Raw genomic sequence first — 72,089 nt, 5'->3', positions numbered from 1 at the left:
TTTATCCTCTGGCAACAAGGGCACCAGCTAGGCTTAAGCAGGAGAGAGACAGAAATGGAGCTGTTTTTTACAGAGATCTCAATGTGTGGATGGGTTCTGGCGAGGTGATACTGTGACCCAGAAGCCAGTTAAAAAGCAGCTGCCCCGGTCCAGGTGAGGGGCAGGACAGGGAAATGGGGAAATGAAGATGGAAGAGCCAGGGTAGGGTAGATGAGGACAGACCTTGGTGACCACTGGGAGATGGCAGTGAAGGAAAAGATGGGGCTTAGGATGACACCAGGGTTTATGGCTCCAGCAATTTGGTAAATGACAATGCAGCTAACCAAAATAAAGAAAGGAGTACTGGGACTTCCCTAGTGGCCCAGTGGCTAAGACTTGTGCTCCCAATGCAGGCAGCTGGGGTTCGATCCCTGATCAGGGAAGTAGATCCTGCATGCTGCAACCAAGACCTGGTGCAGCCAAATAAATAAGTAAATCTTAAAAAAAATTTAAAAAAAGTACATCAAATGAGGGAGGTGCTGCTTGTGGTGGGGAGAATGTGATCCACTTGATGTTTTGATTAGGAATATGCTGAGTCTAAGGCACCTTTTGGATGAGAGGTATTCAGCAAGCAGACAAAAATACGTGTTTAGAGCTCTGGAGAGAAGCCAGGACTGGAGTGTGTGTGTCTCAGTGACAGCTGCAAACACAAGTTTAGGATGGCTTGACCAGAAAAGAATAGGGGAACCAAGTCAAGGATGAAGCCTGAGGAAGTGCCAGTGCGGTATGAATTCTCTGCACAGTCCATTCTGATGAAAGGTTCTTTGGGAACTGCAGCTCAAGAAATTCAAGGATGCAAATGCATTCTTTTTCCAGGCATTCAGAACCTAGGGCAAATCTCTGGATTTCAAAACAAGCAAAAATTGCTAAAGGCTTTTCATTTCCCCAGGTGACATACTTTAAGTTAAAAAAGAAAATGTCATTTTGAAAGTTAAGGTTTCCATTACTACTCTGCCTGTGCCTAGAAAACCTCTTACCCCATCATTATCCAGGGAGCCTTACTGTAATTATTCACCAGGCCCTGGGCCTAGACAATATCAGCAGGTTGAGTTCTGTGTTGTCAGCGCTGACATCAAAGAACCCTCTCTGACAAACTGCTTTTCAGCTTCTGGATGATTAAATGCCTTTCTGATTGCTTTCAAGAGATAGGAGTTTGACTGTTGGTCCCAGTAACTGCTACAGTTCTAGAATGGTTAAAAATTAGTACAGCACTCCTTTCATTTCAATTATTATTATTTTTTTTTTGGTGCATGTGGGATCTTAGTTCTCTGACCAGGGATGGAACTCATGCAGTGGAAAGCACAGAGGCTTAACCACTGGGCCACCAGGGAAGCCTCTTAATTGACCCTCCTTGCTCTTCCCCTTCTCCTCAGCCTCCATCCCTTTTTTCTTTCCTTGCCTCTTTTTCCTTCCTCTTTCCTTTTTACTTTCATCTCCCTCCCTCCCACTGTCTCCTCCTCCATCTCATTTTAAGGGGTTGGCTAGTATAACTCACCTTTGAAGCACTGTTTTCTTGAAAGTTAACAATTATACTTTGGAAAATACTTTAGGCCAAAGAATATGATATCAGAGTGCTCACTTATTTGGGTAGTCACTAGCAGAAAATTCAACTTACAAGAATCCAAGTAAAAGGGCGTTCAATTAACTAGAAAATACTAAAATAACAAACTACATTGAAACAACTTTGGTTCTTTTAAGAGAAACAAGAGCAAACTAAAATTTTTTTAAGTGGTATATTTGTCTAAACTGGAAAGCATGGGAGTGGGATTAGTATAGAATTCCGTGATTAGTATAAATTAGGGATTAGTCTAAATACAGCCAAATATCTAGGATTTCTCACCTCAGCGTACGTTGTTCACTAATAGTCATCACTATGGCCCTAAAACAGTGGAAGAATAACCACCATCAAACAAATATTAAATTATAGTCCTCGTGTTCTTGGAACTAGACAGGAAAATGGGCAAAAAAAAAAAAAAATTAAAAGTTAAGGAAAATAAGGTAAAATATTTTATTATGCAAAATCAATTTTTAAAAGATATTCCTCTATTCTGAGATCATGTCCTTTTTGTTGCTGTCAATGTGTCCTTTCTTTTGTTAAAAAGAAAAAAAAAAAATCTAGTGCCCAGAGATGACAGGTTCTTTTTGAATGACCATACTCGGCAAAATTAAATTTTGTCGGTGCAATGTAAAAGTCTAGAGATCCCTGGAGTAATGCATTTCCCAGAAGCGTGGAAACCGACGGATTTCTGTCAGTTCCCTGAGGGTTGAGTGGATCTGGTTTCCTATCCTGTCTTTCCCTGCCCTGATCATATTGGCTAGAGGTGAGGTAGGTGCTTAGTCAATAATAATTTATTGGAATTGATTGATATACAGGGACTCAAAGGCTTAAACAAGGCTTTTGCTTTCTCCATTTATTACCAAAATGTTTAACATTTTAATTTACTTTTAGAATTGTAATTTTTTTTAATACATGTATTTTTTACAACTCTGTTACACATACAAAACCACCTCTGTGTGGCAACACTGCAGGGAATACTCTCAGGCTTTGTCTCTGCCCCTCATGAATATCCCGGAAATGCATGTTAGGTGTGTGTTCAGGTCAGATCACCGAACCCTTCTCTGCTTTTCAAACCCTGGGAAGGAAAGAAGGAGAGTTGTAATGGCTAAGCTACATAACTCCCAAAGACAGTAAAGATCCAGAGTTGGTTAAAACGAACTTTTAAATAGGAACATGAGTTCTCTGGCCTTCAAAAATCAAAGAAAATTTTCAAAACCACTTTTAAAGAATTATAAAGAAAAAAAAATACTTCTTTGTTTAAGTTCTTAATCCACAGCTAACAGTATCATCGGGATTCTATTGTTACTTCCCAGAAGCCAGCAGAGAACATTTTCCGACTACTCTGCTCTTGAAACTGGTAAAAATGTAGACAGTAGCCAAATCCATCAGAGTCATGACTCACTGAGACATAAACCTCCAGTTGTATTACTAGGAGACTCAAGCACTGCCTGGTGCAGCTGGGAGGTGTTGATGAGCCTCATCTCCTCAGTAAGACAGGGAGACTCAGAGAAGCCACTGGGAGTTAGTCGGTGTATTGTAGAGGCGAGGCAGCCTTAAGAGAGAAAATGGATTTTAAAATGGTAACAACTCACCTGCACCCTCAAGGTGAAACATTCAGGAAATAAGAATCGTTTTAATTCTACCACCTAAAAATTACAACCGTTAATATTTTGATGAATATTCTTTTAGGGATGGAGGGATGCATGCATGAAAGTGTGGATGGATGAACTGATGGTCTGATGGACAAATACACTAATATCCACAATAATATGCTTATATGTATAGGAATGCATTTAAGAACTTATAACTGTTGTTTATGGAGAGGGGAGTTGGTAAGATGATGGTGAAGGGCAACTGATTTTTTAAAATATACACACAGGTTATTTGGATTTTTCACAACTACGTATTACTATGTGTGTATTACTTACCTATTATTTTTTAAATTGTGAAAAATAATGCAGTCACACTTAGGGGAAGTGGGATCTTGTCATGTGCTCCCCTGGGTGTGCCCTGGTGCACAGAGGTGACCCAGGGTGGCCTCTGGGCAAGGCTGGAACGCCTGCGACGGGGATGGGTGGAAAGCAACTCTGGCCAGGACCTACACGCAAGGCCATCCGCAGCTGCTAAGATCGCACCTAGGCCAGGAGAGGCTGCCCCCTGTACTCTCTCCGTGGAGGCGGCGAGACTGTGAGCCTCACCCAGCAGAAAAGAGGACCCGAAAGAGCGATAGGTGAGGACGCGGCGGCCCGACCCCAGGGCGCCCTCTGGCGGGGCTGAAGTGCGGGGCGCGACGGAGGAGGAGCCTCAGACTCCCCAAGCCGGGATACCACGAGGAGCAAGCCTGAGTGGGCCTGCCCTGGTTTTCTGAGATTAATATTTGGTTTGGGTCTTGGTTTTCATTTCCCACCTTCTTGCCTCTCCATACATATTTCCTTCCACTCGTGTTGTTTGGGTTTTTTTTTTTTTGCAATCTCGATCAGTTTTTTCTCATCTCCAAAGTCATGCCTAGTCATTGTAAACAATTTCAGAAAACACCAAATATCGTAAAGATGAAAATTAACACCTTTAAACCCATAATTTAAGAGATAAGCGTGTGTTTAAAGTACTTCTTTTCTTCTAGTGTTTTTTCTATACATGATATTAAGAGTAAGATGGACTTCCCAGGTGGCTCAGTGGTAAAGCATCTGCCTACCAAGGCAGGAGATGCAGGTTCCATCCCCGGTTCAGGAAGATCCCCTGGAGAAGAGAATGGCAACCCACTCTAGTATTCTCGCCTGGAAAATTTCATGGACAGAGGAGCCTGGCGAGCTACAGTCCGTGGAGTCTCCCAGAGTGGGAAACAACTTAGTGACTAAACAACAAATGTGTAAGATAAGCCAGGAGGCAGCCAGGCTGGGTTTCCAAGGGCTGGAGGCCTCTACCCTGCCCTTTGGCCTTTCTGTTTTCTCTTTCACCAGGCCATTTCAGCACCAGGGCTGACTCCAAATAGCCTTACCCAGTTTGTTTAAAATACCTGATCTCAGTTTGTTCAAATTACCTGATCTCAGTTTGTTCATCTCCAGTAGGGAAGAGTATTATTTGCCTGGAGGTTAGGCTTCCATGATTGCTGTGGAACTCAAATGAGTCCTGGAGCTGCATTTGCAAGTTTTCTAACCTTGGAAATGACTCAGCAGTGAACTTGTGTATGGCTGAACCACACTGACTCCATTTTGTCAGCTCTGTCTCAGGACCCCAGTCCTACCCACTCTGTGCCCTTTCTGAGCACTAAACTATAGTCTGGTCACAAGGATTGTGCCCAAGTCAGATGAGTTCACTATCAACTTTTATCCTTGCCTTCATCTGATATGAAAACTGAAAGAATGCCTTTTGCTAACACAGATGATTAATGAGGGGGGGGGGGGGCAGGGGGACAGAGAAACGCCAGATGCTTCTCACTGGATAGTCAGACTCTACTTTTACCTTTGACCCCTCTAAGTTCCTCTGTACTCCTTTGGAGATTCCCAGTGCAGCTGCTAATAAGCCAGCATCATCTGCCTGCCCCATTCTTCCTGCCTGTTTTAAGTTACCCATAATAAGCTTCGTATTGTGCATAATGGAGTTGCGTGCTTGGTTTTTTCCATCTCAAAATTCTTTCTCAGTTCGGAGGTTATTATTCAGTATCTTTATGGGCCACTCTGATGGCTCAGTGGGTAAAGAATCTGCTTACAATGCAGGAGACACAGGAGAGATGGGTTCTATCTCTGGCTCGAGAAGATCCCCTGGGGAAGGAAATGGCCACCCACTCCAATATTCTTGCCTAAGAATATCCTCATCTCCCACCAATTAGACAATCTCTTCACCATGTAGTGGCAGAGGCTTGGAGGACCAAACAACTGGCCCAAAGGCACACAGCTTGGCTGTGACAGGACTGGACTATAGCCCATACGGCTTCTGACCCCCCGTCCGTGCATCATCTCCAATAGAAGATGGGGAAGGAGCATTTCTTTGGAATTGTTCTAGGGCATGACTGTCCCTATGCAGAAAACACAGAGAACGGGATAGAGGCCCTCAGAGTCTGCTCAAAAAGTTCAGGAGTGGAAGAATAAGCCCATTATTCTTTATGCTTTTAAAACCTTTTTCTTTTTAATAATGCTCTTCACAAGCCATAACAGAGCTGAACATGAATTTAGAAGCTGTTTGAAAATTTTATACACTGGAATTTCAAAATAGACAACTTAATAGTCTGCTTGGATGTTAAATGAGTCACTTGAAATTAAGATTCTCTATTTTTCAGAACTGGTGGGATAATTGTCAGAGACTATTTGTGGGAATGCTCTGACCTGAGCCTTCATAAATATTGAATGGCCAGTTTAACGCTAAATACTTTCCAGTATACAGACTGCAGCTTTCTTGATCAGTTTCAGAGACGAAGCCCTGAGCTGGGTTAGGACATGGAAGCAATCTGTAAGACCTGAATATTTATACTCAGTCCCACAGCAGAGATCATCCAATTTTGACCTGGGTGAGCAACCAGTAAGAATTTGTTTCATTAAATCACCAAATTTATGTCTTGCCCTATTCTTATTTATGTACATGGTAACTATTCCGACATTATACACTCAAAGTTAAGAGAACCCCCTCCCTCCTGTTAGCATGATTGATCGTATTATCCTAGAAGGGCGGTCTGCCTGGTCCACCAGGGCACCTGGCCTCTGCTGCCTTCCCCCACACCCATGTTTCTCTTGGGATGAACATGGGCAGTGGGGAGATAGGCTCTCCAAACTTGAAAACAAGAACCAGAAACATTTCCAAATGACTGTTAGGGGACCCAACTGGTGAAAATGTAGTAAGTACCTAAGAGCAAAAAGAGACCCCGGACATGAGAGTTCTTTCGTAATCCTGTTGAGGATTTTACTTTTGCCTGTGTATTTCATTAAGCCAACTCAAGTGAGAGTTTTCACCTTAGGAGTTGTGTCTGTGAGACAGAAAATGTCAGTTTGTTCCCAGGTGAAGGGGAGGATAAACACCTTTCTTACTCCCCTGTCAAGGGGTGCATCGTGCAGGCTGTGGCTCTAGGACCAGGTGGGACACCCAGCCACCAGGAATGGAGATTAAGCCACCCTGCAGGGTCCCTGGGGACAGCCCTTTGGCTGCAGACTTCTGGGAACACCCCCTCTCCTGAGGGCCCTCTCTAGCTATGGTCAGTGACAGTCACGAGGGAGGACTCTGACAGCACAAAGACATCACGAAGTGGTTACAACCCACTGCTGGGGAAAGAGGTTTCCCCAGGAGGCTCAAGTGGCAAAGAATCCACCTGCCAATGCAGGAGACGCAGGTGACTTGGGTTCGATCCCTGAGTCAGTAAGATCCACTGGAAGAGGTCATGGCAACCCACTCCCAATATTCTTGCCTGGAAAATTCCATGAACAGAGGAGCCTGGCAGGCCATAATTAAAATTCATGAGGTCACAAAGGGTCGGACATGACTGAGCACACACGCACTTGGGGAAAGAAGAATATGAGGTTTCCAGAATCCGCCCTACCAAACTGTGCCAACACTATTGATAGTTCCCTCTCTTTTTCAGGTGTTAAATGGAGCCAATTACATAATAATTCATCTTCTGAAAATTCACTTAGCTTTGGGGAGCTGGAGGGATGATTTTGCATAGGAGATTGTTTGATGAGACAGCCCTCCTCTCCCCTCTGCCTCTGCATGTAGGCAGAGCAAAAGGTAGGAATTGAGGGCAGAGGTGCCAGGCTGTTTCTGTCACTCCTACCATGGGTACCATCACCCCCATTCTTGTCACTTTCCTCCACTGCAGTGCACTAGGAAAGTTCTCCCAGCAGGGCGACAAGCATAGGCAGCTTCCAGAAAGTGAATTCCAATCTCCTGGCTTTAGGGTCCTCATTTCTGACCACTTTCCAGGGTCAGGCAGCAACGGATCAGGCAGAACATTTTCTGAGGAACTCCAGGAGAAAATGCAGGCAGGAGAAGAGCTTTGGACAACACCTTCCAAATCCCAGTGAAAAGGATCCATTGTAACCCAGAGGCAGCAGGGGTAAACTTCAACTGGTTGGTTGAGAGCCATTAAGTTCTGGAGCACACCTGACCAACATCAGCAACCCTGATTGGAGGGTTGGAGTTACCAATATCAGCATGAGGTCCAGGGCTTTGTGGGGGCCGGGTTTCTTGCATCTTCATCACCACAGCCTCTGCAAGGGTAGGCTCTGGTCTTCCATGGGATGGATTACCGCAGCAGGTCTCCTCTTGGAAGCCATCTTGCTGCCCAGCAGGAATGGTGGCACCCACGTACACAACACACACCCCTCGTGCCAGCAGTGAGCCTACACCCTTCTATTGCTTCCAAGAAACCTAATGAAATGCAAGTGTGTGGGAGTGACAGTAGGGATAAGCTTAAATTTGCTGTAAATAACATTTTTTAAAAGGAATTCATTTGCAAGCATTTATACTTTACTGTCAGAGAAGGCAATGGCACCCCACTCCAGTACTCTTGCCTGGAAAATCCTATGAACGAAGGAGCCTGGTAGGCTGCAGTCCATGGGGTCGCTAAGAGTCGGATACGACTGAGCGACTTCCCTTTCAATTTTCACTTTCATGCATTGGAAAAGGAAATGGCACCCCACTCCAGTGTTCTTGCCTGGAGAATCCCAGAGACGGGGGAGCCTGGTGGGCTGCCCATCTGTGGGGTCGCACAGAGTCGGACACGACTGAAGTGACTTAGCAGCAGTAGCATACTTTACTGTAACTAATTTCTTGCCACATAGCTATGGATGAGAATCAGCAGCCTATCCATAGGATTGGGGGGTTTCTACTCAAATGCCTTGGGGACTGGAGTCTGCCCATTGGTGCGGGGTCCTGTCCACCCACACAGGCCTTGCCAACTCTTTATCCTGGTAGGGTTGACCTCTTGCCCTGTATTTCCATCTATAGGTTGATGTCCTATTCTGTTGGGGCACATTGGTAATACTTTTTCAGTGCTTTCATGAGTTGCCAAATAGTTTTGCCTAGTCACTTGCAGTTGGGTTTCCATAATTTACACACAGGATCAAACGTGACTTTGCCATGATGGACTGCTGGTTACATCCCTTGAGGATAAGCCTAGGAGCTGGGATGGTGACCCCAAAGCTGGTCAAGCCCCCACTGTGGTCTCCCTCAAAAGAATATTTTGAGGCATGTAAAAATTGACATGAAATTCAATGTCAGTGAATACAACCTAAGTTTTGCACTGACACCACCATTTTCGCTCATTTACCCACCGTCTGTGACCGCTTCCACAGCAACATGGCAGAATGGAGGAGTCGTAATGGGCCGTATATGATGCCCCTGTTGCTTTGCACAGCTGCTCAGTTATAACTGGGTGCTGCAAACTGCAGTCACACCTTGACCAAATTTAAGGGCCATATAGAGACATTTCAAAATTCTTTTTATTACTCGCTTATACTCATCATAACAAATCAAGACAAGTGAACTCTGTTGTATTCTTAAGGTACAATAGAATTTTGCTATTAAATTAGATATCAAAGCATAGTTTTAGACTCACAGACATGGAGAACAGACTTGTGGTTGCCAAGGGGGAGGGGCTGGAGGAGGGATGGACTGGGAGTTTGGAGTTAGCAGTGCAAACTATTATATGTAGAATGGATAACAACAAGGTCCTACTGTATAGCACAGGGGATGATATTCAATATCCTAGGATAAACCATCATCTAAAAGAATATTAAAAAGGATATATAACTGAATCACTGCTGTACAGCAGAGATTAATACAACATTGTAAATCAACTATACTTCAATAAAAATATATTTTTAAAAAGCTTGCATTATGCAAGGACACGGGCTGTGCTGAAAGAATACAATGCATGTTGATATAATTAGATAAGCATTCATCACAGAAAAGCTGTGTTCAGAAAATTTTTTAATTTTAAAATGGAATATCTCCTTATAGCAGAATTTCCTCCCCCACCAAAAAAAAAAAAAAAAAATGAAAATAAGTCTTCAATCAAAATAAGTTTCCAAGGAGTTCATTTGTTATCCAAGCAAGGAAAACTGTTTACTGGTGGTGAATTAATCAAATAATATTTGATTATGCAGCTGAAGACATGTGTCCAGACAAAATGAATTTGATTATTCATTTTTAGAGGAAGTTACTCAAAGAATTAGGACTTCTCTGGTCGCTCAGTGGTTAAGAATCCACCTGCCAATGTAGGAGACATGAGTTTGATCCCTGGGGTGGGAGGATCCCCTGGGAAAGGAAATAGCAACCCACTCCAGTATTCTTGTCTGGAAAATTCCATGGATGGAAGAGCCTGGCAGGCTAGAGTCTATGGGGTCACAAAGAGTGACATGATTGATCAACTGAACAACAACAACAGCTCAAAGAATTGAGGGCGTAGGGGCAACATCAATAGAACATTTTTAAAAACCAAAGCAAATGATTTTGAGTCATTTTCTTGGGCTCTCGATGAGTCAACAGATATTACTGATAATACCATTTTTTGAGGCATCAACAGCAACTTTTTTTTTAAACTTTTATTTTGTATTGGAGTGCAGTTGACTAACAATGCTGTGTTAATTTCAGGTGTACAGAAAAGTAACTCAGTTGTACATATACATGTAGCTGTTCTTTTTCAAATTCTTTTCCCATGTAGGCTATTACAGAGTATTGAACAGAGTTCCCTGTGCTATACAGTAGGTTCTTGTTGATTATCTGTTTTAAATATAGCAGTGTGGACATGTCAGTCCCAAACACTCAAGCAAGTTTGCAGTGATGGAAGAATTAGCCTCTGAATAGTTGGCATGGAACAATTACAGGTGAGAATATTTTCAGAGACATTGAAAAAACACTAATTCAGGACAATGTGAAACAGAATCTAAAAACACAAGTGATGGTAACGTGTGAAGCAGCAGCTATTTTGCAGAAGGATGTGAATCTATTCAAATTTATTATGCAATGACACTACAGCTGTGTATTATTGAACCAGTGGTCCCAGTGGTGAATTTCCTTCATTCACATGATTGCCAATTCTGTGAATTTTTGTCAGCAATAAGAGTTGAACAGTTCAACTTTCCTGGCCAGATAGCAGTCTGGTGGCTTAGCAAGCGTTTAAGTTTCATTGTGATTATTTGAGCACAGGATCAATATTGGAGTTTTTCAAAACACCTTCATCCACTGTTATTGAATACTGAATGGCTTTGTAAATTCACTTTTGCTGCAGACGTTGATGTTTCTTAATGAATTCAACCTCCTTACCTGAACTTCCTTGAAACTCTCTCTTCCTAGGGACGGTTGATAACTTCTTGCTATTTACTCTCAAAATGCTGGCTCTGGTGCTTACACATTTGCCTTTTAGATGCCAGTGATACCCAAGTCTTTACGTTCTGCCTGCCATTCTTTCTCCTCTTTGACTCCAGCTACACCTATAGCTGGGCTTGCCCAGTGGCTCAGTGGTAAAGAATCCACCTGCACTGCAGGAGACACAGGAGGCAAGAGTTAGATTCCTGAGTCGGGAAGATCCCCTGGAGAAGGGAATGGCAACCCACTCCAGTCTTCTTGCCTGGAGAATCCCATGGAATGAGGAACCTGGTGGGCTACAGTCCATAGGGTCACAATCAGACATGACTAAAGTGACTGAGCATGCACGCATGCCTATAGCTGCAACAGTCCCATATGTGCCTATTCTCAGAGTTCAATGGTGGCTCAGCGATTAAAGCGTCTGCCTGGAATGCGGGAGACCTGGGTTCAATCCCTGGGTCGGGAAGATCCCCTGGAGAAGGAAATGGCAACCCACTCCAGTATTCTTGCCTGGAGAATCCCATAGAGGGAGGAGCCTGGTAGGCTACAGTCCATGGGGTAGCAAAGAGTCAGACACGACTAAGCGACTTCACTTTCACTTTTTCACTTTTCAGAATTCAATAGCTAGCCCAGACCTCTGCTGATTTCCAAACCCATATTTCCAGTTGCCTACTGGACACATTAACTAGGATATTTCAGACGCCTTAAATTTAACATGTCCAGAGCAATTCAGGGATCCCCAAGACCATTCAGGGTTGATGATTCACTAGGACTTATAACCTAAGAAAAGCTGTTACCTTCATGGCTATGATTTATTACAGCTAAAGGATACAGACTAAAAGCAACAGAGTGGAAAACTGTAAGAAACCAATGCAGGCAGGAGTACTAATGGTCAGACCAAATAAAGATAAGGGTAATCAAACCAGATAAAAACCAGGACCAGCTGAGGTTCTTGCTGAGGGCGAAGGGAATACAACTGGGTATTGAAGAGAAGGTAGTTATAAATACCAGCGAGTAAAGATGGCTGGCTTCAAAACATATATTTGGTTGTTATCAGTATTTGTTTATTCTGTTTTGAATAAGTCAGTGTACATTTACTGCATACAGGTATGTGACTAGTGATATAGACAGAGCATAATTCAAATGTGGGGCCCTTTTGGTTGACTATCATTGCATTTAAACAATTAAAAGCCCAAAAAGGAAAAAAAAAAAAATAGAGGATATTTTGTTCAGCATAGGGAAAGACAGCCCTTATTTTGTAATAACTTTAAATGGAGTATAATCTATAAAAATATTGAGTCATAAAATAAAGAAAATGAAAAAAAAGTTAAATGTACATTATGTAAGGAATGTAAAACTCAAAGACCATGATTATAAATGTTCTGTAAAGTACTTCAATGAAATACTGTCAGTGCTCAATACATTTTAAATAGTAAAAAGTGAAGTTACAAAAAAAAGAAATCAACAGAGCAATAAGGCACATGGGCAAAACCCATGGCCCAGGAGAAACCAAGCTCAGGCTTCCAGGCATCCTCTCCCAGGAGAGTCACAACAGTGTGTGGCAACACCTGTGAAGTGTTGCCAACCGAGGAAGCTCACTCAGGCCTTGGCATCCTGGGGTTTCATTGGGAGTCAGTCACGTAGGCGTGTGGCACCCATGTGAATGATCTCTTCTATTCAGATGCCAGCAAAAGCAGGCATTCACCCTGAGTCACACTGTACGTGTCATTGCTTCAGTCGGGCCTGACTCTGTGTGACCCTATGGACTGTAGCCTGCCAGGCTCCGTTATCCATGGGATTCTCCAGGCAAGAATACTGGAGTGGGTTGCCATGCCCTCCTCTAGTGAGTCTTCCTGATCCAGGGATCGAACCCATGTCTCTCACATTTCCCGCATTGGCAGTCAGGTTCTTTACCACCAGCACCACCTGGGAAGCCCACTATAAACTTATGTGATCAACTTATGCGGCCACACTGGTACAGCATAGCCCGAGGCTTCATGCATATGTTGTTCAGTCACTCAGCTGTGTCCAACTCTTTGCAACCCCATGGACTGCAGCACGCCAGGCTTCCCTGTTCTTCACTATCTCCCAGAGTTGGATCAGACTCATCCATTGAATTGATGATGCCATCCAACCATCTCATCCTCTGTTGTCCCCTTCTCCTCATGCCCTCAATCCTTCCCAGCATCAAGGTCTTTTCCAATGAGTTGGCTCTTTGAATCAGGTGGCCAAAGTATTGGAGCTTCAGCTTCAGCATTAGTCCTTCCAATGAATATTCAAGGTTAATTTCTTTTAGGATTGACTGGTTTGATGTCCTTGCTGTCCAAGGGACTCTCAAGAGTCTTCTCCAGTATATAAAAATATTCTTATAGGGCAGAATATTCCAAGAGCTCAGAGGTTATTTCTTAGGAGTCAGCTGAGGGCCAGCCCTGAAGGCAGCACTTTCTAGGAAGTAATGTGCAGGTAACCCAGGGCTACAGAGTTAACTCTTTTCTGCACAACTTCCCAGAGCTATTCTTCCTTAACTGTGTCATCTGCCATTACCTGAGGAATCAGCCTAGAGTGCTTTGCTTAACCGCAGCATCCAATCAGATCTGCCTGTAAGTCCATTCCCTTTCCCAAATCACTTCTTACACAGATTATGGCAAACTGGACTCATCTCCAGTTTGCTTTCCTTCCAGCAGTTCTCCCTATTGCTTCTATCTGGAAATCAGGACCATGACAACTGCTGCGACAGAAGTATGCACAATCTAGGCACTGGTAATAAACGCTGTAATAGAGGAATGCTCGTGATGCTGTGACAAGAAACGGAGGGAACAGTCTGCTTGTGCCATGCTCCTGCTCGACGTACAGCGTCACCGAGAGGATAAATTCAAAATCCCTTGTATCCAAGACCTCTTAGCCTGGCCCCTGCCTATCTTCCCACTGGTTTCCTAGGTCTTTCACTCTGTGCAAACAGAACCACTTAGAGTTTCAATAAAGTTCATGTGGTTTTGAAACCATTCGCCTCAGACTGGGACTTGAACCGGCCAAAACACAGTCTTCCAACGGAGGTCACACACACGGTTTCAGGACCTAATGAAACTCAGGTTCTTGATATCTCATCACAGAAAGAATTCCTTGAGAGAGAAAAGTGACAGGTAAGAGGTGGATTTATTTAGAGGGAAACATTCCACAGAATGTGGGTCATCTCAGAAGGCAAAAGCAGCCTCAAAATGGCTGGGCAATTTCATAGGTTAGTAGGAGGATTATTCCAACTGTTTTGGGGAAGGGGGGAGGAGATTTTCAGGAATTGGGCCACTGCCCACTTTCTGGTCTTTGAAGGTCAACTTTGGAACTATCATAGCACCTGTGAGTGCATCATTTAAGTTGCTGGTGTGGTACAATAAGCATATACTGAGGCTTAAGATCTAGTGGAAGTTGACTTGTCCACCATCTTGGACCCATTTGGTTCTATCAGTTTGTGTTTCAAAAGCCGTGCTCTGCCCCTTTCCCTCCTGTTTCAATTTGACCTTGACTGTTCTGTTTCCTTTACCTGGAATGTCTACTCTTCAATATTTAGCTCAAACATCCTCTCTGATTTCCTACCTCCTAGTCAAAGATGCTGCCCTCCCTCCACCCCGCTTCTCTGATCCTCAGAGCATTCTGAGACCTCTGCTGTATTAATTTTCCAACTGCCTTCAATGGTTTATTTGTTGCCCCTTGGAAGATTGTTAGTTTCTGACAACAATCAAGTTATCTTCAAGGCCACAGCCCTTGCACCTAGCGCTACAATCCTAATAGCTCAATAAACATTTGCTGCAAGAATAAAAGAAACTTAAATTCTGAAAGAAGAGAGGTGACTGCCTGCTTATAGAAGGAGGGGAAGTTGTGTAGACACAAGAACATTTGAGTTTCTATTAAAGGAAAATAGACGTTGATCAGATTGAGAGAAAATGCCATAAAATAATTTTAATTCGATTCCTATGCTCCATTATATATTAGCTGTGTGGCACTGGGCAAAATTCTCTCTCCTTGGTTCAGTTTTCTCATCTGTCAAGTGAGGATAACTATTGCTCCTACCTATAAAGTTGTTAGGAGAAGTAAGAGAAATTGCTTATTATGGCTGTGTCCTGTCTGGAACACAACAAGGGATATTTGAAATTAGATAAGTTTCTATCCACAAAGATCAGTTTGTGTTACAGACGTACAGATCAAGGGAAGCTGGCATGGAATTTTGAGAGGCTCCCCAGCAGCCTCAACTATAAACGGTTCACTAGAAGGTTGCTCTTTTCTATCAGATCTGCTCTCACATAACACACTCCTGAGACCAACATCTGCAAAACTGCACCGTAATAAACACAGGGTGTTTGGGGAAAATAGGATTATGGGCACAACACTCAAAAAACTTCATCAGTGACCCAAAAAACAAAAGTCCTAATAAAATCAACAGCAGTGTTTTATACAGTTTAAGGGGTTAAGAAACACATGAACACTACAATAAATATGGAACTTTAACCTTGGGAAAGACTGGAAGTTTGCTTGAGGAAGGGGTGTTGGAAATGTCGTTATAGCTTGTGAGTTATTGTAAAGTGGTGGCAGAAGGTTGTCTGAAATGGAAGGGGAAATTATAATGCTAAATAGGAGAAGGCATTGCTGTAACACACATGATAAACTGAGGCTGCTGGTGGATATTTAAGGTGTCTGTGTTTTTTCCTCCCTACCCAGATCAGTTCGGCTGGGGGTAGTTTTTGCATTCATCTACAGTGTTTCTCGTACATAAGCAAATGCAAATTTTGCTCTGTGATTAAATCATTCCCAAATATATCAATTACACTGAGACAAATTTGGTTGTGTGTTGTTTGTAAACCAAGTATTTAAGGAGAACTGCTCAGTAAGATAGACTATAACTCAATTCTCTTTTGGAAACCATATCTGAGGAATGAACCAAAGGGAGCAGTTTTGAAGGGATTAGGATTCAACAATCGAAACTCAAGTCAGAGTTCTGGTTACTTAGAGGAGCCTTCAGCCACACACACAGCCACACACACTTCATCCCGCTCCACACCTCTGGTGTGGACCTCATTACAAACAGCTCCCTGTTCATTTCTGAAAATTCTCAGTTTGGACAGTAATTTATAGATTTTAAATTAAAAGCATGAATTGAATTGGTTTCCTCAGATCTTTGCCTTTGATAAAAATGAGCAATCGTGTATCACAAAAGGATCAAAGCTGAACTATTTCCAATTAAAATTTTCCATGGTTTTTAAAATCAAAATAGTTTCTTAGAACACATGCCACAGTTTTCTTTGACTAGTTTTCTGTGATCTGTTTTTCTTTAGGGCATTAGGTCTAGAACAAATAACTGTTTGGAAAAGTTTGCTTTCACTAAATAATTTATAGAGATTTTCACTATGTAATATTTTTCACTTAAAATTTAAGAAATGAAACTATCAAAAATAATCTATCAACTAGTTACTTTTCCAGGTAAAAGCGACTGATTAAGGGAAAAGGCTAAAAGAGTTTAAGCTGATACTTCACAAAGCATTACACTCCTGGGCAGCTCTGAAAGGGCTGTTTCATTGAACATTTTTGTGAATATAAAATTAGAGGAGGGGAGGTTATTTTGAAAGTCAGAGTTACAAGTATTTGGGGTAAATTAATTATGACATTATAATCCGATAATAACCTCAGAGGCTGACAGGATGAGGGGCAGATACTTGTTAGGGCTGAGAACCAGCAGGGTCTTATCCCGCCCCTGGCTGGACAGTTTCCACCTCAGCTTAGACAGCAGGTACTTTAGAGAATTGGGTCCAGAGAACTGGAATGGAGGCAGGTTGTAGAAAGTCTGAGGGCTTAGGGAACATGCAAAATCTGCTTTTTTTTTCTAATCAGTGCACTGGGTTGGGGCAAGGTTTGCTTTAATGGAGCTCTGTAACCAGAAAACTGCCTTGACAGAAACCAGAAAACTAAACATCTAAATGCAGACACGGCAGGGGAACTAGAAAAGCTCCAGCTGCCCTGCAAGCAGCTGTTCTTTTTCAACTAAGTCAAATATTCATACAAATTACTTCATTCTACTACTGTAACGTTCATTTTTCATGGCGACATCCAAGAAAGGTTAATGGACCATTGGACAAAACAATCTTTTGGCCACTGTGACTATAGTCACAGAGCGACATGGTGCACATACTAAGAACAAGAAACCTGGCAGAAAGAGAGGCTGTCTAGGTATGTCTTAGCATTACTTGGTGGCCTTCTGTTATATTATTTGCTATTAATTTAGCTACTTCAATTAGATCCTTAACGTCCTAAACTTGAAATGGTAGAGATTCAGCTCATGGTCCCCATTCAGAGAAACAAGGGTGAGTCTCGTCTATGGACCAAGTGGTCAGTACCTTTGGTATTGAAGATGATAGCATGGTGGATTATGGGTTGAGAACTGTACAGTTTCATTTAAAAAGTCATATAGAAGGTACTACAGCAGTCTGGAATAAGCTGAAATTTAGGGATTGGAAGATCTGGGGTTTTAAGTTTTGATTTTGTCACTTGTTATGTGACCTTGCATTTGTCCCTTGAAATCTGGGTCTGTTACCAAGTCTCTAAAAATAGGAAGGTTAACCAGAAGTGAAAGAGACACATGTACCCCAATGTTCATTGCAGCACTATTTATAATAGCCAGGACATGGAAGCACCCTAGATGTCCATCAGCAGATGAATGGGTAAGAAAGCTGTGGTACATATACACAATGGAGTATTACTCAGCCGTTAAAAAGAGTACATTTGGATCAGTTCTAATGAGGTGGATGAAACTGGAGCCTATTATACAGAGTGAAGTAAGCCAGAAAGAAAAACACCAATACAGTATACTAACGCATATATATGGAATTTAGAAAGATGGTAATGATAACCCTGTATGAGAGACAGGAAACGAGACACAGATGTATAGAACAGTCTTTCAGTCTGTGGGAGAGGGAGAGGGTAGGATGATTTGGGAGAATGGCATTGAAACATGTATAGTCATATAAGAAACGAATTGCCAGTCCAGGTTCGATGCAGGATACAGGATGCTTGGGGCTGGTGCACTGGGAAGACCTGGAGGGATGGTATGGGGAGAGAGGTGGGAGGGGGGTTCAGGATGGGGAACACATGTACACCCATGGCGGATTCATGTTGATGTATGGCAAACCAATACAATATTGTAAAGTAATTAGCCTCCAATTAAATAAATTCAAATTTTAAAAAAGTACATAGTACACAGATATATTGTACAGCACAGGGTCAGTTCAGTTCAGTTCAGTCGCTCAGTCGTGTCCGACTCTTTGCGACCCCATGAATCGCAGCACGCCAGGCCTCCCTGTCCATCACCAACTCCTGGAGTTCACTCAGACTCATGTCCATCGAGGCAGTGATGCCATCCAGCCATCTCATCCTCTGTCGTCCCCTTCTCCTCCTGCCCCCAATCCCTCCCAGCACCAGAGTCTTTTCCAATGAGTCAACTCTTCACATGAGGTGGCCAAAGTACTGGAATTTCAGCTTCAGCATCATTCCCTCCAAAGAAATCCCAGGGCTGATCTCCTTGGAGTCCAAGGGACTCTCAACAGTCTTCCTCCAACACCACAGTTCAAAAGCATCAATTCTCGGCTTTCTTCACGGTCCAACTCTCACATCCATTCATGACCACTGGAAAAAACATAGTCTTGACTAGATGGACCTTTGTTAGCAAAATAATGTCTCTGCTTTTCAATATGCTATCTACGTTGGTCATAACTTTTCTTCCAAGGAGTAAGTGTCTTTTTATTTCATGGCTACAATCACCATCTGCAGTGATTTTGGAGCCCCCAAAATAAAGTCTGACACTGTTTCCACTGTTTCCCCATCTACTTCCCAAGAAGTGACGGGACCGGATGCCATGAACTTCGTTTTCTGAATGTTGAGCTTTAAGCCAACTTTTTCACTCTCCTCTCTCACTTTCATCAAGAGGCTTTTTAGTTCCTCTTCACTTTCTGCCATAATGGTGGTGTCATCTGCATATCTGAGGTGATTGATATTTCTCCCAGCAATCTTGATTCCAGCTTGTGCTTCTTCCAGCCCAGCGTTTCTCATGATGTACTCTGCATAGAAGTTAAATAAGCAGGGTGACAATATACAGCCTTGACGTACTCCTTTTCCTATTTGGAACCAGTCTGTTATTCCATGGCCAGTTCTAACTGTTGCTTCCTGACCTGCATACAGATTTCTCAAGAGGCAGGTCAGGTGGTCTGACATTCCCATCTCTTTCAGAATTATCCACAGGTTATTGTGATCCACACAGTCAAAGGCTTTGCCATAGTCAATAAAGCAGAAATAGATGTTTTTCTGGAACTCTCTTGCTTTTTCAATGATCCAGAGGATGTTGGCAATTTGGATCTCTGGTTCCTCTGCCTTCTCTAAATCCAGCTTGAACATCTGGAAGTTCACAGTTCACATACTGTTGAAGCCTGGCTTGGAGAATTTTGAGCATTACTTTGCTAGCGTGTGAGATGAGTGCAATTTTGTGGTAGTTTGAGCATTCTTTGGTATTCCCTTTCTTTGGGATTGGAATGAAAACTGACCTTTTCCAGTCCTGTGGCCACTGCTGAGTTCTCCAAATTTGCTAGCATATTGAGTGCAGCACTTTCACAGCATCATCCTTCAGGATTTGAAATAGCTCAACTGGAATTCCATCACCTCCACTAGCTTTTAGTGATGCTTTCTAAGGTCCACTTGACTTCACATTCCTGGGGTCTGGCTCTAGGTGAGTGATCACACTATCGTGATTATCTTGGTTGTGAAGATCACTTTTTTACAGTTCTTCTGTGTATTCTTGCCACCTCTTCTTAATATCTTCTGCTTCTGTTAGGTCCATATCATTTCTGTCCTTTATCAAGCCCATCTTTGCATGAAATGTTCCCTTGGTGTCTCTAATTTTCTTGAAGTGTAGTTAGCCAATATTTTATTGTAACTCTAAGTGAAGCATAACCTTTGAAAATTGTGAACCAATAAGTTATATACCTGAAACACATAATATTGTCCATCAACTATACCTGAATAAAATTTTTAATAAAAATTAAAAAAATAATAAAAATAGGAAGGTTAATATTCTTTTTCACAGGGTTGTTGAATTAACAGAAAATACATGTTATGTACACTATGTTTTAGTAAATGTGTAAAACTACCATTTAAACTTTTAAAAACTTCACATTATGGAAAGGTTAGAGACTTAAAATATATCCCTTCCATAAATTAAGGCTATTTGAATCTTTAATAATTAATCAGCAATAAATGCTCTGCACAGAGAAGTGTGTTTTGCCGATTTTTAAAAAAATAATTTACGTGCGGGGTCTTGGTTGCTGAGCAGGCTTTTCTCTAGCTGCGGAGAGCAGGGGCTACCTTCTAGCTGCGGTGCGCGGGCTTCTGTTCGTCGTGGCTTGTTGTGGAGCATGGCCTCTAAGGCACATGGCCTCAGTAGTTGCAGTTTCTTGACACTACAGCACAGGCTCCATAGTTGTGATGCACGGGCTTAGTTCCTCCATGGCGTGTGAGATCTTCCTGGATGAGGGATCAAACCCTCCAGCATGTCTGCTGCATTGGCAGGCAGATTCTTCACCACGGAACCACCAGGGAAGTCAGTCCCTGGCTGTTTATTTTTTGAACAAGTTAACTCACCAAATGTATTATGTAGCCAAGTAAGCTCTCAGTGCTCACCAAATAGCTACATTTCCTGTGTCCTCCAGTCTGGTTTGTTGTTAGGCTGGGGCTGTAGGCCTAGGTTCTGGATGAAGTAATGTGTAGAAAGCATGTCTCTTTCAGATCTGGTTCTAACAGCCAACATCACCAACCGGTCTGCTCTTTCCCAGATGTGACAACACTGTGGGCCACATGAGCCAGATGGCATGAAGATGGAGGCAGACTGCCCGGCCGCACTGGTCATTGCACAAGCAAGAATTCAGTCTTTGTGCACAGCCACACCAGTTAGGTATTTTTCACTGCAGAATGGCTTACTCTACTCCAATGCCCTATGCGAGGAATCAAACTACATCAGGTTGGAAATCAACCCAAAAAGGTGCCTATCACTATTGAGAAAGAAGAGTTTCAGGATTCTGACCGGAAATTTAGTCCATTCATGCCAATGAAGCAATGTGTTTCATTATACAAGTATAAATACTAGGTTCATTAGTATTTCACACCTTTCATTAACAAATATCCCATGCTCACTATGCATTAAGCATCTTACAAGTATTTCTGGATGTAAAATATGAGTATGGAAGGATCTCTACCAGGATCTTTATATATTACTGGCATTACAGTACTTTCTGAGACCTCTGAAATGAGGTATTTATAAATGTTAAAAAAAAACCAAAACACTCAAGTGAAATATTTTTATATAAATCAAATAATTTAATTAGTTCCATTTCACTTTAATCTACAACCAACCTGAAAAAAATGCATCCTATTTAGAGAAATGACCAAGATAATCTATCTCATTATCCTTATCTACATGGCCCAAATCTTTGCAAATTCTTTCTCTATTAGATAATAATACATGTTCTTGTGGGCAGTAATTCTTAATGCTGCTTTGCAGGTATTTTGATTGTAGAAAACAAAACCCAACACCCAACAAAAACAAAATAATATATTAGTTACATAGTTCTTCCCATAGGAAATAACGCAAAGACTCTAACTAGAAGCTTGCCACAGCATTGTTATGAGATGGATATACAGTCCTGGAATAGAACAATCAGTCCACGGTTATCACCAGACTGAACATCTGAAAAGCATTTCCCATCGTTTACAATTTAGGTTTTTATAGCTGGTCTTTCACTCAACCCAGAGATTCTCAGTGGCAGAAAGCATTAGTTGTCTTTCTCTCCCTAGTGACTGACTAGAAGGTATTAATAAGGCCTGACACAGCAGGTACTTTATTTGCTTATGAAAAGACTTTTTAAAATTAAGGATAAACATAGGGAAAAAATATATTTAGTACACTCCCATGACTCACACGTATATTTTAAATACAATCTAGAAATAAGAACACGATTTACATCAGGCAACAAGGCATTCAAGACTTTTAGAACAGGGAATCACACAGGGGCTTGCTAGCTCACAGTCTGCAAAACCTCTCCCTGCATCCCAGGTGTTTTCAAATGCTCCATTAGGGTGAGTCAAGACTGGATTCTAGGGTGCTTTCCTTCTCACCATGCACCGTGAAATATGTTTTCCCAGAAAACCTGTTACATCACAAGCCTAAGAACAAGCCTGGTCAACAAAGGTAGGAAAAATGGAACTTTTAAGTAACAATAGTATTTTAATTATACTATGAAGGAAACAATTTGCTGTGGACTGGTCTGTGAATCTAAACATTTAATGCATTGCTTCTATAAGAAAATACCTATTTATTATGTTTAATTTTTATCTTAATTTTCTGGTAGGATTATTCTTCTATTAAATTTCTCATCATATCCTGAAGATATAAAAATTTAAGAGTAGGAAATAAAATTTTTCTCTATTTCCTTTGCCACTTTTATGCTTCAAAAATTCAAAATAGGCATGTCAGGTAAAAACAAATAAGGCACAAAATATTTCAGATTTGCATACTGATAAACAAGAAGATTGCCGGGAGAAATATCAATAACCTCAGATATGCAGATGACACCACCCTTATGGCAGAAAGTAAAGAGGAACTAAAAAGCCTCTTGATGAAAGTGAAAGAGGAGAGTGAAAAAGTTGGCTTCAAGCTCAACACTCAGAAAACGAAGATCATGGCATGTGGTCCCATCACTTCATGGGAAATAGATAGGGAAACAGTGTCAGACTTTATTTTTGGGGGGCTCCAAAATCACTGCAGATGCTGACTGCAGCCATGAAATTAAAAGATGCTTACTTCTTGGAAGGAAAGTTATGACCAACCTAGATAGCATACTGAAAAGCAGAGACATTACTTTGCCAACTAAGGTCCATCTAGCCAAGGCTATGGTTTTTCCAGTGGTCATGAATGGATGTGAGAGTTGGACTGGGAAGAAAGCTGAGCGCTGAACAATTCATGCTTTTGAACTGTGGTGTTGGAGAAGACTCTTGAGAGTCCCTTGGACTGCAAGGAGATCCAACCAGTCCATTCTAAAGGAGATCAGCCCTGGGTGTTCCTTGGAAGGAATGATGCTAAAGCTGAAACTCTAGTACTTTGGCCACCTCATGCGAAAAGTTGACTCACTGGAAAAGACTCTGATGCTGGAAGGGACTGGGGTCAGGAGGAAACGGGGACGACAGAGGATGAGATGGCTGGATGGCATCACCGACTCAATGGACATGAGTTCGAGTGAACTCCGGGAGTTGGTGATAGACAGGGAGGCCTGGCGTGTTGCAATTCACAGCGTTGCAAAGAGTCGGACACAACTGAGCAACTGAACTGAACTGAACTGAAACAAGAAGACATTTAAGATGGTCAGGAGGACTTCCAAGCAAAAGTGAACATGGTGCTCTCATGCACCATCATGGCTAAATGCAAAACTGCCACATGGCTCAACTACTAGAACACAGCAAATACCTACAGAAGGAAGGGAAACAAACTCTAGTAGGAGTTTTATATGTGGAGTCAGGAGTTATCCAGCATGGAAACCTTTTTAACATTTTGGGAAGCTTTGCGAAACTAGGAACCATTGTTGGAGCTGAAACGTAACTGACACTGTTAAGTAAAACACATGACTTCTGGCAGATCTATGCACACTTTTTTCAAAAGTGTGATGACCCTGGCTTTCATTTTGTTTCTTTCACACCTGAGATTTCAAAGTAAGTCTCAAGGGAATTTTTCTTTTCAGTAAGAGAATTCAACCAACTCCAAAATGGAAAGAAAAAACATGCTGCTTTGTAGAAATTCACCACCATGAAATGCAACATTCCCTAAAATAAGATCTAATTTAAAAACTAGAGCAAGTTTCTAGCCAAGTATGTCATGGAAACCCCTGAAAAAAACACCCAATTCTTGACAAATATATCACTATTTAGAAAATTTGCTTTTCTTTGATATTACTGCTCAGTTCAGTTCAGTCGCTCAGTCATGTCCGACTCTTTGCAAGTAGCCAAAGAATTATACCACCAGCTGTTTCTTCTTTTGGAATATGGTACTATTTCTGAAATTCTGCATAATTTCTAATATTTTAAATGGTAAAGAAAGGGCATGCACCAAGCTGAATGTAGTGAGTGACTAATTTGCTTTTACTCAAGAGCCAGCTTTTTGAGACTGTAACTGTGGTACTTTCACTGTCTTACAAGATACTTAATGATATGCTATTAGCCCTGAAAAAGTTTTCTATACAGTGAGTGGGTGACAAAAGTACTATTTAACATGACAAATTTCAATGGGACAGCCACAACCAGGTGAGTGAATAGAAATGGTTAAAACTGCTAGAAAATGGGAAGGCAGATGGGCCTCAACTACAATACCTGCAGCAAGGACTGGGTATGTGTAGGTTTCTACATGCAGAGATAAATAAGGGTTAGGTACTTAAAGCTTTCTGATGAAAACCCTGGAAAGGGCTTGGGCCCACACTTACATTATGCTTACTATAAATAATAACAACAATAACAACCATGAAGAAACATGCAATTAGTCTGGAAAATAAAACAAGAAGTCCAGAGTATCATAGTATCTGGACTATAAAGTTTGATAATTTATGCTGTCAGATTCCCTTATTACTAAATATCTCATTGAAAAATTATTAAAGAATTATTGGCAACTATACAAAGCCTTTGCTGGTACAGGCGTTACAGTATGGGTACCCATCTGGTAAAGAAAATATCACCATCCAAACATCTTAAATATCAGTATCTTCTAACATCAACGTATCCTAAGCCAATACTCTTAAATTGTTTTATCCAAAGGTACTCTAATCATCTTACCTCTATTACCCTAAAATCAACAGTCCTTTGAAAATTGTAATATCCTTCATATTAAAAAAATCCAATGCTATAGAAATCTCAAAAATGGAATGTTAGTAATGTTAATTATCTAAAGAACTTGGCTTCATGGAATAGCTTTTGAGTATTTATTGCTCAGATGGGTTCAAAAACTTCTTAAACATAATGCTGCAATGGCTTTCATACATCTGTAACAGAATATCACTAATAAAAATTTACTGGCATGAAATACTATAATTATGGATGTGTAAAATCTTTAAATCTTAAAGCCTCTTAACATAATCATGTATATCTATGTACAAAACATACATAAACTTCACTTTATTTAAAACATATGAAAGAGGGAATTTCAAATCACATTAAACATAATAAATATAGAACTTGCTTTGTTAAAAATCTACAGTATACATTCAAGGAAAGGCTAAACTTCCAATGCCAACTATGTATGAGACAAAATTAAACATTTACAATAATCGGTTTCCTAAAAGTGCTATTTTTAAGATCTATAATAGGAAACTCATTCTAGTGCTTTGTTTTCATCCAAACATGTATACATTCCTTTATTCACAGAACCAGACGCTTCTGTTACTAAAAATACATATCCAAAGTTTTTATATCCTTTTAAATAGATTTAACATTTTAGCTCTTTGGGGAGGAACAGGGAAGTCCAAACAAACAACACAGACCACCTTAAATTATTAAGAGATCACTGACTTTATAACATGCCCTGTTTCAACTCAGATGTGAAATCTGATGACCATGTTAATGAAAAAAAACTCCCTGTTCATATATCTAAGGTAAGTCATCCTTCTCTACATGAGAATTTGTGTAGGCCAAGGAGCATCCACTATAGCAACCTTCCTGTGACCCAGGCCTTGACGACATGCTCCACTTCTGATTTGTACATTCTCTTCCAACCTGATTTGGCTTAGTTTCTTCAGGGGTGATATTCAGTACATTGATTGAACTGCTGGGGAAAGAAAGGCAGATCTTAATTATTATCTCCTCCCTTCATACCTTAGGTATGCCTGAATGTCTAAAATCTGATTTCTCCCTTGCCCCATGCTAAACAAAAATTTTGAGGACACACTGGTCAAGAACATACAAGTGCTTTAACATGGTCTAGTCTAATTTATCACTTTGATCTATCCACCTATTTATTTATCTGTTCAGTCTACTCTGAAGGATGCTACCCAACCAGAGCCTAAGGCAGACAGATAACATGTGAATTTTGAAAGCTAATGTCTCCCATACCACAATGTCCTAGTCTTTTTATGCTTTCTTTCCTCACTCATTGATTTGTGCATGCACGCTTGCATCCCCCATCCATTCAGCCATGCAGATATTTAATGAGGGCCTACAAAGTAGTGAAGAGTCTAGGCCCGAACAGATGGTTTAGGTTCACATCCCAGCTGGACCACTTAGTGCATCATTTCTGGCAAGTTAAGCCCTGCTGTTCTTCAGCTTCCTCAGCTGTAAAGTGGAAATAATAATAGAACCCATAACTCATAGGCTTGAGGTGGAAACTAAATGAGTTAACCCACACTAAGCACGTGTGATGATGCTCAATTAACTTTAAGTGTCAGACAACAATTTAAGTGTCTGAACACTGATACAGCCCCCTAACTTCAGAGATACTGTCTGAGGTATGCTCTGCAACCAGCCTCAAAGCAAGGAAATTTAGTTAAATGACTACTTGCAAATCATGAGCTGAGCCAATGAACAATACATTTTTATCAACTAAATAGCTTAATTTTTTCCATAAAACTTATTTTCCCTAAATATTCATTTTTTGATGTGACTTTGGTTAATAACTCAACCTTATAATGTGGCAATCCTTAAAAAAAATTAAGTTGCTTCAATTCTAAAACTCTAAACCAAAAACACTGACAATTTTATACTTATGTGCTTTAAAAAAAAAAAAGGCACTTGCTTATAAATCAGATTCAGAATCCCTGCCATCTCAGATGAGATTAGATCAATGGTGAACTAAGTTTCCTACATAACTTAGTACATGAGTTACTTTGCCATTACTTTGCTGTAACGTGAGTTACAGCTGATATGTAAAATTCCACTCTACAGTGAAGGAGGAATGAGGATGTGCTATAGAAATTAGGCATAAATACTCCTAATTATTTTGCCATAATCTTATTACAAACCCAGATCCAAAGTGCTTGAAGAGCAGGAATTCAAATACACCAAATAATTAAAAATTTCAAGGCCGATGTCAAGCTGCACAGCTTCTTGCTTGATAACTAGTCACATGACTCTTATTTTATCCTCAGAGGAATAGCTTAATGAAATTTTCTTAAGCTCCAAAATTCTGTTTCTATGCCACTGATACTGTTCAGTGTAGCTCTTGGGATACAAGAAACAGAAAAGCATTTTTATAATCCATTTATGCCTACATATATTTTTATATGCTGCTACTGAAGGTTTACAAAGGACCAAGTACTGTTTTAAGTGCTTTACATATACTGGCACTGAATCTCACACAGTACCCTTAATGTAGGTACTAAATGTTGGCCTTTTTATTAAACACAGAGTCTTCAAGGAGTTATAACTAAAAATAATTATGTAAAAAAGTAAAAATTCTAAATATATAAATATAATTGAGGCAACTATGCTACATTCTCCTTTAGGTACAGAATGCATTATAAGCATACTTCATTTTATTGCATTTCAACTTACTGTATACTTTGAGATATTGTGTTTTTTACAAACTGAGGGTTTATGGCAATCTTGGGTTGTTTCCTAGTGATAAAGTATTTTTTAATTATGGTAGGCACACTGTTCTTTAAATACACTGCTACTGCACACTCAATCAATAACAATACAGTGTAAACACAACTTTTACATGCACTGGGAAGCCGGCAAGTCTGAGTGACACGCTTTGTTGTGATATCCCCTTTTATCTCAATGGTCTGGAGCTGAGTCTGCAACATCTCTGAGGGCTGCCTGCATTTGTAAATTGTGACTAGAATGTGTATCTAAATCTATACACAGAGTTTTGATTGGTCAGTTTGGGGGTTTCAATAACATTCTACACATATACTCTGAGCTTACATTATCTTTTGATTGTAAATTAAACAAACTTTACCTTCCCACATTTAACCCATCAGTCAACCCACTGGCTCTAACAGCCTAAATCTAAGCATAGTCCTATCTTCAGGTTATGACCCCAGGGTCCAGATGACTACGTCTCTCATGTCCACTCCACTGACGTCTTCTAACTGGGTCTCCTGGCTTACACTACTGGCTTCTACAATCTGTTTATCACATAATAAAATGAAGTAATCTTTTTAGAACTTAGATTTTTAAAAAATCATTCTCTCACTTATAAGGTCTCCAATTGTTTTCCAATGCCTTAGAACAATCCTACTTACAAGTACAGACTAACATAGTTTACAAATGAAATCTTAAGTGCATCATGTGGGGGAGGTGTCAAGCACAGCAGGGTTGTATACAAACATATTAGTCATGTGTTGATAACTAATGAACCTGGGTGATGGGTACACAGGGACCCTGACCGTATTCTCTTTATATCTGTATATATTTGAACTTTTACATAAAATATTACCTCTCACCTTCATACCACTTGGTTTTGCTCGCACAAACACACCTGTGTCCTACTTCAGGGTCCCTACACTTGCCTGGAGGGCTCATCCCCCAGTCTTTTTTGCCCCTCCATATTTAATACTTAGAGCCCTAATCCTTTCAAAAGTCAACTATAAAATAGAGTATCTTGTCCTTTTCTAAAACTTCACATTTTCGTTTAAAAATTCTTAAATTTTGTTTCAAAACTGGACAATTATTGGTTCAAGCGCTCTTTGGCCTCTTCAGCACTGGGCTCCGTGCCAGTCTGTCACTGGACAGGCCAAGTGTACACCAGCCCTAGCTCCTGCGTTCTGAGATGCCTGGCCAGGTCCAAGTGCCACTATATCCTACTTTAACGAAGAGGAACGAGATCATGCCACACATTGCAACACAGCCCTTGGCTCTTTTCTATTCTTCTCTATCTCCCTAGGAATGTTCCATCTGCTTAGTTCAAAATGAATGTTGAAATAGGCTCTAAGGTAGTGCTGATATTATACCTTAGAAAATGATTTAACAACTTAAGACCAAGGAAAATACTGAAATGCAGCAGTTAAAAGCAGTTATCTGGCTTTCCTGGGGGGTGTGGAGCAACTCTGCCTGTCCTGTCACCCTTGGACACAGATCCTCGTCACCAGTCAAGGGAAGGTAGCTTTTCTCAGGTCTTTGTCCTTCCACATCCATAACATGGGCATACCACGTGAGATGCTTAAAGAGGTACTCTACAGAAACTATCAATGCAATATCCTTCTATTCAATACAATTAAAATATTAAGTAACTCCTGAGATAAGATTGTACTCTAAGTTGTATTTTACCCGTGAAATAAAAAGAATCACATATATATATATGACTCCGCTCCCAGAAGACAGGGACCAGAGCTACCTTGCTCACCACTGTATTCCCCACAGTAATAGGCATCTCTGTGTAATGGGTACCCAATAAATATGTGTACAATGAATGAGTCAATCTACTCAGTTCCTCTTCAGAGCCTTTACTAGTCCTCATCCTAGACAGGCCAACTCTTCCTTCACAACGCCTCTCTAGCACTGTAACAAGTGTGTGAGGAGATCACCTACAGGCCAGTACCTATGTTCAGATGCACAGGAACGTGTCTGGCAAAAGTCTGAAGTAGAAGGAGAAGCAGGAAGAGACTTAGTCAGTTTAGACGTGCAAACTGGAGACTCGCTAGGCACACCGTGAGGCTTCTTTTGCCGTGACCTCGAGTGTAATGTAGGGGTGTCCCGATCAGAACCTGTTAAAAAAAAAAAGAAGAAAAAGAAGGAAGAAAAGAAGGCAGTACATATGAGGAAGCATTAGTAATAAATACACTGAAGGTAATCAACTAGGATCCTAGACTAGGTTCCTTTGCAGCTCTAAGGGAGGTGTGAGAACAATCTGAATATCTTCTGTACGTATGAGTGTAGTTTAGCTAATCTGGTGAACTTTGCTACGTTCAGTCCACAAACATTTAGGAGGATCTAGTTTAAAAAATATTTCTAGACTGTGGATTTTCAAAACTTGACATTACACCCACAAAAGTTATCTTCGGTATGCAAAATCCTCCTGTCATTTCTATTTTGGTTACAGTAAATTAAAATATCAAAGTTGACTTTTATTCTAATTCGAGAGTTCTTACTGGTGACTGCTAAAGTTATATATTAATAACCTACAGCACTTTATTTACATGTATTTTCAGATTAAAAAGCTTACGAAGTACTCACTTCCTGAGAAGGCACTGAAAAGTTTCACATTTTCTGAGTTCTGGTGGTCAAAGGTAGTCATATTTAAAAACTGTTGCTTTAACCAACTGGCTCTTTCTTCTTCAAATGCCTTTCTCTACCGTAACAAGCAAATCAAAGAAACAATGATCAGTATTTCAACATTCACACAGTTGCCATTTCGCACGATTTCTCTAGGTATTTGTGCTTGCTCTCTGACTATCTCTATATATTAAGTCAAAGGAATTAACCCTAGAAAACTAAAATTAAATCTCATTTAAGAAAGCTGTTAAAAATAAAAATTCACCTGTTTCTCCTAGCAAGTCAACTACTATTTTCACATCAATTCTGAATAAATTCAAGAGTATAACACAGAAAAATAAGCACATTAGCATAACTTTAAACATACAGAAAAACAGCATAACTTTTAAACATACAAAACATGGTAAATATAAGATTACAAACAACAGAAAAATACCCCATTGTAAACTAATCACTTGGGGAAGAAAAAGGCTTCACTGAGCACCGCTCTCTTCCTCAAGCCATGGCCCAGGGCCTAGCAGCCCTCATCACTTAGGACCACAAGAGGGCGTATGGGAGACCTCCCCCTTCTGAAGGCGCAGGGGATGGATCCTAAATTCTCCCTCACCTCTCAGGTCTCCATTTCAGGAGATGCTCAAGCAGAGAATGGGGACGGGTATGCAAAGTAACAAGAGTATCTCTTGGACTGGCATGGAGAGAGGTGAGGGATATGAGCTCAGAAACAGAGGTGATCCCATAAGACGGGAGAAAATGCTGGCACAAACTGTCTGTTTCCTGAGGAAGACAATAGCTATAGATAACACAGAATTTCGTAATGAAGGAGGAAGGCGTCAGCTACTTAAGATAACATACAGTCTTTCATTCATAAACATTAATACAAAATCATGGATCACCAGACATTTGAAGAAAAGTAATAGCATAAAAGAAAAATGCCAGGAGAAATAAAGAGAACTGGCCATGGGTAAAGCTCAAGGCAAGTTTTTTTAAGATGACACAAATTATCAGACAGACTTACAGACATCTGTAAAATATAATACGAGACACAAAACAAAAAATACACTATAAAACTTAAAAGATAAATTGTGAAGTAAAAACTCAGTGGATGAAGTGAAAAATCAAACTGACCTTGCTGAATACCAGGTTGGTGATGCACAAGATAAAAGAGAAAATATTCCCGAATTCGGAACATAAAGTCAATCTATAGATGTAGTCAGAAGGCCAAATATTTGTCTAGCAGAAGTTCCAGAATGCAAGAGAAGTCAGAGAAGGAAAAAATACAGAATTGAAGAAAATATCCCTAAACTGAAGAAACAGAGCATCTTCAGGTTAAAAGGAGCTACCCAGACCTACCCTGGTAAAATTTCAGAACTCTTAATTTAAGAACATAAAATTTCAAAAGCTTCCACAGAGGGGGAAAAACAGCACAGCTGTCTAAAATTAACCCAGGTTATTTTATAACCAGGCTGCTCATGAGCAAAATCAAACAATGGAAGAATCAGAATAACTCACAGTTTTGAAAGGAAAAGTTGGAAAACAATTCTATATCCAGGCAAACCAATCAAGTATGAATATATTTTTGGATAGTCCAGAATTCAGAATATTTTTCACTCACACACACTTGTGAAAAACTTACTCAAGAAGGTAATACAACAGATTGGAAAAGGAACCCAAGAAAGAGAATATGAGACAGAAGCTGAACCTGATTCAGAAGTCATAAAGCAAGCACACACAAAAACGTCAACGAATTTACTACAGATTCTCTTCTGTGTGACAATTTTAACAACAAAGAATACTATATAAAAGTGTCCAAACATATTACTTGGCTATAGAATGAATATTTATATAATCACAGTGTTACCAATGTTCTTTCTGGTTTTCCATTCTTAAATCTCAATCTTGGACAAAGTACTTACACTTGAATTTGTATTAAAAATCAGAATATAAATGTGGTAACACTTGACAGTGAAAAACAGCATCACTGACAAAAACTGAGGAGTCGAGGGGTAAGAGCAGTGCAACAAGGGTAACTACAAGGACGCCCTCATCTTTCATTTCAGGGATAAACCCATCCTGTCTAACACTGAGCAAACATGAAATGGAAGCATTAAACAAATTTACTTAGAGTAAAAAAATCAACCAGGAGAAACAGTTCTTTAAAAATTAGCTTAAAAAAGTAACAATATTATGAAGAAATCATATGTGTATGAGAAACAGTGTAGATGGGAGGTATGGTAAGGGTACTAAACTTCTGTTTCATAGTGGGGAATCAATAGGCTGACTGTAAGAAAAAAGGCTGATTTTATTCAAGCTAAAATAGTTTTTCCCAGAAGAATCATAAACCTTCAATAGTGGTACCTCTGAAGAATTAAACTGAGAAGAATGAAGGATACTTTCACACCTTGTAGCTTTTTGGAATGAGTTTCTTTTTTTAAATCATGTCCAGACATTACTTCTCTAGGTTTTGATAGGGAAATAATGCATGTAATACACTACTAAATAAAAAAGCGAGCTGCTGAAGTGCACACACACACAGTTCATCCCTGGGTAAGGCAATGGCGACATACTATACTCTCCTTTCCCTTAAAAAAAAACCCCAAGACACTCTCTCGGTTGAACTCTCTCCTGACTTTACACCTACTAACAGCGGAGAGATGCCAGATGCCCAGAAGAAACCTCCTATGTGAAGCGAAACTCTGAACAGCAGAAAGCTACCCAGAAGGCATGACAAACGCCTAGTTTTTTTAATATAAAATTTTTTTCAATTCCCAAATCTGAAGGCAAAATGATGTACCTCTATTACAGCTTCCGTTTCAAGCTATTTTGTGAAATCACTGGTAAAATACTTGAGGAAATGTACAGCAAAGAAACAAAAAATAAGAACTTCAATGCATTCTAGTGAGGCTTCTCCAGGACCTTCAAACATTCTACAAGGAAGGCCAATTGCTTAAAATACCTCCAATCCTAGGCGAATAGCTGCTTCTGTAAAGCTTCGTCTTTCCTTCTCGAAATTCTTTTTCTGCTCTTTAAATAGGGACCACTCTTCTTTGAGGCGTTCCTTTTCTTCCAACAAGTAACAGTCTCGTAGCAGTGAAGTGGTGTCATCATCACATGCAGTAGCGAGCTGCTGCTATTAAATTTTAACACATAGTAAGTTCCAGAGGGTCCCTGCAACACTCCAACAAGTTGAAATGAAAGCAAGCAAAAAAAGCAGGCCTAACTTCAGGGGAAGGAGAGAGAGGATAAAGAATCAGAAAGTCAATGGAAATGAGAAGCCTCATTTCCCAAATGCTTCTACTCTAAAAGGCAAAGCATCGACTAATGATGCTTTGTGGTCTACCTGCTAGCAAGCAGAGAACTTAGACTGTAAAACATACCTTATGAAATAAAGGAGCAAAAATCTAGTAAGATTCAATAAAATCCTGACCCTTCACAGGGGAGAACAGCTTTAAAAGGTGTCCTGCGTTTACCTGTAAAAGTTGCTGCTGAGTTTTAATCATCTCTTTACACTGCTGAATTTCCAACTCGAGTTTTTCAGTTTCTTGTTCATGGTCTTGTCGTGAGATTACATCTTCGTCATTAAAACCTTCTAAGTGTACCTTTGAAACTAATACAAAACCAATAATTTGACATAAACCTTATAGTCTCCATTTTAGTTTATGGCATTTGGGGACATATATTTAAAAATCAAGAAATAAATTTAAAAATCAGAAAGGTTTTCCCTTCCTGGAATCTCAAAGGTTTTCTAAAAGGTAGTTATTTCTTTTGTCCTTTAAAAACTCCACTAGCTATAATAAAATAGAATAAAAGGTATATTATTTAACACTAAAATATTTTTTTAAGTAAGCAACTGTAATGAGTTTGTGGTAACTATAAATTCATGCTATTTCTGGATTAAATGATATCCTTACTTACAAAATTCTATTTCCAACATTTAACCTGTAATTTGTATTCATTCAAGATGATGTCCTAATTAGAAATGCAAACCTATGTTCCCAGAAAAATTAACATTCATAAACTATACTCTTTTGACACTTCCTCAAAGATCAGTGCAAGATTACAAATCTTGCTGTTATTAAATCTGACAAATATCAAGTCCAAAAATACTTGCTATTTACTAATAGACAGTGATAAATGAAATCAACAAAACCTTATGTAAATTAATTTTGATATTCTAATTATTCTGACTTCACTTTTTAAGACAATTAGCACTGAAATTGTCATTTCTGACCATTTAGAATAAATTTTCTTTAAGTAGACTGCATTTACTTAACAGACGTCTTAATTTTCTTGATTTATAAACATGCAAGCTTGAACAAATACAAAATGTTAAGGATATACTCATCAACATCAATCTACTATGTATCTATAATGACAGAAAGTGGTAATCTAAAAATAATACACTGTTGAGTGAAAAAAGAACAGTGTAGAAAAAAACAAGTAATATTCAATTTATGGTTTGTAGACATTTAAAATAAGTATTTTGCAAATGCAGAAAGGTCTAGAAAGGTATGCACAAAGCTGTTAAGTGTTACACATAGGGAACAGAGACCTGACTGTTCTCTTGGGTTAGCCAAAAAGTTTATTTGGATTCTTCAATAAGATCTTATGGACAAACCTGAATGAAGTTTTTGGCCAACCCAATACCTTACATACTTCCTGATATTTTGAAACAAATGTCTATTATTTTGAAAATAATTTAAAAATGAATTATTTGCAACCTAAGAATATGCAAGTATCTATGAATAATAAGAAAAAGGTATATATTTATACTATATTATGATTAATATTTCCTGATTGCCAAGATATAGTAGAAGACCCAGTTTACTTTATTCAACTGTCTTCTGCACTTGGAATGGATGGTCAATAAGATGTCCTTTTTTGAGAGATTCTGAGAGCAAAGCATATTTTCTCAAACCGCACATCTGGAAGTAGGCAGAATTTTGCTTTTCAAATTGCCAGGCTAAGCTAAGGACTTTAGTCTGAGCCCATACATGACTTTCCAAGTCGGCTTCCTGAGTGTCACAGCTTACTCTATCTGCATTCAGGCGGTACTTACCTTGGTTATCAAGTTTTTCTACGTGACTTTTCAAAATTCTCCACTGTTTTCTGATGCTGTTGGTAAGCTGCTCTCTCACAGTCTCACAGGAAAGGTCCCATATACTCTCTCTACTCAGCTCCCCAGCATCCTCTTCAACATCAGAGATAACCTACAAGTGGCCAGAGATGAGAGGGAAAGACCAATATCTTAAAAATGATTTGAGACACTCAGACAAAAATCATCAGACTGATGGTCAGAGACATATATCAAACTCATTTCTATGTTGTATGTGCAACATAAATGACCTAGTTCTTAACATACATGTCTTAAGAAAAAATAATTAATGCTGGAGATAGAAATTCCCCAATTCAGGTCTCTTTAAACCTGAATTTGAAGCCAAATACAGTTAGTGACAAAGGCATGGAGCTGTGTGAGGAAGAGCCTCACAACCTGTCTCATGCTGTGTGAGGTGCTTTCGCATGTCAACTGGTCCTCAAATCATGTTAGCATGTGAGGAAACTGAGGCTCAGAGAGGCAGACTGTCCCGATGTCACACCGCTCTAACCCAACCTGCTTCCACTTCTGGCTGTTCAGACAGCTAAACCTGTGAAAAAATCTCCAAAGCAGAAGCAACCAGTAATCCTATTCTTCTCACATACTTTCTAAAATGAAATTGGAAATATTTTCCTCTGTATTCTACCAGGACATTAAATCACTCGAAAATGTAGTAACCTTTACTGCTATGATCAAATAGAATCAAAGCAGGAGAAAGAACACTACCTGCATCTACATAAAATGGTCCTAATTTGTTATTAACATTCAGGAAAGTAGATACATATACTTAACTAATTTGAACAAGAAATATCTTCCTGGAGAAAAAAGAAGAAGAAAAGAGAAGATAAAAACAAAGAAGGGCTGATTAGACTGTTCCCACATGCAGGGACAGCAGAAGTGAGGTAGTGACGGAGTCTGAAGAACCGTATCAATATCTGAAGTCAGCAATGGACTGACAGAGGTCAGGATCTCCCAGGGAGCACAGATGAGGGAAAAGCCCAGGGTATGGCTCACTATGACTCTGGTTCTTTCCAATCAACATTCTGGAGCTAGCTGACAATAATTTTTCCAAGGAGCTACACCATGTCTGCTATACATTTCAAGGAATACCAGAACACTACAAATTCATTATTTAAATTAATAATTGCCAGATTGAGTGTAAAACCATTAAATGAAGATTAAAAAACACTTAGCAAAAAAAAAATCACCACACTTAACTTGAATTTTGGGTATATATTTTGGCTACAATTAAGTCAGCAAAATAAAAAATGAAAACTTGGATGCTAACTAGGCATTCCAAAGTTTTACTAATGAGCCAAAATCTTTCCCTACAAGTAAGGAATAGCTGAATTACTTTTAGGAGAAAGTGGATCTAGAGAAAGATCTTCTAAAACTAAGAAATATACAAGAAATTATTGTTTCTCCAAACTGCAGCATTTGAATTATGAAAAACTATACAGGATACTATCATTTGTATTAAATTTAATTTTTAAATAAATTTAGTTTAAAAGACACTTGCTCCTTGGAAGAAGAGCAATGACAAACCTAGACAGCGTATGAAAAAGCAGAGAGACGTTACTTTGCCGACAAAGGTCCGTCCAGTCAAAGCTATGGTCTGGTAGTCATGTATGGATGTGAGAGTTGGACCATAAAGGAGGGCAAATGACAAGGAATTGATGCTTTTGAACTGCTGTGTTCAAGAAGACTCTTGAGAGTCCCTTGGACTACAAAGAGATCAAACCAGTCAATCCTAAAGAAAATCGACCCTGAATATTCATTGGAAGAACTGATGCTGAAACTGAAGCTCCAATACTTTGGCCACTTGATATGAAAAACTAACTCATCAGAAAATACCCTGAGCTGGGAAAGACTGAACGTGGGAGGAAACAGGAATGACAGAGGCAGAGATGGTGGGATGGCATCAATGACTTGATAGACCTGAGTCTGAGCAAGCTCTGAGAGATGGTGAAGGACAGGGAAGCCTTGTATGCTGCGGTCCCTGGGGTCACAAAGAGTCAGACACAACTGAGTGACTGAACAATAACAACAACTATCATTTCAGAAAGACCTCCTTCACTTACCACCTACTTTTGCTGACTAAAAGTTGGTAATGAGAGGTGAGGAAAGGCTGGGCCCAAAACTGAAAAACTAGAGGAGTTATAGAAACGATGCCAACCCTGGCAAAGCGTTAGCGAGTTATGAACTGACCCAAAGTGATGGAAAACCTTTCAGAGAAAAAGTTAATTAAGGGAATATAAGATGTCAACATCAAGCAGATCTCAAATTGGAGAGTCTAAAAGAACATTCAGGTTCTTCTTTAAAGAAGAAAAAAAAGGTAGAAGATGAGCTTATCAGTTAGACTGATTTTTGATACTACAAAATAATCCTCAGATACAGGTTAAAAAGGGGCTTCCCAGGTGGTGCTAGTGGTAAAGAACCCGCCTGCTAATGCAGGAAACGTAAGAGACATGGGTTCAATCCCCGCGTCAGGAGCATAGCAACCCACCCCAGTATTCTTGCCTGGAAAACTCCATGGACAGAGGAGCCTGGGGGGCTACAGCCCATGGGATCACAAAGAGTTGGACACGACTGAAGCAACTAAGCATGGCTCAGCACATGTTAAAAAACAAGTCTGGTGACTTATTGGTAATTTTAGCACTTTCCATCAAAATCATCATTTTCACATTTTAGTTACTAATGTGAACTTGCCTGAATTTAAATGTCTATGTAAAGAACTAAGTTTAAAAAACTTTTCACCAATGTGTGACTTGTTTTTTTCAGACCTCTACAACATTGGGCCCTTATCAAATGATTTCCCTAGGCTTTCTATCTCAAAAATACCTACTAAGGGCTAATTCAAATGTGACTTTCTGTGATGCCTTCCATAGTCGTTTTGTTTTATACACTGTATCACCCTATGTACCTGCTAATGTGTATAATAATCACTTCTCTATACACCTCTCTCTCTCAAAAAGAGCTTCTTGCAGGATGCAATGGTCTGAATGCTTGTGTTCTCTCAAAACTCATATGTTGAAATCCTAACCTCACAGCATTAACAGGTGGGTGATCTTAAGTAAGTGAATAGATCATGAAGGTGTAGCCTTCATAAATGGGGCCCCTGAGTTCTCTCGCCTCTTCCCGCCAGATGAGGACAAAAGTCAGCAATCCAACCAGGAAAAGGGCCCTCACAGACACCCACTCGGCTGGCATCCAGATTTTACATTTCAGTCTCCAGAATTGTGAGAAAACTTTTTGTTTTTTATAAGCCAACCAGCCTACGGTACTCTGCTTTAGCAGCCTGAACTAAGACAAAGGAAACAGTCAAAATCTTCTAAGCTTTTCCTTTCCAGGGATTAGAACACATAAAACAGACATTCAATAAATTCATGGACTAAGTGATCATTTGGTTCACAAAGTTAGTAAGAGTTTCACTCTCTGAAAAGTAAAGCCTGAAGTTACTGAGAACTGAAGCTACTTAAAGACACTTGGCACAATGCTTAGAAGCAGGGGCTGTGGAGAGAGACAGCCTTGGATTCAAATTCTAGTTTTATCATATGTTGACATTAAACTGGCTTTTGTGCCTCAGTTTCCTCACCTACAAAAACAGGGACAATTACAGTACCAAAGCCATCAAATTATTGTAAGACATAAGTGAGACAATGTGCTTTTCAGGGTGCGTGGCACAGATTGAGTCCCCAGAAATCATTTCCATCATTTCCCAGGACACGTCAAGATACTTAGAGGGACATTTTTTGGGGCTGTCAGAGTGACTCGGGGTAGCATAGCAGTCCAAAATATCAACAGTGACCTATCTACTGTTTCACTTATTCTGTGAGCCATCTGCAGACTACATTAAGAGAGGAAAGAGCCACTTACAGTGCTATCATCTGCTCTTTCTCTAGGTTTCTGCTTTTGGGGAGAAAGAAGAGAAATCATTTCCTTTTTCATTTGCTGAAGAACCTTCTTAAGTTCAGCATTTTCCATTAGGATTTGTTTCTGACGATATTCATAATCATTCAAGAGAATTTTATACATTTCATCTTCATTCCTGAGAAAGAAACTGTCAGTATGAAAACACAGTAGAGAAAGGGAAGTCTGGTGAAACGTGTCGGTTTCAATCGTGCTTTACCTGGCTTCGGTTTTACCCGTCCTCCAGGAGCCTCTTTTCCCATCAGCTCTCCCCACATAATTTAAAACTTCCATAGCTACAAACATGAACACAAAGAACAAAACCAATTCTTACATTACATGTTTAAGTGTTTAAAACCCTAACACTATATGCATGAGGGACATAAGTTAACCTGGTATACAGATTAGGATTTGGGCTCAAACAGCCCAGAGTTTAAGTTTCCATTCCATCATTCATAAACATCTTGGCAAGTTACTTAACTGCTAAGCCTGTTTCTTCATCAATGGGGTAGTAATAATGAAATTATCTAAGAACTGTTGTGAAGATTGAAAGAAACATTGAAGTACTTAACATAGTAAGTACTTACTAAGCGTTAATTATCATTGTTAAATTTTATCATCAGGGTTGACAAGCCTGTAGGCAACTGCCTGATTTTTAAATTAAGTTTTTATTAGAACATAGCCTCACCATTTGTTTATGTCTCTTCTGTAGCTACTCTTGCACCACAATGGCAGAGTGACAAAAGACCACAGAGCCCACACACGCCAAAATATTTACTATGTGGCCCTCTACAGAAAAAGCCTGCCGCGCCTTGTATCTTGACCACCACTGACATCATCATCAAAGCAGTCAAGGTTCCTAACAGTATTAATGTGTCTTCTGTCCCAGGTGGAGATGAAAGCAGTTGACATAAAAAGGAATAAGATGAGAGTAAGTATTGTAATTTTAGAGCTGATTAAAAAATCATTACAGAATGGTCACTTCCAGTTGGGTTTGGAACAGGAAAAGAACTGCTACTGCTGCTGCTGCTAAGTCATTTCAGTTGTGTCCGACTATGTGCGACCCCAGAGACGGCAGCCCACCAGGCTCCCCCGTCTCTGGGATTCTCCTGGCAAGAACACTGGAGTGGGTTGCCATTTCCTTCTCCAATGCATGAAAGTGAAAAGTGAAAGTGAAGTCGCTCAGTTGTGTCCAACCCTCAGCAACCCCATGGACTGCAGCCTACCAGGCTCCTCCTTCCATGGGATTTTCCAGGCAAGAGTACTGGAGTGGGGTGCCATTGCCTTCTCCGAGGAAATAACTAGATACCCATAATAAAATGGCTCTGCTACAGAGTTAAATATTTAATAAACTTCTCTAAGTGTTACATTTTATACTTCTAGTATTTCATCCTGCTCTTTGTTATTTCTTTCATGAATGAATAAGAGGTTAACCAATCTTAAAAAGTATTAAGTGTCCAAACTGAGTTTAAGATTTATAATCTCAGAATACGTTTTTCAATTAATTTTAAGCGAAAATGTTCAAATAACTGTAACAGTGCTCCTGTACTGAATGACAGTGACACAGTCAACACTGAACCGCTTGCTGGTAACAGGCTTAGCCACCATGTGACAGCTTGAAACATCTGCTCATCAGCTGTTGTATGCAAGTCCAAGTTCAGAATAATGCATAATGTGGGTTAGATGAAAGCATATAGTCCACTTGGAAACAACTCTTCAATAAATCAATGCACAGATTTCCTGTTCCCTGAATCTTGGCAGGCCTGCATAACTTTATCTGTGTAGCTCTACTTTTGTGTGTCTGCAGTTCTCTTTTTTTGAAGTATAGTTTATTTACAATGTTGTGCTAATTTCTGCTGTATGGCTAAGTGACTCAGTTATACACACATATATGTTCTTTTTTGTATCCTTCTCCACTATGGCTTACCCCAGGAGACTGCATACAGTTCCCTGTGCTATACAGTCGAATCTTCTTGTTTACCCATTCTGAATAGTTTGCATCTACTAACCCCACACTTCCAGTCCATCCCTCTCCTTCCCACCCTTCCCCTTGGCAACCAGAAGTCTGTTTTCTATGTCTGTGAGCCTGTCTCTGTTTTATAGATAGGTTTATTTGTCCCATATTTTAGATTCCACATATAAGTGATATCATATGGTATTTGTCTTCCTCTTTCTGACTTACTTCACTTAGAATGATAATCTTTAGTTATATCCATGTTGCTGCAAATGGCATTCTTTTTTATGGCTGAGTAGTGCAGTTCTATTTTTTAATCTACACTATTTACCTTTTGAAAGCATGCATCAACTTAGATGAAATAAGTGGTAAATTAAAGTTTCAAAAGAATAATAGAAAAAAGTATATTTTAACAAACTTGAACTTTCACTGTCAAACTGTACTTCAAAGATGCACAGCTAAAGTAACTGAAAAGAACTCCAAGTGACATGAATGATTTGGCCTGATGAACAATTTTATGAAATTAACTAAAAAAATCATACTTTTGAGACTCAGGAACTGATCCTAATTTTAATATTATCACAGTTCTTTGCTACGAAAGATTAGTGTGTCCTCTGGCTTAGCTTTCTTCTGTGGATTAATCCTACATCTGTCACGTTACAAAAAAATACATGCAAAATACATGCAATTCTTATATGCAACTAAAGTAGCAAAGCAAAACCACTATTTTTCAAGTAACCAGTTGTCTCAATTTCTAGTTCATATGGATATATACCATCTACAATCAATTATATAAAGAATGAAAATGACACTTCAGGAATTACTGAGCTCAATTCCTCTACATTTCTTAGCATAATACTAATTTATTTCCCTTTATCTTAGCCAGCTGCTTTTTACCAATTTTTTTATCCTTCTTGTTCATAACAAGTTGATGTAAACGTTCCTTTAGTTTATTATATTCACGCTCTTTTCTCTTCATATCATGATTATACTGAGTAGCTCGACTTGCAATGATATTTTGTAATTTCTGCACCTAAAAAAAAAAAGCATTTTCTATTAAATGAGTCCCTTTTGGATTGGTAAACTCAGTTAAAATTTACAAATTCAAGAGAGAGAAGTCATCCTAGAATTCAGCTCCTCAGAATAGTTTAAAAATTATAGGATTATTCTTCCTTCTCTATAGCCACTGGAAACCACTCTTTAAAACATCATTAAATAAAGCACATAGAGTGCTTATTTTTTAATTCTGAAATTTCCAGAGCTTATAACTCTCTAAATTATCTTCTACACCTTTCACCCTAGGTATATAGATTCTGATCATTTAGAAACCACAAACGCTTATGGAAGTATTAATGTGATTAAAGCTTCATTTGAAACAAGTAGATCATTTGTAAGGACTTCCTTTTACCACGGACTTGAATCATTTTATTCTTTCTCAATCTGTGACAAGCCCAATTAGTCATGGCATGTGGCAGCAGATAAACAGGTTTGTTTTTCTCTGATCAAAAACAGTTCTCAAATTAGAGTGAGGCAAACAGCAGACAGAATCTGGTTCAGACATTTGCTAAGTACATATTATATGCCAGGCACTACTGGTCAATGTTTGTATCTGCTACGACTGCTTAGGCAGCCCTGGATGGGAAGTAAGTTCTTTAAAGACATTCTTTATCTCTACTAGAGAGGATCATGTTTAACTTAGTCCTTACGAAAGAAGAACGACAGTCAAACCATTTCAGGTATAATCAACAGATTAAGTCAAAATTTTCCGTGAAATAACTCAAGGAAAAGTATACATAACCTTGTGGTTTAGGTAAGATACTTCATTACCCAATTACTAAATATACTACTACATAATCAAACATGCCAAAACAAACCTGTCTAAATCACTGTAAGGTTCTTCAAGAAATATGCTCCCTTAAAAGTCTAATTATCATCAAAGTAACATATACAACACTGAAAATGTTCTGCTTTTACAGTGATCACGTGGTCAGACACCAAATCACAGAGCAGTAAAAACCTAGTGATTTCTTCTTATATAAATTCAAAGATAATTTCAAATGCATTATTAGTTCTATAGGTCCAAATACCAAGTAATCAATAAGGCAAAAATGAGATTAAAATTATAATGTCTTCAGCCTAGAAATTAGATTTTTAATGTGAATTGCTTTTTTCAAACAGTAACTCGTGTGTTCATTTAGTCAAGTAATTGTCTCACTAGATGGACAATGTCAATATTTCAGATAGTTCAGGAAGAAGCATTCAAGATACAAGTAAAGGTATGACAGAGAATAAAAGATGTGCATTTAAAGCACCCCTGTGTCTGACAAAAAGTGGCGTGCGTGTTGAGTCCAGGATGGATGGTACAGAACACTGGATGTCACAAGCTGCGCACTGACACACTAAGCCAGATAAGCCCCTAGGGGAGAGGGAGCTGGAGAAGGTTCCTGACCTCTCAGCTGAGTACGATGCAACACTATACACACAGAGGTCTGCCATACCAATCTGATACAGGATGAGCAAACGGTTCTTTCTTGTTATAAAGTTAAGTGACCGTTACAGTCACCTCAAATTACAAACAACAACACAAAATTCACTTCAACTTTATCTGCAACAACTGACAACTCACCTCATCTTTCTCATTTTTCAGTAGCTGATGCAAATTCCTATTCTTGCACTGTAATTGTCTGTCTCTTTCCTGAAGACCAATCATTTCTCTCCTGGAGGTTTCCAGTTGTTCCTAAAACATTTGTATGCAATTTTGACTAAAATTAACATTGAATTCAGAGGAACTGAATCCTTAAAAGATTAGTAAAAACAAGTTACATGCCCTAGGATTTGTTACCTAAAATTGAAGTTTAGCAGCACACAAAATATTTAAAACAATTATAAAGCTTGATACTATAGTTACAAATTTTAAATTTGAATAGCAAATTTTAATTTAAATACCAATTTTAATATAAATGCAAAAGACCTTCAAAGTGGATCCTTCAAAAGGCCCTTCACCTATTTCAGTGATAGTGCCACTGAACATTTTCATAATTTCTTTTTAATACTTTTTAACACTTCTATGACACACTCTTAAGAAAGATCCAGAAATGATTTGGAGCTAAGTCTAAAGACAGGTGACTACACAAAGAAAAACACTCCAGGTCAGAAAAGGTGGGAATGCAGCATATCAGTCCTGCCTTGCAAACAGTAAACTCTCTCAAAACCTTTCCCTAAGGGCAATGGCAGCATTGCCAGAATCAATATGGGATTAAAATGTGTGTGTGTGTTAGCCACACAGTCATGTCTGACTCTTTGTGACCCCACAGACTGTAGCCTGCCAGGCTCCTCCATCCATGGGATTTTCCAGGCAAGAGTACTGAAGTGAGTTGCCATCTCCTTCTTCAGGGGATCTTCTCGACCCAGGGATTGAACCTGGGCCTCCCACACTGCAGGGGGATTCTTTACCGTCTGAGCCACCAGTGAAGCCCTGGATGTTCACTTGCAATTCATTTCACACGTTTCCAGAGGAACCGTACCAAAGTATGCATGAAGCTACTAGAATATTTTTTTAATCCTCTAATATTTATAAAATATAAAAGGCACTCAAGTGATGTCACAACTAACCACAAACAACTTGTATTATCTCTGGAACAATGGACCTCAAGAAAAATTTAGGAATAAAGCTTAGATAGCTACAAGGTTGCCAAAATTTCCTATCATGCTCAAAACTTGCTATCATGCCAGACCATCTGGCACTGGGCCAGCTGACATATCCCACACACATCAAATCACATTCTCTCAGAGTCATCCACACTTTACATGAACTTACCATCTTCTCTGCAAATCTATTTCTTATCCCAGTGAATCATACCGTCATCATCAGTAAATTCAAATCAGAGACCTGAACAGTATCTTTAATTCATGACTCTCTTTTCCCCAAATTCAATTTTTCATAAAATTCTACTCATTCTACTTCTTGAGTTTTCCTCATGTCTCACTCTTACTCTCTTCACTGGCACTTTCTCAGTTCAAGCCCCAAACACCCCTGGACTGAGCGATTGCTAAGGACTGCTAAGAGATGACCTTTTCACACCAGGCTTTCTGAGCCTTTTCCTCCATTTCTCTATCTTCTACACCTCCTCCTCTAATCTCTTCAACCAGCTCCAGATGGATAGTCACATCCTTCCTTATGTTTACATTCCTTGGTGCCTCCAGGTTTCTGCACAATGTCTTTCATACCTGGAGACAGAGTCCCAGCCTCATGTCTTACTATTCTTCATCATATATCACATAGATCAGCCGCTACCAAGCTGTTTGATGTTCACTGAAAGGAAAATACTCTTATCTCCATGCTTTTATATGGGTCATACGCTCTGCCTAGAATGGCTTTCCCAACACTAGTGAATTTTTTTTTATTAATTTATTTAATTGGAGGCTAGTTACTTTACAATATTGTAGTGGTTTTTGCCATACATTGACATGAATCAGCCATGGGTGTACATGTGTTCTCCATCCTGAACCCCCCCTCCCACCTCCCTCCCCATCCCATCCCTCAGGGTCATCCCAGTGCACCAGCCCTGAGCACCCTGTCTCATGCATCAAACCTGGACTGGCGATCTATTTCACATATGGAAATATACATGTTTCAATGCTAGTATCTCAAATCATTCCACCCTCGCCTTCTCCCCCAGAGTCCAAAAGTCTGTCCTTTACATCTGTGTCTCTTTTGCTGTCTCGCATACACGGTCATCATTACCATCTTTCTAAATTCCATATATATGCAATAGTATACTATATTGGTGCTTTTCTTGCTGACTTACTTCACTCTATATAATAGGCTCCAGTTTCACCCACCTCATTAGAACTGATTCAAATGCATTCTTTTTAATAGCTGAATAATAGTCCATTGTGTATATGTACCACAGCTTTCTTATCCATTTGTCTGCTGATGGACATCTAGTTTGCTTCCATGTCCTGGCTATTATACAGTGCTGTGATGAACATTGGGGTACACGTGTCTCTTTCAATTCTGGTTTCCTTGGTGTGTATGCCCAGCAGTGGGATTGCTGGGTCATATGGCAGTTCTATTTCCAGTTTTCAAAGGAATCTCCACACTGTTTCTCCATTGTGGCTATACTAGTTTGCATTCCCACCAACAGTGTAAGAGGGTTCCCTTTTCTCTGCACCCTCTCCAGCATTTATTGTTTGTAGACATTTTGATATCAGCCATTCTGACCAGCATGAGATGGTACCTCATTGTCGTTCTGACTTACATTTCTCTGATAATGAGTGATGTTGAGCATCTTTTCAAGTGTTTGTTAGCCATCTGTATGTCTCCTTTGGAGAAATGTCTGTTTAGTTCTTTGGCCCATTTTTTGATTGGGTCATTTATTTTTCTGGAATTGAGCTGTATAAGTTGCTTGTATATTTTTGAGATTAATTGTCAGTTGCTTCATTTACTATTATTTTCTCCCATTTTGAAGGCTGTCTTTTCACCTTGCTTATACTTTCTTTCATTGTACAAAAGCTTTTAAGTTTAATTAGGTCCCATTTATTTATTTTTGCTTTTATTTTCATTACTCTGGGAGCTGGGTCACAGAGGATCCTGCTGTGATTTATGTGAGAGAGCATTTTGCCTATGTTCTCCTCTAGGAGTTTTATAGTTTCTGGTCTTACATTTAGATCTTTTATACATTTTGAGTTATTTTTGTGTATGGTGTTAGAAAGTGTTCTGGTTTCATTCTTTTACAAGTGGTTGACCAGTTTTCCCAGCACTATTTGTTAAAGAGATTGTCTTTTCTCTATTGTATATTCTTGCCTCCTTTGTCAAAGATAAGGTGTCTATAGATGCATAGATTTATCTCTGGGCTTTCTATTTTGTTCCATTGATCTATATTTCTGTCTTTGTGCCAATACCATACCACACCATGACTGTAGCTTCGTAGCACAGTCTGAAGTCAGACAGGTTGATTCCTCCAGGTCCATTCTTTTTTCTCAAGAATGCTTTGGCTATTCAAGGTTTTTGTATTTCCATACAAATTGTGAAATTATTTGTTCTAGCTCTGTGAAAAATACCGTTGGTAGCTTGATAGGGATTACACTGAATCTATAGATTGCTTTGGGTAGTATACTCATTTTCACAATATTGATTGTTCCAATCCATGAACATGGTATATTTCTCCATCTATTTGTGTCATCTTTGATTTCTTTCATCAGTGTTTTATAGTTTTATATATATATATATATATATATATATATGTTTTTTTGTTTCTTTAGGTAGATTTATTCCTAAGTATTTTATTCTTTTCATTGTAATGGTGAATGGAATTGTTTCCTTCTCTGTTTTCTCACTGTTAGTCTATAGGAATGCAAGAGATTTTTGTGTGTTAATTTTATATCCTGCAACTTTACTATATTCATTGATTACCTCTAGTAATGCTCTGGTGGAGTCTTTTAGGGTTTTTTATGTAGAGGATCATGTCATCTGCAAACAGTGAGAGTTTTACTTCTTCTTTTCCCATCTGGATTTCTTTTATTTATTTTCCTTCTCTGATTGCTGTGGCTAAAACTTCCAAAACTATGTTGAATAGTAGTGGTGAGAACGGGCACCCTTGTCTTGTTCCTGACTATAGGGGAAATGTTTTCAATTTTTCACCATTGAGGATAATGTTTGCTGTGGGTTTATTATATATGGCTTTTATTATGTTGAGGTATGTTTCTTCTATTCCTGCTTTCTGGAGGGTTTTTATCATGAATGGATGTTGAATTTTGTCAAAGGCTTTCTCTGCATCTATTGAGATAATCATATGGTTTTTATCTTTCAATTTGTTAATGTGACGTATCATATTGATTGATTTGCGAATATTGAAGAATCCTTGCATCCCTAGGATAAAGCCCACTTGGTGATGATGCATGATCTTTTTAATACATTGTTGGATTCTGTTTGCTAGAAATTTGTTAAGGATTTTTGCATCTATGTTCATCAGTAACACTGGCCTGTAGTTTTCTTTTTTTGTGGCATCTTTGTCTAGTTTTGGTATTAGGGTGATGGTGGCCTCATAGAATGAGTTTGGCAGTTTACCTTCCTCTGCAATTTTCTGGAAGAGTTTGAGTAGGATAGGTGTTAGCTCTTCTATAAATTTTTGGTAGAATTCAGCTGTGAAGCCATCTGATCCTGGGCTTTTGTTTGTTGGAAGATTTTTGATCACAGTTTCGATTTCCATGCTTGTTATGGGTCTGTTAAGATTTTCTATTTCTTCCTGGTTCAGTTTTGGAAGGTTATACTTTTCTAAGAATTTGTCCATTTCTTCCAAGTTGTCCATTTTATTGGCATATAGTTGCTGTTAGTAGTCTCTTATGATCCTTTGTATTTCTGTGTTGTCTGTTGTGATTTCTCCATTTTCATTTCTAATTTTGTTGATTTGATTCTTCTCCCTTTTTTTCTTGATGAGTCTAGCTAATAGTTTGTCTATATTATTTATCTTCTCAAAGAACCAGGTTTTGGTTTTGTTGATTTTTTGTATAGTCTCCTTTGTTTCTTTTTCATTTATTTCTGCCCTAATTTTTTATTATTTCTTTCCTTCTACTAACCCTGGGGTTCTTCATGTCTTCCTTTTCTAGTTGCTTTAGGTGTAAAGTTGGGTTATTTATTCAATTTTTCTCTTGTTCCTTGAGGTAAGCTACACAGAGTTACATAGGGAAGAGAAGAGGGAGGAGGGAGATAGAGATGACCAGGAGGAGAAGAGGGGGAGTCAAAAGGGGAGAGGCCAATCTAGCCAATACTCAGTTCCCTAAGTGTTCCCCACAGCCCAGAACACCCAGAGAGATTCACAAAGTAGAGAAGAGAAGGGGCAGGGAGGAGATAAGAGGTGACCTGGGGGAGAAAAGGGAGAGTTAAAAGGCAAGAGCAATCAAGCCAGTAATCACATCCTTAAGTAAAAATGGGTACTGAATTTTAAGATTCTTAAAGGTACAAAATTGACAATACCAAAAAGCAAAGATTAAGAATCTAGAGTAGATGTTAGCCTCTCAAAAATACAATATTAAAAATACAAAACAAAATCAATCACAAAAGTTATAAAAAATAAATATATGAAATATGCTTTAAAAACAGGGTCTTTTTTTTTGCAAGTTAATAGTAGGTTATAATAGTAGGTTATAAAATTAAAGGAGTAATAAAGAACTTAAAATTTTTTTTAATTTTTAATTAAAGAATTATAATAGTAAAAATATATCTAGAAATTTCTCTGGAGCTGTTCAGGGCAGTGTGAGGTCAGTTTAGTTTCAGATAGTTCTTTGTTCCAGCTAATACTTCTTCTCAAGGTCTACAGGCCCATTCCAAGCTTCTTAGTCAATGCTAACTACAGGGTTTTAATCTGTTGCACCTGTCACTTCCAGAGCGGTTCCCTCTTCTTTATTTTGGTTTCCTCTGTTTCCAAGTCTCTTCAGTGTCTGATTTCCACCCTGACACAAAAGGGCGAAGGTGGTCACTTATTTAGGCCTACTTTGCTGTGGGGAGGGAGGAACACTGCACACAAATATCATTGGCATGTGTGGGGAATGCTCGCAGTGTATGAACCACAGTGGGTTTGCCCCAGCTCACAGCAGTGTGTGCTTTCCCGGTCTACACTGCTCAGGCTCCAGGTTGCTTTGCAGGGGAACTGTCTAAACCGGTCCCTGCATCTCCTGCACTTCACAGTCTAAGCTGCTCAGATACAGGTTCTCAGGTACTCCACAAAGCCACAGACTCGGTTGGGTATGCGTTTTGTGCCCTTTCCAGGTCTGAGCAGCTCAGGCAGCCAGATGCTTGGCGTGCACTGTCCCAGGTGGGCTGTGTGTCTTAATCACCTCCCAGGTCCCAGCAGCTTGGTTTCCCGGTTACGCCGCAAGAACGCTGTCTCAGGCATGCTGTGTGTCTCCTCTGGGGACCTGATCTCTGGCTGCGACCCTTCTGGCAGATGTCAACCGTCTTGGATCCCAGCAAGACTTGGGTTAGCAACTGGGAGCCTGCTCCTGTGCTGGTCTCTGGGGCCGAGACTACCCTTTGTCTTCTGGCTCTGGCTGTCTCCAGCCTGCCTCTCTGCCTCGGGTGGGCGGATGGGCCAATCTGCAGCTGGCTAGCTCTCTTTTGGTATTTGTGCCATCTTTTGTTATGTGAGCGGGCCAGGCTGCACCTTAGGTTAGAGCTTTAGCAGGAAAGTTTGTTTTTTTTTTTTCCTCTTTCTGGCTATCCCCCAGTGTGGGTTGCTATCTCACATTAGCTCCCTCAGATTGTCCTCAGGGCATTCAGGCCCGGTCCTTACCCTAAGCAATGCAGCCTGTGCCTCCCTGTCCAGCCCATGCTTGCTGGTGGCGGACACAAGCGTCTGGGCTAGTTCTCCGCTGGAAGTTGCAGTTAGGCACATATTCTGTGGGGGTTTTTTCCTTCCCTTCCCAGTTATGTTGCCCTCTGAGATTCCAAAACTCCCCACAGACCAGCCAGTGAGAGGGTTTCCTGCTATTTGGAAACTTTTCCTCCTTCACTACTCCCTCTCCAGGACAGGTCTCCACCCCTAACTCTTTTGTCTCTCTTTTTGTCTTTTATATTTTGTTCTATCTCCTTCTGAAGAGAATGGGCTGCCTTTCTGGGTGCCTGGTGTCCTCTGCCAGCATTCAGAAGTTGTCTTGTGCAAGTTGCTCAGCATTCAAATGATCTTTTGATGAATTTGTGTGGGAGAAAGTGGTCTCCCCATCCTATTCCTCCACCATCTTAGGACCGCCTCCACTAGTGTATTTTTATTCATTCCTCAAATCTCAAATCGAGTGTTACTTCTCTCTGTAGCATTCCTTACCTCCCACACCAAGAATGAGTGAAGCAAATAATTACGGATCAACCTGTCCCTTTACAATGGACTACAATCTCCTTGCAAACAGGGACTGGGTTCTACTCATATTTGAAACCCAGTGACCACCACAAAAATACTCCATAAATTCTGCTCAACAAACTGAGTGAATAATAGTCAGATCTAGAAACTTTTCTAGGATAGATCAGCAACTTCTCCCATTGTACACACATTTCTGTCCGTAGCTGATCCAAAATACCTGATTTTGGCCCAGGTCAAATCCCAAATTAGACGATTTCTTAAAAAACACTCTACGCTTTGGGTCGTCCCAATGAATGATCATTTCTTAAAGGAAAGGTTCAACAGTCCCAGATTATCAATATTATTATGTAATTACTCACTAGCTATTTATAAGACAGTGAACCAAAGGTGCCTAGAAAAAGTTTTAATGCAGAATTACTCCCTTCTAGGACTTAAAACTTTGGGTCTAATTCATAAGATCTTCCATAAGTTTCTCTGATAGGTTGGAGGGTATCAACTATCCCCTCTATCACAGTTCCCCAATCAGCCACGGCATACAGAATGTACAAAAACCTAATATTATTATAATAGAGAAAATATACTGTTATATACGTATATGAGCTAAGATGACAACATACAGTAGTGTTTGGCAATGACAGGCTGGTATGGGCAAGGGCTGCTGAGAAGCTAAAATGCTTCCCTATTATATATATTTTATATTATATACTAGAGATTCTATTATTTTCCAATAAAGCTTAGAGATTCAAAATGCTGAGCAGGTTGTTGTTGTTATCTATTCTTGGAGTGGGGTAGGAGAAGATACAGAAGAAAAATAAAAAGGGAAACCCATTATAGAACAGTATCTTTGAAAAAATTTTGCTTTGAATTGACTATTACCTCCTTTATAATATACAATCATAAGTCCCTACCAGACTGTGATTTGAATACCTTCTTTCCTCTCAATAAATGAGAAATTCATTTATTAAATAAATGAATAATACTTTTTTTTTTTTAAAAAAGGAATACATCTGTTCCTTTAAAAGGAAAGAATGAACAAAGTAGAGCCAGCAATAGATGTTCTATAGTTCAAGGTAGCAGGTCAATGTAAAAAATACTTCTTTTGTTCTGAGAAATTAGCAGGTCTCTGAAAGCATTCTTCTCTGGTCCTCTCTAGAGTCCCAGGGACTTCTAAGACTTAGTAGTTATCTGGTCTGCTTTCATTATTGAGCTTCAGCACCTGTGGCATAGATCACCTCAAGAAAATTATTCTTGAAATAAACTGATGCAGTATCTCACAGTAAAATTATTTTAAATTAAGCATTTACTTTATTAAGCAAGACTGGATAGGGTGGGGGAAGGTCCTCATTCTATTTTCCTCAGATGTAAGTATTTCCTGAACTAACTTTTCAAAGATTCAGCAAGACACCAGTTCATAAAATCATTGCCTTCGACATTGATACCAGGAAGCGGCACAGTTGATTTGTACAAACTATGCTCACTTTCACTCAGCAATTTAAAAAAATCCTAAAACTTAAAAAAAAAAAAAACCCACTAAAATTTGTTTGATAAAGTCCAATGAAAATTTATAGTATCAAACTACATAACAATGGCATTGAAATACATACTGAAATGTAATTTCTACCTTAAGTTTTGCATAGCAGTTCTGTAGATGGTCCATATCGCTTCCCAGTTTCAAATTCTGTGTTTCCACATTTTCCTGAGCTAGAAGGTTCTTCCGCTGAAGTACAAGTAGCTCATTCATGCAATTTAAAACAGCAACTATATTTAATTCTCTCTTTGTCTCTTTACCTTTGGATTCTTCATATAATGAAGGAAAACCGAAAGTAGTCAATTCCTAGTAGGAGAAAATGTTTTCCTAAAAGTTGGTTACTGACAACTTAGTAAATAAACAAAAGACAGAAATCTCTTCTGAGAAAGAAAACTATCCTAAGATACTTAAGAGAATAGTACCTATGCCAAAGGACAAAGAATTAAGAGACCTGGGCTCTTTCAGCCTCTGCTCTACAATTACCTGTGGTCTGGAATAGGCACTTAGGTTTCTACATGTAAAATAAGGGTAAGGCTCCCCCTGGCAGAGCTCCTGGAGTGATGAGGGAGCTGACCGGCTCCAGACAAAAGCATTCAGCTGGTATCTAGACTAGATGGTCACCAAGGTTCTCTGCAAATCTTATATAAGTTTCGGGCCAATATGTAACATATGTGTGCTTGACAAGTTTACCACTCTTATGTACTACTGTATAACATGATTTGTTATTTATTGTATCTTACAAAAAAAAAGTTACCTGATCAAGATATGAGATACTTTGCTCAATATTCTCTTCTGTGCAGAAGGCACTAAAATAACTGTGCACATTTTTTGATAAAGGTATTGAAGAACATAGCACTTGTTGTGAGTATAAACTTGATGGAGACATCTTTGTTTCTGAGGTATATTGAGAGATAGTTTTGCTTTCTGAAAGAATCAATAAAATGCATTTACATAAATAATTTGCAAAAGTGCATGCAAAGCTAATAACATGATCTTCATTACCAAAGACTGTGAACTACAGAAACACTGTTTTTTCAAGTTAAGGCAAAGCTGGTTTTTGTATGAAACCTATACAATATTTTCCAAAAAATATACAATAAAGTGGTGCTCTTAGAAGGCATGTTAAGTTGCAATATTCTATCTTAAAAATTAACAGTACGTTAGATTTATAAAACTGCTAGGCAAAACCTACTTGTCTATGCACTCAAACTTTATGTGATTAAAGGAATAAATCAGAGAAATATACTGAGGTAGCCAATGAATTTATTTCAAACGCAGAAAAATCTCCTCAAGTAATCAACTATTCAGCCAAAGCACTTAACCCTACTAATAAGGCACAATTCTTAGCTCTCCCTGATGATTTTACTAAAGAAAGATGAAAATTATATATTTTACTCCTATTTATGTCTCTCTCTAGGTACATCTTCAATATTTCTGGCAGTTATAGTGTCACTGAAAATTAACATTTGCAATTACTGTTCTAGCTTACAACTATTCTAAACTCTGTTACCTGAAGACAGACCTGGATCTGTAACAGTCATCCAATCTCCCATAGCAATCACCAGAGCCAGGATACCTGAGGAACCAATTCAGCAGTGACACATTCAGCCCAGCTGCTGTCAGGCTTCTATGTAGGCATTTCCTTAGAAAACAAATCACAGAATAAGAGCATCGAATTAAACATATGAAGGCAAATATAAAGTCAATGTGTCAGAGATAGTCATACGTGCTTCAAACCAGGATTCTGTATTACTCTCATGTACTATCATATAGAACACAGTAAAGCACAATAATAAAAATTATGTGTGTGTGTGTAAGTTCAGTTCAGTTCAGTCACTCAGTCGTGTCCAACTCTTTGCGACCCCATGGACTGCAGCACACCAGGCCTCTCTGTCCATTAGCAACTCCTGGAGTTTACCCAAACTCGTGTCCATTGAGTCGGTGATGCCATCCAACTATCTCATCCTCTGTCGTCCCCTTCTCCTGCCACCTTCAATCTTTCCCAGCATCAGGGTCTTTTCAAATGAGTCAGTTCTTTGCATCAGGTGTCCAAAGTATTGGAGTTTCAGCTTTAGCGTCATGATTTTCTTTAGGATGGACTAGTTGGATCTCCTTGAAGTCCAAGAGACTCTTAAGAGTCTTCTCCAATACCACAATTCAAGATTCTGGCTTGTGCTTCATCCAGCCCAGCATTTCACATGATAAGCAAGGTGACAATATACACCCTTGACGTACTCCTTTCCCGATTTGGAACCAGACTGTTGTTCCATGTCTAGTTCTAACTGTTGCTTCCTGACCTCCATACAGATTTCTCAAGAGGCAGGTCAGGTGGTCTGGTAGGAATGGCAAACCACTTCAGTATTCTTGCCTTGAGAACCCCATGAACAGTATTAACAGTGTGTGTGTAAGGATCAAGGTTAAAAGGCTTCTCAAGTTATAGTAAGGTATTCACATTACTTCACATATACAAAGTACATGATCTGACTCACAATATAAACCTAAGGTACAGAACTGTACTAGATATTGGAATGGGTTACCATTTCCTACTCCAAGGGATCTTCCCAACCTGGGGATCAAACCCGTGTCTCTTGCATCTCCCGCACTGGCAGGCGGGTTCTTTACCACTGAGCCACCTGGAAAGCCCTAATAAATATTTCCAAATTGTATCCTTTAAAGTAAAATTCCTACTTTACTTTACTTTTTTGAAAAGAAAAAAATTTCTTGGCCAGCATTCCCATTTGTTTGTTTGAAGTTTTTACTAACTATATTAGCAAAACTTTTAATTAGTGTTGGCATGGATGCACTGAAATGAATACTGCCATACACTGCTCTCCAGAAAGATTAGATCAATTTATACTGCTGCTGCTGCTGCTGCTAAGTCGCTTCAGTCATGTCCGACTCTGTGCAACCCCACAGACGGCAGCCCACCAGGCTTCCCCATCCCTGGGATTCTCCAGGCAAGAACACTGGAGTGGGTTGCCATCTCCTTCTCCAATGTGTGAAAATGAGAAGTGAAAGTGAAGTTGCTCAGTCCTGTCTGTAGCAATTCGACAATATGTATCAAAGTCTTAATAATGAAAATATATTTTGATCCAGAAATTCCACTGTTAAAACTTAATCCTAATAAAATAACATCTTCCACAAAGATTCACCTACATATTGTTCCTTATAATATGAAAAAGACAGAAATCACTTATATGTTCTACAACAGGAGATTGGTTATATAATACATTTATATACTGAACACTGTGCATCCTTTAAACTCAATCATTCAGAATTAGAGTGGCTAACAAATACACAAAAGGCAAGAAAGGTATATGAATCAAGTAGACTAAGTATACGAAACACATAAACTTTTTCGTCTACCATTCATACTTCTATTTTTCTATAGAGATAACAGAAGTAGTAAATATTTCTCCACCGTGAAAATTCAAGTGAAATTATAAATGGCAACTGGAAATTGATTTCAAGGTCAGGGACAGGAGGAGAGAGGTGAAGACGGGAGGCAAACTGGAGAACACACGTCAATACTTTGGACAGCTGCTTCCCGCCACAGTAAACTGTGGCCAGATGAGAAAGCAACTCCTATGTTGGTACATCATTTCGAGAGATGTTGAGATGCTGGATTTCTCTGTGAAATCTTCAAATAATATTAGCAGCTAATTACAAACATGAATTATGCAAGCTACCCTGTGCAAAGGCGGAATGGCTAGAAGGGGGAGATCAGAGCACCACACATTTTGATCTGAGAGGTGGTTACTTAGGTACACATATCAGTACAATTCGTCAAGCTGTACACTTAAGACCTGTGCACTTGACTCAATAGAAGTTATACCTCAAACACCACCATGTTTTAATAAGCCAAATAAAATGTGTCTTTAGGCCAGATTTGGACTATAGCTGGAGAGTTTATCATACCACTTCTCTTTTGAATACGAAAGATGTGGGAGAATATTCACAATATGATGTTAAAGTGAGACGAAATCTTTCATTCATTCAGTAAAATTTTAACTGTGCTACTACATGCTAGCATGCTTTTCTAGGCATAGGGAAAGCCCTGCTCTCAGGAAGTCCACATTCTGGTGGGGTAGAAATAGATCAGAAGTAAGCAATAAATTACAGTAACATCACACTCATTGTGATGAGAAAACACTAATGAGAGAATGCAGGGGGTGGGGGGAATATCTGGATCAGTCAAGGACAGCTGCACTGAGATGCTGATGTCTGAACTGAGACCTAAATGATACGGAATCATCAACCACAAAATATAGCCAATGACCAGAGAAGCCCAGGTGGAGAAAACAGCACATACAAAACCCAGGATGGAAAGAACCTGGTACATATGAAAACCTTAAAAACAGCCAGTATACCTGAAGCACAGTAACAGAGGTACAAAGCTGGATTTCCTCTAAACAGCAATGAAAAGCAATGTGATCCCCTTTAGGCTTTAAAAAATATCATTACGACCACTCTGCCCTATGAGATTACAGGGGGCAACAGTGGGCACTGAAGAAATCAAGCTACTACAATAATTCAGGCAAGAAGACCAGAGTTACAGTATGTCTCTCTTCAGTGAAAGCAGAGACACATGGACAAATTAAGGATGTGTCCTGGAGACAGAACCTTCAGGATTTATAGATGGATTGGAACAAGGTCAAAAGAGAGACGACAATTCCTAGATCACACAGCAACATAAAATATATACTCGTGCAAATCACTATATGTGATTTGCATACATATTATGCAATTCACAGTTATGTGATATCACATATCACAATTACGTGATAAAATGCCACATATTATACACATAACATATTATGATGTCATACACATAAACATAGAAGGTTTTCTAGGCTAGCACTTATCTTTTGCTATTTTGCTACTTATGTGTTTTGGGAAGAACACCTTGAACTCTTGTACTTTCCACTGACCTTAAATGGGTGTCTTTAGCAACAGGAAGAACAGGGTAAGAGTTGAATCTGCACTTAGAAAGAAAAACGATCTCACTTTTGGTTTTCAGAAATAGTAGCTATAAGCAAAACAGAATCCAAGGGACAATAAACCCAACAATTCTAACCTGACTTTGGTTTGGGTAAGTTACTTTAACTTCTCCAAGCCCTAGTTTCCTCATGGGTAAATTGCCATTATCTTCTAAGGATTGAGATAATGCACATAAAATATTTATTTAGCAACTGCCTGGCATATGGGACACATGTAATTAATATCAGTTGTTATCATCATCATCCCAACATGGATCTGATTGGTATAAATGACAGGATTCTAAAATGCATTGCTGCTCTAAGACTTCAACATAAATCCTCAGGGGACCTGAGACACATCACTAGAAAACCTACCACTGGCTCTAAGTGCCTTTTCTCCTCATACAGAAAGATTATTAAACACCAAAATATGTCTAATACAATTCGTTGTTGTTCAGTCACTAACTCGTGTCTGACCCTGCAATCCCACAGACTACAGCACACTAGGCTTAAACCTCCACTATCTCCCGGAGTTTCCTCAGGTTCCTGCCCATTGAGTCAATGATCTACTACATATCCACACTTTAAAACTGTAACTTAAGTGAGTTACTCTTAAGTGTGTGTTTAGCTCTCCAATGTCTACAGGTTTCAACAGTAAATTGTTCCCTGTCCTGCTAAAAACAAAAACATAGTTGTAAATATTCAGGTCTAGTTAAATATCCAAAGTGAAAACCAAAACTACTCTTCTGTTCAATGAGGTACCAAATTACACACACTGAGGCTTGTGATAAAATGTCACCTAGCCAGTCTTTTCAAGAATAAGCAAACTATGCTATACGTGTCTCCTGAGAAACCTGTATGAGGGTCAAAAAGCAACAGAATCAGACATGGAACAACTGAATGGTTCAAAATTGGGAAAGGAGTACGTCAAGACTGTATGTTATCAACCTACTTAGTTAAATTATACGCAGAGTGAGTTCAGTTCAGTCACTCAGTCATGTCCAACTCTAGGACTCCATGGACTGCAGCACACCAGGCTACCCTATCAATCACCAATTTCTAGCGCTTACTCAAACTCACGTCCATCAAGTCGGTGATGCCATCCAACTATCTCATCCTCCATCGCCCCACTCTCCTCCCACCTTCAATCTTCCCCAGCAGCAGGGTCTTTTCCAATGGTCGGTTCTTCCCATCAGGTGGCCAAAGTTTTGGAGTTTCAACTTCACCATCAGTCCTTCCAATGAATATTCAGGACTGATTTCCTTTAGGATGGACTGGTTGAATCTCTTTGCAGTCCAAGGGACTCTCAGGAGTCTTCTCCAAAACCATAGTTCAAAAGCATCAATTCTTCAGTGCTCACCTTTCTTTATAGTCCAACTCTCACATCTATACATGACTACTGGAAAAACCAGAGATTTGACTAGATGGACCTTTATTGGCAAAGTAATGTCTCTGCTTTTTAATATGCTGTCTAGGTTGGTCATAGTTTTTCTTCTAAGGAGCAAGCATCTTTTAATTTCATGGCTGCAGTCACCATCTGCCGTGATTTTGGAGCAAAAAAAAAAAAAAAGTCTGTTACAGTTTTCAGTTTCCCCACCTATTTGCCATGAAGTGAAGTTTTCTGAATGTTGAGTTTTAAGCCAACTTTTTCACTCTTCTCTTTCACTTTCACCAAGAGGCTCTTTAGTTCTTCTTTGCTTTTTGCCATAAGGGTGGTGTCATCTGCATATCTGAGGTTATTGATATTTTTCCCAGCGTGTGCTTCATCCAGCCCGGCATCTCACATGATGTACTCTGCATGTAAGTTAAATAAGCAGGGTGTCAATATACAGCCTTGACATACTCCTTTCCCAATTTGAAACCAGTCCATTGCTCCATGTACAGTTCTAACTATTACTTCTTGACCTGCACACAGATTTCTCAGGAGGCAGGGAAGATGGTCTGGTATTCCCATCTCTTGAAGAATTTTCTAGTTTGTTGTGATCCACACAGTCAAAGGCTTTGGCATAGTCAATAAAGAAGATGTTTTTCTGGAACTCTCTTGCTTTTTCAATGAACCAGTGGATGTTGGCAATTTGATCTCTGGTTCCTCTGCCCTTTCTAAATCCAGCTTGAACATCTGGAAGTTCATGGTTCATGTATTGCTGAAGCCTAGCTTAGAGATTCTGAGCATTACTTCGCTAACATGTGAGATGAGTGCAACTGTGCGGTAGTTTGAACATTCTTCGCCATTGCCTTTCTTTGGGATTGGAATGAAAACTGACCTTTTCCAGTCCTGTGGCCACTGCTGAGTTTTCCACATTTGCTGGCATATTGAGTGCAGCACTTTCACAGCATCATCTTTCAGGATTTGAAAGATCTCAACTGGAATCCCATCACCTCCACTAGCTTTGTTCATAGTGATGCTTCCTAAGGCCCACTTGACTTCACATTCCAGGATGTCTGGCGCTGGGTGAGTGATCACACCACTGTGGTTATCTGGGTCATGAAGATCTTTTTCGTATAGTTTCTGTGTATTCTTGCCACCTCTTCTTAATATCTTCTGCTTCCGTTAGGTCCATCCCATTTCTGTCCTTTATTATGCTCCTCTTTGCATGAAATGTTTCCTTGGTATCTCTAAGTTTCTTGAAGAGATCTTTAGTCTTTCCCATTCTATTGTTTTCCTCTATTTCTTTGCATGGATCACTGAGGAAAGCCTTCTTATCTCTCCTTACTATTCTTTGGAACTCTGCATTCAAATGGGTATATCTTTCCTTTTCTCCTTTGCCTTTAGCTGCTCTTCTTTTCTAAGCTATTTGTAAGGACTCCTCAAACCACCATCTGCCTTTTTGCATTTCTTTTTCTTGGGGATGGTCTTGATCACTGCCTCCTGTACAATGTCATGAACCTCCATCTGTATAGTTCAGGCACTCTATCAGACCTAATCCCTTGATTTTATTTGTCACTTCAACTGTATAATCATAAGGGATTTAATTTAGGCCATACTTGAATGGTCTAGTGGTTTTCCCTACTTTCTTCAATTTAAGTCTGAATTTGGCAATAAGGAGTTCATGATCTGAGCCACAGTCAGCTCCCAGTCTTGTTTTTGCTGACTGTATAGAGCTTCTCCATCTTTGGCTGCAAAGAATATAATCAATCTGATTTCAGTGTTGACCATCTAGTGATGTCCATGTATAGAGTCTTGTCTTGTGTTGTTGGAAGAGAGGTTTGCTATGACCAGTGCATTCTCTTGGCAAAATTCTGTTAGCCTTTGCCCTGCTTCATTCTGTACTCCAAGGCCAAATTTGCCTGTTACTCCAGGTATTTCTTGACTTCCTACTTTTGCATTCCAGTCCCCTATAATGAAAAGGACATCTTTTTTTGGTGTTAGTTCTAGCAGGTCTTATAGGTCTTCATAGCACAATTCAACTTCAGCTTCTTTAGGATTACTCGTTGGGGCATAGACTTGAATTACTGTGATACTGAATGGTTTGCCTTGGAAATGAACAGAGATCATTCTGTCGTTTTTCAGACTGCATCCAAGTATTGTATTTCAGATTCTTTTGTTAACTATGATGGCTACTCCATTTCATCTAAGGGATTCTTACCCACAGTAGTAGATATAATGGTCATCTGAGTTAAATTCACCCATTCCAGTCCATTTTAGTTCACTGATTCCCAAAATGTTGATGTTAACTCTTGCCATCTCCTGTTTGACCACTTTCAATTTGCCTTGATCCATGGACCTAACATTCTACATTCCTATGCAATATTGCTCTTTACAGCACTGGACTTTACTTCCATCACCAGTCACATCCACAACTGGGTATTGTTTTTGCTTTGGCTCCATCTTTTCATTCTCCAGTAGCATACTGGGCACCTACCAACCTGTGGAGTACATCTTTCAGTGTCCTATCTTTTTGCCTTTTCATACTGTTCATGGGGTTCCCAAGACAAGAATACTAAAGTTATTTGCCATTCCCTTCTCCAGTGGACCACATTTTGTCAGAATTCTCCACCATGACCCATCTATCTTGGGTGGCCCTACAAGGCATGGCTCATGGTTTTACTGAACTAGAGAAGGCTGTGGTCCAATTAATCAGTTTGATTATTTTTCTGTAACTCTGGTTTTCATTCTGACTGATAGATAAGGATAAGAGGCTTATGAAAGTTTCCTGATAGGAGAGACTGACTGAGGGGGAAACTACACCCTGTTCTGATGGGCAGGGCCATGCTCAGTAAATCTTTAATCCAATTATATGCAGAAAGAAAGAAAGAAAGTGAAAGTGAAGTCACTCAGTCGTGTCTGACTCTTTGAGATCCCGTGGACTGTAGTCCACCAGGCTCCTCCGTCCATGGGATTCTCCAGGCAAGAATACTGGAGTGGGTTGCCATTTCCTTCTCCAGGGGATCTTCCTGACCCAGGGATCGAACCCAGGTCTCCTTCATTGCAGGCAGACGCTTTAAGCTCTGAGCCACCAGGGAAGCCAATTATATGCAGAGTATGTGTGAAATGCCAGGATGGATGAAGCACAAGCTGGAATCAGGATTGCCACCAGAAATATCAACAACCTCAGATATGCAGATACCACCACCTTTATGGCAGAAAGTAAAGAGGAAGTAATGAGCCTCTTGATGAAGGTGAAAGAAGAGAGTGAAAAAGTTGGCTTGGTATCCAGTCCCACCAGCTCATGGCAAACAGATGGAGAAACAATGGAAATAAGTGACAGACTTTATTTTGTGGGGCTCCAAAATCACTGCAGATGGTGACTGCAGCCATGAAATTAAAAGATGCAAAAAATAAAATAAAATAAAATAAAAGACGCTTGCTCCTTGGAAGTAAAGCTATGACCAACCTAGACAGCATATTAGAAAGCAGAGCCATTACTTTGCCGACCAACATCCATCTAGTCAAAGCTATGGTTTTTCCAATAGTCATGTAGGGATGTGAGAGTTGGACTATCGAGAAAGTTGAGTACCAAAGAACTGATGCTTTTGAACTGTGGTGTTGGAGAAGACTCTTGAGAGTCCCTTGGACTCTGCAAGGAGATTCAACCAGTCCATCCTAAAGTAAATCAGCCCGGAATATTCACTGGAAGGACTTTTGCTGAAGCTGAAACTCCAATACTCTGGCCACCTGATGTGAAGAACTAACTCACTGGAGAAGACCCTGATGCTGGGAAAGATTGAAGATAGCAGACGGAGATGACAGAGGATGAGATGGTCGGATGCTATCACTGACTCTATGGACATGAGTTTGAGCAATCTCCGGGAGTTGGTGTCAGACAGGTAAGCCTGGCGTTCTGCAGTTCATGGGGTAGCAAAAAGTCTGACACGATTGAGCAACTGAACTGAACTGAATCTATAACGCCCAATTCTCTTTATATACCTTGGATTAGAGTAGCTGCCCAAATTCCCAAAATCATGAATGAATTTTATGAGCAAGACATAAGGATTAAGAATTTAAGATCTGGTCAAAGATACTTCATTCATTTAAGATGGATGGGAACAGTCAAATCTATAAAGTAACCCATAAGTAACAATTTTTTCTCCTACACATCAGAAAGACATAGTTTTGTTCCTTCCTAGTGAATAACATATATATAGGCACATAATAAACTTTCACATTTCAAGTACTCCTCAATGTACATTCCAATAAATCTTCATAAGAGAAAACCTTACTAATTGCAGTAAAATTGCAAACTTTAGTAAAAATGTTATCTCACTATTTCTGAAGAACTACTCTGGCATCCATCTATGTTGCTATGGGACCCAAGTACAACACAATATACCTCAGTGTAAAATAAGCAAGGGTAATCTGGTCTTTTCTGGGTGGATTATGCTAAAGTCAAGAATTATCAGGTAGCCATTTTTTAGGTTAGAATCCTGGCAGAAAATTGAGAAGCAGTGAGACAGCATATTAAAAAGCAGAGACATTATTTTGCCAACAAAGGTCCGTCTAGTCAAGGCTACGGTTTTTCCAGTAGTCATGAATGGATGTGAGAGTTGGACTATAAAGAAAGCTGAGCATCAAAGAATTGATGCTTTTGAGCTGTGGTGTTGGAGAAGGCTCTTGAGAGTCCCTTGGACTTCAAGGAGATCCAACCAGTCCATCCTAAAGGAGATCAGTCCTGGGTGTTCATTGGAAGGACTGATGTTGAAGCTGAAACTCCAATACTTTGGCCACCTGATGCGAAGAGCTGACTCCTTTGAAAAGACCCTGATGCTGGGAAAGATTGAGGGTAGGAGGAGAAGGGGAAGACAGAGGATGAGATGGCTGGGTGGCATCACTGACTCGATGGACATGGGTTTGGGTAGACTCCAGCAGTTGGTGATGGACAGGGATGCATGGCGCACTGTGGTTCATGGGGTCACAGAGTTGGACATGACTGAGCAACTGAACTGAACTGAGACAGTTGAACATAACGATTTACACTGTTTCTGAAAGAAAATGAGGATTTTAGTAAGTTTCCAAAAAGAAATCCATCATTCTTCATGTCAAATTATTTTCTTTCATATGTATTTATCTATATTACAGATAGGAAACTCGGGCTCAAAGAAGTCAACAAGGACTGCCTGAGGTCACACTTGTAATGGGTTGTGAAGTTCAGTTCAGTTGCTCAGTTGCGTCTGACTCTTGAAGCCTAGACACAAATCTCCATCTTTAAACTGGTGCTCTTTTCACTCTACCATTCAGTCTTTCAACACCGTACACACAAATCCATTGATTAATCTCTCTATGTTAAAAGTAGAATATAATGAAAGATTTTCATCACTGTTCTTTAAAAGACTGAGTACCTCTAATTCATTTTAAGTGATTCCACTCAGAACACACAATTCTTAAAGGATCTTACCTACTATTTAAATTGAGATACACTTCTGAACTTCTCCCCTGCTGTGCTACCAATAATAGCTTTTTACTCACTTATGAACACTCTGCTTTAAAAAGGCATAAAGACAATGCCTAGAAATGAGATCAGTTTCACAAAAAGTTTAATGAGGGTGGAAGTAAGTCATTTAACCATTTATCCCTAAAATATTAAGACATCATCAAATACAAGTTTATGGGTCTTTAGCAAGAACATTTGTGGTTCTAGGTTAATTACATGTGTTTTTTCCAATAGAAATGTTCCTTGCCTGATTCTTCTTCCTTCTTCCCCAAAGACTCAGGGTTGCACAATATATATCAACCACGTATAGAATTTTAGGGTAGGCAGCCTGTAGATTATTCTGTTCCTTTAGATGATTCTGTTCCTTCAGTGTGGGCTGTATTTAGTGACTAGCTTCTAATAAACAGAATAAAGCAGAAGTGATTAGATTTTACTTTCATTAGGTTATAAAAAAGGTCATGCCTTACATTTGGGGTCATTCCTGGTAGCTCAGATGGTAAAGAATTTGCCTGCAGTACAAATTGGCTTTGATCCCTGGGTTGGGAAGATTCACCTGGAGAAGAGAATGGCTACCCACTCCAGTGTTCTTGCCTGGGAAATTTGAAGGACAGGGGAACCTGGCACACTACAGTCCACAGGATCTCTAAGAGTCAGACACAACTGAGCGACTAACACCTTCACACCTTCACTCACTCAAGGTATCTTGGATCCCTCTTTCTGGAGAAAGCAAGCTGTCACAGCTGTCCTGTGGCAAGCAGCCCCATGAAAGGCCAATGTGGCAATGAACCAATGTCTCCAGCCAACAGTCAGTGAGGGCTCGAGGCCAGCCAGCAGCCACGCGAGTGAGTCTGGAAGTAGATCCTCCCCAGTCAAGCCTTGAGATGCCTGCAGCCTTGGCCAACACTTACAGCAGCCTAGTGAGAGACCCTGGGCCAGAGGCACCCAGCTAAGTGGCACCCAGATTCCCAATGGACAAAAGCTTGGAGATAAATGACTTATTTTAAGCTGCTGAATTCTGGAGTAATGTGTTATGTATGCAGCAATAGATAACACAAGTTTATATACACATATATGTATTGAATTGTTGAGTCCCTTCCATAATTATGTTTCTTGCTGAAACATAACTAAAGTGACACCATGCACAACAAAAGCAACTCATCAGGTTTATGACAATGATACCATGCAGTATTACAACTAATCATCTCATACATTTTTAGTTTACTAGTTTATCAACTTCTAAACTAGGGTGAGAAATGTATTCATCTCTGTATCCAACAGTTCCTGAAACACAGGAGGTGCTCAAGCAGACATTTATTACATGAACCAAGTCCCACATCTGGCACACTCACTTCAGCCTGTGTGCTCCACTTGTGCTTTCTTCTTTCAGCCGCCCCCAAACTAACATTTCTTCAAAGCCCAGATCACCCACCATCATCCTGTTCACAGAGTCCAAGGAACTCTATTCTCTGGGTCCTTCTAATTTATTTCACTTTTCCATCTAGACTCCTGAGTCACATTCTCTACTTCTGTACCCATCACCCATTTTAATAGAATAATCAATGAATACCCAAGTAAATAACTGATGATAAATTAGCACATTCATTCCAGCAAGCAGAAGTGGATAAACAAAAACAGCAATGGAAGAGAAGCACAAGATGTGAGTCCTTTAGAGAAAAGAACTACTCTTCATCATCTCCCAAATCTCTCCTAACACTTCTACCCACGGAAAGAGAGCTTGGCAGAAACCTAAGTGATGTTTTGATTACAAGATTTCCTTCACACAGTACACTATTTTAACTGTTCTTTTCAAGTTCACTTGAAATTCAAACTTGAGAAGGCACAACTGCCTACCTCATCAGAGTTCTAAGACAAATTTCAATCAAGTGTCAGATAATATTGCTTTTTTCATTATACAGGAAGGTAGTAACATGATACTATCTGGACTTCTAAACATTACACAGGATTTTCCACAAATAACCAACTAAAGTCTTTGCTAAAATCTCACAGAGTTACCCAACTTTGGGTTAAGAAAATAAAATTCTTAAAGTCTTTAAACATTAGTCCTTATAAATTCAGCCATAAAACTTTAGAATTTAGTTATCTGCATACTTTAATAAATGCTATTACTCTCAAAAACCAAATACTTTATGATTACATGGAAAAATACTATGTTCTACTATGGTTTTATTCCAAAGTAAACTATAGCTTTCAATTCAATTATTAATACCTGTTACCTCACATAAAACTATTCAAATATGCATATCAGTACAGATAAATCCTAAATTCAACCTCTTAGAATCTACTTTTTACAAATTTAAGATCTAAATGATTTCATCTGAGTGGCATAATAGTATAGATTTTTCCATAGAAATAAACTCTTCTCCATAAATTAAATTTTAATATATATCTGAATGGCTGAAACTCAAAATCTGATATCCCTTTAATTACCCGCCTTGCTGCTGAGTTTGTGGTTCTGAGGACCTATAGTTGGGGACACAGTGCAAGTACTGTGAGCCTTGCAGGCCTGGGCAGACAGGCCATATCCTGACCAAGTCTCTCAGCTGGTTTCCTTACCCAGAAAACAGGGTGACACTACCTACTTTGCAGGGTGGTTATGGGTATTTAGTGACGTAAGTGGTAAAAACTCAGTACCGAATACCTAGGGAACTGATCTAACAAACACATGTCAGGTGCTGTTCTAAATGCTATAAAAACTTATGAAGGCAACCGTCACAACAACCCTGAGTCATCACATTATTTCCCTTTTCAGTGATAAGGGACATGAAGTACAGAAAAGCTACGTAATTTGCCCAAGGTCACACAGCTGGCAAATGGCAGAATCGGAGGCTATTGCCCACTCCACATGCCAGAGCCCAGGTTGCTGCTTCATGGATGAGAGGCCCAAGAACAGTACCTGCTACCACCACTCATTAGAGCATTTGGGCAAAACTGCACAAAATAGTGTACAGACACAAACTGCAGGAAAATTTTTCCCATGTATCCTTTTGAGCTGAGGGAGACAATTGCCGTAAAACTCCAAGTCAGAATCTTCCATTAGAAAGCTACCCTCTTAGCAGCTTAGGGAGCAGGAAGCTACGTCAAATCCCTTATAAACACCTTGACCCAGATACTGCTGCAGTATGAGAAACAGTACTTAAAGCACAGGGTCCAAAGTCAGACCACCTGGTTTCAAACTCAGTTCCAGCATTTACAAGGTAAGTGGCTCTGAACAGAAATATCTGGACCTCATTTTCTTTATCTGCAAAAGGAGAGTAAAACCAGTCTTTACCTCAAAGGATTATGATAAAAAATCCAAATTAAATAATTATGGTTAAGTAATAAACTTAGCTTTAAATGTACTTATAACTTTTTTAAATAAGTATATTCATGCAAAGGACTTAAAACAGAGTCTTGGGTATATGGTAAGTGCTCAATAAATGTTAGCTATTAGATATTTTACTAATTTGGAATATTTCCATGATATTTTATAAGTTTAAAGAAAAGGCTGTAGGACAATAACATGATCTTATTTGGTCTTTTTAAAAAATCTAAAGAATGTTCAAACTACTATACAATTGTGCTCATTTCACATGCCAGCAAGGTAATGCTCAAAATCCTTCAAGCTAGGCTTCAACAGTACGTGAACAAAGAAATTCCCAATGTACAAGCTGGATTTAGAAAAGGCAGAGGGACCAGATATCAAACAGCAAAATCTGTCAGATTAAAGAAAAGGCAAGGGAATTTAGGAAAAACATCTACTGCTTCACTGACGAGGCTAAAGCCTTTGACTATGTGGATCACAACTAACTGTGAAAAATTCTTAAAGAGATGGGAATACCAGACCACCTTACCTGCCTCTTGAGAAACCTGTATGTGGGTCAGAACGCAAGTCAGAGATGAACATGCAACAAAAGACTGGTTAAAAATTGGGAAAGGAGTACATCAAGGCTGCATATTGTCACCCTGCTTACTTAACTTCTATGCAGAGTACATCATAAGAAATGCCAGGCTGGATGAATCACAAGCTGGAATCAAGATTGCCAGCAGAAATATCAACAACCTCAGATATTCAGATAATACCAACCTAATGGCAGAAAGTGAAGAACTAAAAAGAGCCTCTTGATGAAGGTGAAAGAAGAGAGTTAAAAAGCTGGCTTAAAACTCAACACTCAAAAAACTAAGATCACGGCATCTGGTCCCATCACTTCATGGAAAATAGATGGGGTAAAAGTGGAAACAGTGGCAGATTTTATTTTCTTGGGCTCCAAAATCACTGCTGATGGTGACTGTAGCCACGAAATTAAAAAACGCTTACTCCTTGGACGAAAAACCATGAAAAACCTAAATAGCATGTTGAAAAGCAGAGACATCACTTTGCCAACAAAGGTCCATACAGTTAAAGCAAGGTATTTTCAGTAGTCATGTATGGATGTTGAGAGTTGACCATAAAGGTTGAGCACCAAAGAATTGATGCTTTTGAACTGTGGTGTTGGAGAAGACTCTTGAGAGTCCCCTGGACTGCAAGGGGATCCAACCAGTCCATCCTAGAGGAGATCAGTCCTGGGTGTTCATTGGTAGGACTAATGTTGAAGCTGAAACTCCAATTTGGCCACCTCATGAGAAGAGCTGACTCATTTGAAAAGATCCTGATGCTGGGAAAGATTGAGGGCAGGAAAAGAAGGTGACGACAGAGGATGAGATGGTTGGATGGCATCACCGACTCAATGGACATGGGTTTGGATGAACTCAGGGAGTTGGTGATGGACAGGGAGGCCTGGTGTGCTGCGGTTCCATGGGGTTGCAAGGAGTCGGATACGACTGAGCGACTGAACTGACCTATGGTGTTGGAGAAGACTCATCTTGAGAGTCCCCTGGACTCTTGTAAGATCAAACCAGTCAATCCTAAAGGAAATCAACGCTGAATATTCACTACAAGGACTGATGCTGAAGCTCCAATACTTCGGCTACCTGATATGAAGAGCTGACTCATTGGAAAAGACCCTGAGGCTGGGAAAGACTGAAGGTAAAAGGAGAAGGGGATGACAGAGGATGAGATGGTTGGATGGACATGAGTTTGAGCAAACTCCAAGAGACAATGAAGGACAGGGAAGCCTGGTGCACTACTGACCATGGGGTCGTGACTAAAAAAACAACAATATACGAATGTATATTCACATAAAAGTTTTGCTCTGTAACGTTTGTTCAAGAACAGAAAAAATTAGAAGACAAGACCAAGACCAACCTGGGAGTAGAAAAGAGAAGGACAAGGGCAGGACATCCATCCCCTTCACAACATATTTTCACACACAAAGGTATTATGAATAATCCCTTTTTTTGCGCCTTCCAAATTTTCTATAAGTGAATGCGTTTTTCATATGAGAAATAAAATCCACATTTTAAAAAGGCAATTACAGAGATAAGCAGAGAAAATGGGGGAGAGTAAGTAGCACCAAAACTCACCAAAACTAAAAGCAGAATGGCATGATTGATAAAAAATATAAAACACTTATCTTCAGACTAATCAGTTAAGCGGCCCTGAAGAGCAAAAGTTGATTAGAAATATACAAATGTCCCAGAGTTATTCAGACAGTCAATTATGTAAGTGAAATAGAACTTTACCAGAGGTCAGTAGTTTGCAGTTTTAGATGGCAACCCAGCAGTCCACAAAAATTTGAAATGCGTAAGTCTTTCTGCTAATCAATTATACTTCTAGGCATCTATTACTGCATATTCAATCATACAAGTTAGCAAGCATGACATATAAGAACACTGTTGACTACAGCTTTATTTTTAATGGCAAGAAATTTGAGAAAATTTAAATATTAATAAGGAGGGAATTCCCTGGAAGTCCAGTGGTTAGGACTCCATGCTTCCAATGCAGGGGGCCCTGATCCGGGAATTAAGATCCTACAAGCCCCATGACGCAGCCAAATGAATCAATGAATGAATAAATAAATATCAATAGAGAAACAGTTAAAAATCAATATATATGGTATAGTCAAAAGAAGGGTACTCTGGGATTAATAAAGTGAAGTAGATTTGCATATAGTGTGAAAAAAAAAGTGATGAAAAACAAAAATATTTTGACTACCATTTTTTGCTACATTATCTAAATACATTTAGGCGAACAGTACGGAAAGGTTACGAACTGTTAGTGAAGACAGCCCTGGGGAATGGGATGCGTGGGTGTAGTGAGGCCAGTGTTTTCACTTCTACAGCACACCTGTATACAGCTGGATATTCTAAGGCATGTACTGTTCTGCAACATTTTTAGAGGTAGTGGATTCATGCACGGTTAATGAGATGGTATGGATGCACTTTAATCCCAGACAGGAGCACCGCTGCCTTTTAGTGAAAACATCAATGTAGACAAATGATAAATGCTCCCCATCAATCAATGACACTTCCAGAACCTACACCCTCCTCATGATCACATATACAAGTGAGCAACGGTGCTGCACTCTTCACACTGACCCTGGCCATGTCAGAGCATGTCTGTGGGGAACCAGCCCACCAGGGAGGAAGGTCTGCCTTGCACTGATGTGAAGAGCAAAAACACAAGAGTATTGGCTGGCCTGGCAAAGATGGACTCTTCCTCCAAATCAATTACAATCTAAACTCAGCAGGGAGAAAGAAGACGGAGGTTGACTTCGGTTTATAACTATTGATATTCTTCTCAAAAAAAATGCTCTTAATCTACCAACCTTCTAGGACTCAAGCAACTAGTACGATGCATTTCTCTGCTTCAAGAGAGCAGCTGATGAAGTTAGACGGGTATGTCCTTAGAGTCTATGCCACACCATCTGGTATTTCATTATACGATGACTTCTTATTGCTCATGTTTTCATCTGTTTTGGTCTTAGCTCTTCAAATAAACTCATCTTTTTCAGGGCACTGTCCCCTCAGGGAAGCTGCACAAGGTACTGAAAAAGCACCAGACAAGAGTCAAGGGCCACAGTTCCCAGAACCACTTCCACACTGTGCAACTCTGAGCAAGGGATCATTTCTTTGGTCTTCAGTTACCACATGTGTAAAATTAGGAGTTTTAAAGACGTTTCCATTCTACTATCTACGATTTTTACATTTCTCATGGGACCTATTATAGAATCGAGTACAGCAATTTATATCAAAATTTTCTCACATTTTTAAGCAGAATATGTACACGCTGTCTTCACAATCATCAAACAAGATTCTACTTAATTTTAAGAATAAATTAAGTATAAACCATTTATTTGAAACAAGTAAACTGAAATTATTTTACACGGATTAACTGCTTAAATTTCACAATAACTCAGTCAATTGCCCCTATCAGAGATGAGGAAACAGGTCCAGCAAGCTTTCTTACCCAAGGTCACACAGCTAGAATATGATGAAGTCAAGAAGCAAAGCATAAGAGTCCAGCACATTTAACTACACACCCTCAGTCCAGTTCAGTCACCCAGTCATGTCTGACCCTTTGCGACCCCATAACTGTAGCACGCCAGGCCTCCCTGTCCATCACCAACTCCCGGAGTTCACCCAAACCCATGTCCATCGAGTCAGTGATTTCATCCAGCCATCTCATCCTCTGTCATCCCCTTCTCCTCCTGCCTTCAATCTTTCCCAGCATCAGGGTCTTTTCAAATGAGTCAGCTCTTCGCATCAAGTGCCCAAAGTATTGGAGTTTCAGCTTCAACATCAATGAACACCCAGGACTGATCTCCTCTAGGATGGACTGGTTGTATCTCCTTGCAGTCCTAGGGACTCTCAAGAG

The 72,089-nt window shown here is 39.5% G+C and overlaps 1 protein-coding gene across 1 annotated transcript; it reads right to left on the bottom strand.

Annotated features, from left to right (window-relative positions):
• Window positions 1-25,591: 25,591 nt before the first annotated feature.
• On the bottom strand, window positions 25,592-54,041 carry SSX2IP (SSX family member 2 interacting protein). The gene is made up of 13 exons (XM_052637681.1): window positions 53,999-54,041; window positions 53,243-53,412; window positions 52,582-52,794; window positions 43,736-43,846; window positions 42,007-42,142; window positions 39,376-39,451; window positions 39,123-39,294; window positions 35,211-35,361; window positions 33,622-33,758; window positions 33,108-33,281; window positions 30,116-30,230; window positions 29,481-29,646; window positions 25,592-25,769 (listed from the first exon to the last, which is right to left on the bottom strand). The coding sequence occupies exons 1-13, from the start codon at window positions 54,039-54,041 to the stop codon at window positions 25,592-25,594; spliced, it is 1,842 nt and encodes a 613-aa protein (XP_052493641.1).
• Between the last annotated feature and the right edge of the window lie 18,048 nt (window positions 54,042-72,089).

The sequence above is a fragment of the Budorcas taxicolor genome, chromosome 3 (assembly GCF_023091745.1).
Source record: "Budorcas taxicolor isolate Tak-1 chromosome 3, Takin1.1, whole genome shotgun sequence".
NCBI classification, from domain to species: Eukaryota; Metazoa; Chordata; class Mammalia; order Artiodactyla; family Bovidae; genus Budorcas; species Budorcas taxicolor.
The sequence above is the reverse complement of the archived record's forward strand: the minus strand, read 5'-3'. Positions and strand labels throughout refer to the sequence as shown.

What these genes read in the sequence shown, in the direction of transcription:
- SSX2IP (XM_052637681.1), bottom strand. Translation starts at nt 54,041, where the DNA reads ATGGGAGATTGGATGACTGTTACAGATCCAGGTCTGTCTTCAG. An exon ending in ACTGCTATGCAAAACTTAAG is followed by an intron (nt 43,847 to 52,581) that starts GTAGAAATTACA and finishes CAAATGTTTTAG; the next exon opens with GAACAACTGGAAACCTCCAG. An exon ending in ACGGGTAAAACCGAAGCCAG is followed by an intron (nt 39,295 to 39,375) that starts GTAAAGCACGAT and finishes TTTCTTTCTCAG; the next exon opens with GAATGAAGATGAAATGTATA.